The sequence below is a fragment of the Dendronephthya gigantea genome, unplaced genomic scaffold (genome assembly GCF_004324835.1).
Source record: "Dendronephthya gigantea isolate DGI-Jeju-01 unplaced genomic scaffold, DenGig_1.0 000159F, whole genome shotgun sequence".
Taxonomy (NCBI): Eukaryota; Metazoa; Cnidaria; class Anthozoa; order Malacalcyonacea; family Nephtheidae; genus Dendronephthya; species Dendronephthya gigantea.
This window is the reverse complement of record NW_021163169.1, coordinates 170,590-222,463: the sequence shown is the minus strand read 5'-3', so window position 1 is coordinate 222,463 and position 51,874 is coordinate 170,590. Positions and strand designations below refer to the sequence as shown.

At 38.0% G+C, this 51,874-nt stretch overlaps 5 protein-coding genes across 5 annotated transcripts; 3 read left to right on the top strand and 2 right to left on the bottom strand.

Annotated features, from left to right (window-relative positions):
- Positions 1-19,015: 19,015 nt before the first annotated feature.
- On the top strand, positions 19,016-20,953 carry LOC114537543. The gene has a single exon (XM_028558592.1). It carries the CDS (start codon positions 19,016-19,018, stop codon positions 20,951-20,953), a length of 1,938 nt encoding a protein of 645 aa, XP_028414393.1.
- Positions 20,954-21,084: 131 nt separating this feature from the next.
- LOC114537542 lies at positions 21,085-22,477 on the top strand. The gene is made up of 2 exons (XM_028558591.1): positions 21,085-22,392; positions 22,454-22,477. Exons 1-2 carry the CDS (start codon positions 21,085-21,087, stop codon positions 22,475-22,477), a joined length of 1,332 nt encoding a protein of 443 aa, XP_028414392.1.
- Positions 22,478-22,545: 68 nt separating this feature from the next.
- On the top strand, positions 22,546-24,474 carry LOC114537541. Its single transcript, XM_028558590.1, has one exon. It carries the CDS (start codon positions 22,546-22,548, stop codon positions 24,472-24,474), a length of 1,929 nt encoding a protein of 642 aa, XP_028414391.1.
- Positions 24,475-28,126: 3,652 nt separating this feature from the next.
- Positions 28,127-42,798, bottom strand: LOC114537540. The gene is made up of 4 exons (XM_028558589.1): positions 42,543-42,798; positions 41,662-41,736; positions 28,301-32,434; positions 28,127-28,162 (listed from the first exon to the last, which is right to left on the bottom strand). Exons 3-4 carry the CDS (start codon positions 32,408-32,410, stop codon positions 28,127-28,129), a joined length of 4,146 nt encoding a protein of 1,381 aa, XP_028414390.1. The 5' UTR covers positions 32,411-32,434; positions 41,662-41,736; positions 42,543-42,798.
- Positions 34,137-34,638, bottom strand: LOC114537539 (uncharacterized protein K02A2.6-like). The gene is made up of 2 exons (XM_028558588.1): positions 34,294-34,638; positions 34,137-34,226 (listed from the first exon to the last, which is right to left on the bottom strand). The coding sequence occupies exons 1-2, from the start codon at positions 34,636-34,638 to the stop codon at positions 34,137-34,139; spliced, it is 435 nt and encodes a 144-aa protein (XP_028414389.1).
- Positions 42,799-51,874: the final 9,076 nt, after the last annotated feature.

Here is a 51,874-nt window from a genome sequence, read left to right as displayed (position 1 = left end):
TGAGGGCATGCATATATACATGCATGGAGAGGGGCTGGTCGTATAGTTATTTGACTCCTAGCCAAATTTTGCCTGTTGAGTTTACTCTTGACTTGATTTTGGCCATTTTTATTCTCCCCTGACGAAGGCCCTTAGGTCTTAATATTTGTCTATGTATTTTAGGCATGTGGTTGTTATACCACATTAAATGCGAAGTTGTTTATCTGAAGACGCTGCTCCTCCCTGGTTATTTAGGAGTATTTGTGATTGATAAAGAATGTTAGTTAGGTTTTTGAATTTCGACTTAGGTCATATGCATGTCATTTATTCTGACTTACAAAATCCCTGAAGACTGAATCCCTGAAGACCCTGACGACATTCTTCTTGAAGCAAGACTGAACTGAAGCGATTTCGATTCCAATGTTATTGCTTTAGAATACGGCGATCTTCAAAAGGTTTGCTACGTTGTAACTTTTCAGTACAATTGCGTTTCCAGTACAATTATTTGACTAATTTTAATAACTTAAAACTGTACCATATTTAAAGACAAAATTTATCTCAATACATTACATGGTTTGTTTGGATCAATATGTCACCGCCCGCCATATTTGCCCGAAAAGGGCCTGCAGAGGAGGTAGGTAAAATGCATACGATTTATTTATTGTTCAATAATATTATATCAAAAGAACCCTATTTCATTGTTAATATGTATATTCAAAAGCTGAAAAAGCGAACCTAAGCTAATATTGCGTAAGAAATCGATTACGGTGGTCAAAATCCCTAGCTGTGCATGGGTATCAACGATTTTTGCCATGCTTTTGAACCGCGTAACAATATTTCAAACATGCGCTAACCAAGTGCTGAGCAACGCTTCTCGCTAATTCTCTGCTATATCTGTGATTGTTTCGCACATCCTGGCCAAAAGATTATACATACTAGGATAATGACCGAAGGAAAAATGTAAAATTGACACAGTTTGAGATGACTGCACGGTACAAAAAAACTAAAAGAACGCAGAATCCCCAGAAGGAATGATTGCTCAGTATAGGTGAGTAATTTGAGATAACGAAAATTTCAAGCACATTTATTTAGTGGAACTGTACTAAAAAGCCTCGGTCTGATATTTCACAGTACAGACCTCACACTCGGTCAATAATAATTAATAAGCCTTGGCCTTGCGGTATGGCTGTATGGAATCTTGAAAAGCATCAACCTTCGGAGTTTTGTCTTTTTATATACGCTTAATTATTTTTTGGATGGAAATTGCATCCAAGAAAACAATTATTGAACTCTCTTGTGCCCAAACTTTGGCGCGCCAAGCAACTCGAACCCAAAAGAGCGCGAAAAAGAATGAGCAAAATGGCTCACTGTATAGATTTGCTTGTTACAAGAAAACGACCTATCACTTATGCGTTACTAGTTAGTGCAAATAAATGCAAGTTGATTGTTTCTTATTAGTTGTGTGAAATTTTTGAAGTTGAAAGTAGTTATTGTTGTACTGATATCCTTAGAGCATTATAAACTTCGTTTAATTGTTTTATACGTACATTTCTGATATCTGAAATAAAATTCGACTGATTCCGCATGATATCAAGAATGTTGTGTTTTAACTGTCCTTATATACTTCGAAGTAGGGGTAATTAGAACTGTTCAAAACATTCAGTGATCACCTCGTTAATCGAGTCTCAAAATGCATATTATAGTGTAAGTAAAAGAATATATCTCGACAACAATTAATTAATGAAACGTGAGTACAAAACAAAAATCCACAAACGTAGTTAGTACTACTAGATTTGAAGACGGTTTCTCGTTGAAGTAAAAATTCTATGCTATTGCAACGTTAATATCTGACATCGTCCCATACATTTCTGATGCTTCAGTCTGATTCATCAGTCAGATTGTTGTAGTATATTCACTTTTCATTGTATTAGCAACAAGATCATTCGACTTTCATTTACATGTAGATGTGTGCATGTGTGCACAAACTAAAGACACAGCAATGAGTTTATGTCAGAGGATAGGTCACTCTTCGTGTTAAATCTCGTTGTCGACTGTTTAATTTAATGAGGTTTGGTCATTTACTCCAGGTAATTAAGCTTTTCAACCCAGCTAATTAAGATTTTGTTACCTAATTAGGACTCCTAAATAACTTACGTACCTTTTAACTAAGTAGTTGAGCTTTCTATAAAATGTCCTAGGTATAATAGCTAAGCCAAACAACCAAAACAACGGGCACAACAATTTTGGCTGTGTCCTGATCTGTTTAAAAAAAAATGAGTGTTAGCACTCGTCGTTTGAAGCCATGTAGTCGTTTAGCACAGGTCGTTTGAATTCAGCCGTTTGAAACAACTGAAGTTGCTGTTTTGAAATAACTTGTCAACAAATGTGGCAAAGCAACCTGAGGAAGTAAAGGAACTTCCGCAGAAGAGTTAAAAGCACTAAATGCCCAATTACAGAGTGCAAGTTTTTATGCAATTTGCAATAGAATTTGATAAGGCAATATTGTGTTTATTACACTTCAAAGACGTTTCTTACACTTATATATCTTAAAGAATCTTTACTAACTATATTTCATAATTAAAGTAGTAAAATGCACCGTGATACAGTTGGATATTAAGAGTTAACACAACATTAGAGATCGAGAACTCAGGTAGCCCAACTATAGTATGCTGCCCCGCGCACTGTGGCCTTATTAGAATTATAGGGAAAAGAATATAAAACAATTTTTGAATGAAAACTATGGGTTGCTCGACCAATTCAGGTTAAAGTGTTTGGAACTCCAAACTTGGCTGCGAGAATATATTTAATTTTACTAAAAAACCCAGCCTTTATTGTTTATTACGTGATATTACAATTATTAGAACGTACATAGTTTGGAGACTAGATGGAAGTACAATACAACTCATTATCTATGTTATTGTCCAGGTTTAGGCAAAAAAAGGTTCCTTATCCGTCACATGTCTATTGTATTTTTGCTCAACTAACCAATAGCAATGGCTTGGCTTAGCTCCTCAACCGTGATTTGAACAACATGTTAATTCAGACCTTACTATTGGTTTATTTTGTTCAAATTAGAATAGACACGTGACGAATAAGGATCAAATTTTTGCATAAATGTTCCCCGACATATAGTTAATGAGTTCTATTATACTTTTATGTAGTCTCTAAACCATTTATATTCTATTAACTGCGCTATAAGTTAGTATACTTTCGTCGGAAGTCAACAAAGCTCCGTAATAAAGCATGCGCAGAAGACCGCGTGTTCACATTTTACTCATTCTACTGGTTAATCTATTCAGATACTAATATATAGCTTTATAATATAACATTTATAGTACGCGCGTGCTGATTGGTTGAGAAGCGTGTTTCTATAACTGTATAGAAACACGGGAATTTTCCCGCCGAACTTGACAAGCGAAGCGATGTAATGAGAATTTGTAATTGAATCAAATCATAATATTTGTACAAAATCTTTTTATTGAGTTATATTATAAAAGAAATAGAAAACATTTTTTCCTGTGTTTCTATACAGTTATAGAAACACTTGTGGGAGTTTGGGAGAACTCGAAATAACGTGGAAAAACTCGCCCTACGGGCTCGTTTTCCGACTGATTATATCTCGTTCTCCCAAACTCCCACGCGTGTTTCTATAACTGTATAGAAACACGGAAAATGTTTTCTATTTCTTAAATGTGCTCACTTTTACTTAACATATATACACGTGTTTAAACCTTGATATTTATTCGAGCTTGGGTTTAGATTTAGGATTACGGTTTACTTTAATGGACCATAAACTTAATCTAAACCTAATCCCAATCATAATCCTAACCTATAAGCTTAAGGATTAAATTCGTGTATTTAGGATTTACAGTAGAAGGAATTTTCAGATCGAACGCCTGACTTTACTTTTCAATAGCGAAATTTCCAGTTTGCATGGTGCTTGACTGGCATTGTCGAAACCGAAGCCAATTATGACAAACTTTGAGAATTTACTCGAGTCGACACAATGAATTTCAAATTATTTTATTTTTTTTACCCCTTCCCTCGTTCCTCACTCCACCCCTCCCCCCCCCGTGCTCCCCTCGTCTCCGCTCATTAGGGAGCTTTAGATTTGACTACGACTTCCGCTACCGCTACGAGATTCGTCACATTTATTGACGTGTATTCGTGATACTTCGACTGACGCCAGAGACTCGTGGCCGTCGCTCATCTGAGTACGGCATTTTAAGAAAACATCTTAGTCCTCAGTCCTCACTGCGTTATTTAAAAAGCAATAAAAGTTGGGATTTTATGTCGAGAGAGCTGTTTTTCATGACCGTTGCCTTTGATTGTGTGTATCTCTTCTAAATAGTTGGCGTAAAATTTCCGAAATATTTGACAGGATAAAAATGCATTTATTATTGTGTTTGCAGAGGTTTATTATGCCAGCACGAGGTGGCGTATGCATACAACGTTTGTTTCGCGCCACAGTGACGAATCTCTATTAAAATACGCATGACAGCTGCATAACAAGACGTGTATATTAATCCGTATAATTATATATGATATATTTCCTACATATCTCTCACACGGCAGACAATCTTTCAAAAATTAATATGCATGCTGTGTATTCGACAGGTAATTTCTCTCAGCTTTAATGATGCATAATACAAAAAAAAATTGGTGTATTTCAGACGATTTGATGGATCAATCTGATTACTTTCACTGTCATAGTTGATTATGATAGATACATATATGATTAATTACTTAAAAAATATATCAACATTTCGGATCTAGATGAACTAATGAGATAGATAGACACACCTGATGCTTCTCTTAATTATGTATAGGACTTTACGCATTTACTCTGCTTTGAACGTATATCCACCCATCAAAGGTGTCAAATAACAGCATGGTTAAAGAAGTTTACACAAAATTACAAAGCTGTTAGAATGGGAAAACGATGATGAGAACTTAACACTAGTAACATTAAACGTCGCATGACATTTCCATCGCCCAAATGAAAAAAAATGCTTTTGATAAACAACTATATGCATAAGGTTATATAGCTGCTATGAGGTTAGTTGATACAAAGCATCCCTTCTGCGCGACTGAGCCTTTAAATAATATCGTGATTATCGTAAATTGATTTAAACTTTGCATGGCAACTTGCCACAGAAAGCAAAACGCGCGTGCGTTCAAAAACGTCCAAAAAAAATTACGAATGTAATTTGAACGTTTAGCTAAAGAACTATATATAATCAGGATTCAGGAAAGACTGAATCAGTTGTTTACAAGGAAAGCTGTTTGCGGTGCAACTTTCGTATACATGCATACATACATGCATGTGTGCTTTGAAAAGCCTTTGATAAATTAGATCTAGCTCAGCTTGTTTGACTCGCTTGTTTTGGCTATAGCTTTCAAAATCTCCTTTCAAGAAACTGTTGCGAATGCTTTTTTTAAAGCGATCTTATATCCTGCACGGAGTGTTTTGTTCCCAACAGCGTAGACAATTGGATTGAATGAGCAGGATACGAGGAAATATAAAGGCATTATCCAAAACCAATGATCGCTCAAGCGATCGCCTTTTTCATGTTTTTGAAGTCTATCTAAGACACGTATTGGAAAAATTGCAACGAAAAACTGTGCTAGGATTATGAGACTAACGGTTATCATTTTAATGTTTTTTTCAGTACGCAAAAAGCGACGGCTTTTGAATACTCGACCCGTCATACTCTCGGTAGGGTTTGTTGTTTCCTGGCACATAATTTGCTTGAGGTTTCTTTGATGAAGGACAATTGCGTAGCACATCTTCCCATACAACGCAGTTAGGAAGATTAAAGGGATTAATGTGATTGAAGACTCTAAAATCTAATCATAAATAATATAGTATATGTTATCTTTCCATTTGTCTCTGCATTCTTCATCCGTCCTCTGTTTTGAGAAAAATCTCGGGAAGTAGAAACATAAAAGAACAATATAAACAGATGTGATGATGCAAGTCATCTTCTTTCCACCAACTCTTGGTTGAAATGGTTGTGTAACAACTTTGTGCCGAAGTATCGCAATCACGACCAAAATAGCCACTTCTGTAGTAAGAAGAGAACCCAACAAGTGGGAAATAATAGTACAGGATACAGTGTCTATGTTTTTATACCAATACTGGCTTTCAATCCAAGGTGGGATTGTCAATATAACATTAGCTATCAGCAGTAAAAACATGTCACAGATAGCAAGATGGAAAACAAGACGGTAGTAGTTGGTTTGAAACCGACGCGGTCCACGGCAAACCGTCAGCGCTACAATGATATTACCAGTTAAACCAAATACTTGAATAACTAGAATGCAGATCGAGAAGATATTTAGTCTGTCCATTTTTGCTGTTGAAGTCCGATTTTTACCCGAAAAGACAAAACCTGTTCTTTCAATATCAATAATTTTGGCGCTCTCCGAATTCTTGGATGTCGCATATGTTTAGTTACGGATAATAGCGGCCTATGAAAGGCCTTAAAAGTCTAAGAGATGATAAGTGAGATAGAAACAACAGGAAATCATACACTTTTCATTAATATTATTGCCCCATACCACTTGAGAGCATGCGTCAATTCATTTGACTTAAATTCATTTGATTTTAAACTTAATAAAGTAAATGTTATTAATTTTAGGGCCATGCAGATCATTCAGGACTGCATGTGATCCTACATAAATATTTCAATTACGTCTGCATGTGATTCAGAATTGAGTTACAGTTCTCCTGTTAGCATCGTAGTGTACGTATTCTAGGCTATATATACTTTGTTTGCATCAATTGGGAAATGCTAAAATGAAAATATTAATTTAATTATGACAGATTTAATCTAAACACATTTATTCAATATTCAGCCGCTTTAATGACGAGTTTCTCAACGATATTGTCTGACTACCGTAATTATTTATAATATCTAGCCCGTATTCACAATATATTTACAATAATCGATTATTGAAAAAGATAACAAACACGCTTTAAAATATAATATTCGAAAGGTTTTATTAATTCATTTAGACTCAAATCTTGACAAAAAGTACCGGTCTGGGATGAGTATTAATTTAAGCCCAAGGGGGCAGTTGTATAAGAAAGTTTTTAACGTTTAACCATAGTTATTATAATACACAAGTGCTGGATATATGCTAATGTGCAATCTGATTGGATCCCTACCAGACACATATGAACTATTATTAGCTATATAGCTACACAAACGCTGCATGGATATGCATGAGCTAATGTGCAATCTGATTGTCTCTTTAGGATAGATAGATATTAGCTCACATCTCTCTAGTAAAGAAACGTAAACAAGATGGCTGAAAGATTTGGGAAGTTAAGGTAATGAACTGATTTAAAGTATACCCGAAAGGGGACCAAAAGGGTGACAAACTTTGGAATGAAAGTATTCAAGGATAATTTAAAAAACTACAGGTTAAAAATACATACGCTTTTGTTTTCACCGTTTCTGTATTAAAACATTCGAAAAAATCCCCACATTCTTTTATTCAAATTTTAAAAAAGCGTATTTATTAAATGTATTAATTAATTAATTAGTAACAGAATGAACCATTCATAGTCGTGTATTTCTGTGTTAGTTAAGATTTAATCACGCAAATTGGCACAATCATGTTTTGAAATATCTCATGGAGCAGACCGTACAGTATTTCATAAGCTCAATGTATTGAAACCAATATTTAGGGCATACAGACTAATATTCAAAAAATCCCGAAACTAGCACCTTTTTGGCTCTCGTAAATTTAAAGTTACAAAACGAAATTAATTCATGTTTTGCCGTCATGCATATCAAAGATATGCATATTAATTATTATTTGGAGCAGCAAAGGTGACGTACCCTGTACTCCTTAGCCAAAACGACTAAAACAATCCAACACAGAGTATATTAGCTGAATATTGACCTGAGCGCGAGGTTTGTAGCTACTGTGAAATATCAGACCGCGAAGCAGGCTTGTTATTATGGCAGGTTTATTATGCTCGTCTACAGTAGTGCCTTTTTAGCCCAATTTACACAATCAAGCCTATTTTTTTACACTTCAATGATGCCAGAATTCATACGTCAGGCTCTATCCCAAAGTGAAGACAGACTTCAGACCCCCTGAAAGTATGGTTCGAGATCGTTTTTAACGAAACATGGAAAAAGTATTTTAAGACAATTTTTGCCGCCTTCTTTTCCGCTTTCTTTCCACAATTATACACCATTTAAAATGTATGTACATGATGACTTACTGTACCTGTTGTAATGGGCACTTTAAACCCAAGAAGAACAATTTTAATAAATTATACATGCAACTTCAACTATCAGTGTTAAAAAACTATAATCTTAAACATGATTGCGTGCTTGCTAGCTATATATATGCTTCCTTGATATGTATATGTAGTTGTTGAAATAACGCTTGATATAGGGAATTGCAGGTGAAAAAATTAAAATGAAATTAAAAAGGATATCACGTATAGTTTATATGATTTCTATGTAATAGTAATTACAATATTGAAAACTAATAATAAGACGTTGTTTTAATTAAAAAGGCTCGTCTAAAAATTAATATTGTTTACAACATGTCGGCGTATATATTTAATGAAAAATATAGAATTGTAATTTTTAAATTTTGCGAACTTTGTCCGTTGAGCAGAGCGATTTGTCAAGTGAGCTTGTGCATTGTGCTTATGAAATGCTATTGGTTGTTTCTTCGCGCCAAAGGGAAAAGGAATCTAATTGGTTGGAATGATGAGATCAAATGATGTTCGCTTGCGATATCGGGTCCAGTGGCGGATCTAGCGTTATTAGGCAGAATAAATTAAAAGGTGTGTAAATTAAAGTCTACCAATGCGATTACGATTTTGAGCTGTAGTAATCTATTCTGCCTAAGCCAGAATCCGCACTGATTGGATCTAATATGTACTGATGCTTTGGAGCACCAGAACATATGTTTTTTGCCAAAACCGAAGACACACGTTGATCAGTGCGAACGTTTCCTCATTAAATTTATTTTATTATTGATATACTAAAACATCTAAATCTATTCTATTTAAAAATTGATAAAATCAAATGTATTAGTCGCCCTATCTCTTTTGAAGTCTTTGAAAAGTAGCTAGTACTGACTTCATCTTTTTCAAAATCAACCGCAGCCCGCTCAGCAGTTGACAATAATATGTGAGACGTAATAATATTAAATCAATTTACATGTATAAAATAATTAATGGTCATACAGCTCTAAGTTTAAAATATTTATTTCGAAGATGCAATGAGGGCAATTCCCCCTATGATTTTCGAAATCGTGAAACGGATTTGATATTACCAAAATCCAAGTAAGAATTTCTGAAAATAACTTTCAAGTACAATGCATGGAGCTTGCCATTGAAATAATTTACCTTTTGAAGCAAAAACTGCCGATTCTATTCAATCATTTTAAGCGGATAATAAAATCTATTTTGAGGTGAAGCTGACCTGTCCTCATTCTCATGATGTTCTTTGTCTATTGCATGTTTGTTGTATAATCTGTTTGTTATCCCTGTACAGTACGTTCTATGCAATCAATTGTTTGTATATTTTTAATGTAAATACGCCCCTCCAACAAAAACTCGAGCTAGGTCTTGGAGTAATAGCTGCTGATATAAATAACGTGTTTATTTTTTAACCTTGAAGTTGACTGATTTTAGTTAAACTCAACAACATATACAACAAATTTAGTGAGTAAGCTATAAAAATTCTAAATTCTGTAGGCCAGATCGTGCAGTTATATCCCTCAGTGGCGGATCTAGGGGTAGTCGGAATAGATTACAAATTAAATTCGGAATCCCATGGGTAGATTTTTGGCTAAAAATATTCTTTTGAAATCCATAACGAATAGCGTTGTTATTAAGGTGTTTTGAATTGAAATTTGGCTATGTAATTTATTTTGACTGCCCCTGGATCCGCCACTGTACACGCCATTATACTTTAGAATTTCAGTGTACGTCCGCAATTCCCTAAAAAGATTTATATCTTAAGGTGTATTTCCACCCAATGTAAAATGTCGTGAGATCGACTGTGTGCCATTGTTTTCCTTTGAATTGAATCAAGCTTGAGCTTGATGAGCTTTATTGAACACACCGCAAAAGATAGCGATCGCAAAAAATCAATCGCGCGAAATTTTTAACAATTTAACAGCCTGTCATTGTCATCCGGCAATGAAATAGCAAATATTGTTACCATATATAGCAACAAAATTACGGCAAGTCGGTCGGAAACAGAATGCGGGTCCAATATAGAAAAAATATGCAGGTTGTGACGAAATAAAGCAATATTACTGAACGTTTTCATTCGGTTATGTTTATCTTTTTTGAATATTTTTGATATAATTCATTTTGTTTGAAGATGATATACTTTGAAATTAAAAAGTCGAACATTTACAGGCTCAACATGAATTGATTCATTCCCGTTATGCAAATTTTAAGGCAATTCGTTGCAATCCACACTCGAATCTTCCTCATGACCACAATCGTGATCCGCCAAGCCGACATGTCGGCAATCCCAAATATAAGTCTCGTTTCCAGAACATTCCAGGTCATCCAACAGTATTGGGCCAGTTCCTTCACCATAACGTGCTTCTTCATAAACCTTTTTAGCTCCACTGTACCCCAGTTGTCGGCAAATTACATCACCATCTTTGATATCGAAATCATCATCACACACTGTCCCCCAACCATTGGACGGATAGTAGACTTCTACACGACCTCTGTTAGCATCACTTGTGCCAACCAATCTTACTGCTTTTGATGAATCTAAAACAGTGAAATTTTATGTGGGAGCAACAAGAACAATGTCATCACAAACTTGTGCTTCATCAAGGACATAACAATGATACACCCATATTTAGGTTTAGCTAACGTATTAAACTATTAGAAATTGAATGTTCTTACAGTCCACAAACACCTAAATCAGGCGGGTTACAAAAGTTTGGCTAACCTGACGACTTACGCCTGTATTCAAAAAGCTTACTCACACTCACACTCATTGAGTGTGACATATAAATTTTGTTAATGCTGATCAATGAGAAACTTTTCTCGGAATAGATGGAAAGATATAAGGTAAATTACTGAAAATCAAGCTCCTATTCGGCTTAAAATACCGCCATTGAGACGTTATGAGAAGATTAAGATCGCCCACTCAATGAGTTTGAGTGTGAGTGAGCTTTTAGAATACAGGCGTTAGTCCTACTATATATAGGCAAATTTTAAATTAATATTATTATCCATAGATAGACGGAAACTTAGTGAACAATATAAAATTTCCCGTTAGCAATAATTTTTGCAATCCTAAAAACAATTCAATATTTCCGTGCAATCGTGTTGTTATTCTTTGAGCAAACCCCCCCCCCCCTCTTTTTTATCGTATTTGAAAAACTCTGTGGATCAGTGGTCATTATTTATCTCGGTATAAACCGACATTCCACTGTACACTAAGTCTCGAATATTTTTTTAATTAATCACCTTGTGTGTCCTGGGTCAAGACCTTCTGGATGCAGCTTTCATTGTATTCCTATCAAAATAATCATCTTTATTTACAAGGTGCAGTTGCAAATAGGAATGACCATAATATTTATTCATAAACAATTATCCAGACTGCTTGAGAAATAGTAATATGCGTAACCTAGACTGTAGTTATGTTGGAACCTAAGTATATGTCATACGGTAAAATACCATACGTACCTTTTGTGGGTTGACGAGGTACACATAATCATACGCAGAGTTCATTTCTAAAACATCTTTCGAAGAATTGTAAACAACGTCATGTAACATTTCACAATTTGATTCATTCAGGAAACCACAAGTTTTCTTGTAGTTGATTGATCTGCAACATGGCTCGCTGGCACACATTTTTACGCAATATACCCAATCCTCCGCGCTTATATTGTTGAAAACCGTTGCATTCAACCTGAAACCTGGAAACGTGTGAACAACATGAGGCCCTTATGTGAACAACATGCGGCCCTTAAAGATGAAACTACGTTTTCCATCAAGGGATAACGAAAAAGAATCACGTAATGTCATCAGGGGAGCAGGCTTTTTGCCAAATCATGCAGCTGAGTTCAGGATTAATATGGCAGAAAGGTTTGCAAGGCTACTGACGATGACGAAACTACAATACAATCATGCACAACAAAAGCACTGTGCTGGAAAAGGTTCCTATATACAAATAGTCCCACAGAGTTTGAAATTCCCAAAGGACTTGAATATCGGGTTAAATATAATATCTTACATGCACTTTATTATAGACGTGTTCCTTTATTTTCTCGTCTCTTTGACGATTGGTATGATATAAAAACACCTTTTTTCTGGGACCTCTTGGGGAAGCAGTATGTTTCCGAGCCTTTTAACTTGTGAATATAGTCACATGAGTACAAGATCTTGCGTTCTTCCCAAGCTTTTTCAAAGCAATTATCACTTTCAAAATTACTACAATGTATACACATTAGCATTGACTTATAAATTTGAGTGGGGTTTGTTTTTTTATACACCCTGTATATTAATTAAGGTTATCAATAATAAATGGTTGAATTCCTGTCGATTAAAAAATAAAATTACGAATTTCTTTCAATGGAGAAAATCCATTTAACACGTTCATGATTATGTTAAATTATTTAACATCATCTCCGCATGCTGTCCTATTTCTGTCGACAGGGCGCAATCGCCTGCAGGAGGAACGATATTGTTATGTCGACATCAACATTAATTTGGACAAAAAAAAAAGCTGATTAATTTCATATTTAAACAGAGTATTTTAGCTGGGTTTTCGACATTAGAGGTTGTCAAAAGCGGCCAATCCGTATTTAATTGATGTCACATATTCAGTTCTTCAGCATTACTATATCGCAACCGATTTAAAATCTATTTTAATTGATATGCAAAGAAATATATTTTAATTGATATGCTGCCATCATTGATATCGAATTGTTTCAGCCGCGCTATCATCTTTTTTTATATAATACAATATCATGATTTCAAAGCTATCATTAAAATGAGACATTATAGATAAAAGACATTGTGATCGAAAAGAAAGTCTGTTAAATTATTTCCTCCATATATTACGGTATATATATAATGGTCTCATATTGATATAGAGAAAGTCGACTTAATTATTTGTTCTTTTATAGCTACTTCATCGAAATAAGTGAACTTACCTTCAAGACTGGAATTGAAGCAAAAGTTCATTTCGTTCTCAGTGTGGACAAGTGTAATTACTGATATTTTGAAGTAAATGAAAGCATAAAAAAGCTGATAATAAAATTTCATTTTTGGCTTTTAGATAAGCATATGAAAATGCTTGAATTAAAATCTTCTGCCGGCACCTGAATGCATAAAAAGAAAGTTCAACTGCGTTTGAATGATTAGAAAGACAGTTCAACAGCAGCAGCACTTTGATTTTGTTAATTTGTTCATGGCGCAGTGGAGCTCAGTTTATAAAACATATGAAGTTATAGTCGAATACGCCCACAATAATTTTATACACCTTCTGATTCGCTGAAGGATGATTAAATTATAGCCCGGCCCTGCAATAATCTTTTATCATGAAGGAAAAAATATATATCAAAACATGGCTACATTAAAAACGAATATATTGTATATTAGATATATTATATTATTATATGACAAGGATTCATTCTGGAATTCGATTGGCTGTTGATAGGTCCGGATTTTCCCGCAATGCCCACGGGCAATATACGTAATTCTTATTGCCCTGTGAAAAACAAAGTAAAACTGAAGCAAAAACGTTAAATTTCTGCTAATTGTATGTGGATAAAATGAAAATTGACGAGATGACTGATGAGAAGCATATTCAAAATGCAAGTTTTATTTTCCTGAAATGCAATGAATATACACTTGATAAAACAAAATTTTTTAAAACCATTTTAAAGTTTACATCCGACTTTAATCACATTAAATACGGAACTTTTAAGCCAGTTAAAGCATGAAGTTTTATGATTTGTCGAGAGCGTTCTTCATTAATATTAAACATGAAGTTTTGATTATATTTTACAAAATAGAGTGTTTTTTCCCTTTTGTTCGCTAATGTCGTCAGGCCGCCTCGAAAAATAATTAAATTACAATATATGCATGAATTATGCCATATAATAAAAAATTTACTAACTTCAACTGTTTGGTCTATACGGTGTCGCTATCGCTCGGTCAATACACCAAGACCTCTGTTTGATATTTTACCGTATAGACCTCACGCTCAGTTAAGGCTAGTTTCCACTCAGGAAAATTCTCCTTTGGATCGGACAAGACAGGAAAGTTTCCTTTCCTGAGGTTCCTGTCCGTTCCGATCCAAAGGAGACTTTTCCTGAGTGGAAACTAGCCTTTAGTAAGTAGTGGTTATTATATAGTTGATACAACAGTTATGACATAGACGTTGACAAAACAGACGGTTTTAGGTAGTAAGAGTATTTGGGAGTTTTTGAACCAGAAGATGAACTTTAGTTCGAATTCTTTAGGTCTGGGACGAGTATCATGGTCGACTATACTGACACGCGTTGGAAGCTGTTGATCACACGCAGTTGACACGGATAAAACATTTATTTTATATTAGTATTATCGGTATTTAGCTATAAGATGTTAACAGGACAAGGATGTTGTTCATTGTACTTTGGTTGCCAAGTTTCCCTTTTGGGTCTCTTCCAAATTACGGGTGTTGATTTGTTTATCATGCCCATTTGATTTCCATCGTTTACATCTTACAAATTTCGGCCAAAAGGATTCATTTGGCATTAAAGAACAATCATGCAGCTGCTGGGATGTTGATCTTTGCCGAGAGAGTTCCTTTGCGCTTGCTTTTAAAAAGGAGTAAGTAATTAGGTTTTACATTACCCTCTTCCAGATAAGATATCATTTGACTTTCGTTCACCTTGTTGTCGATTCCCAACAAAAACATTTTTTTTGTTTTTCTATGCCTCTCTACTCCAATAAATCCATCTGCGCTTACATTTTGGTGGCTCTTTATGAAATCATTGAGGATCTAAGAAAATTCTTTAATGCACGCCGAAATAAAAGAATTTAAAAATCTATCTGTTTTTATTTTTGGAAGTTCAAACTTAATTAATAATGACTTGCAAGACGCGATCGATATATAGCTATCAGGTATGTGTAGAATATTCACCATAGAAACAAATTGCCTGATTTTTTTTGAGATTTTTTAGATTAATATTTTGCCATTTTAGGCATTGCCATTACGTATATTCAAGGATCATAAACAAGTCGTGAGGCTTATTTAATTCACAATATAATCCCCGAGAATCCTGTGCGGAGCACCATGTGAGGGTACTAATTCCGCCCGAAGATTAGGAATTACACCCGGAACCGGAGTGCATAGCGGAATCCAAAGTTTTACAAGGCAGCAAAGCCGCAAGAAAAATCCGGCTAAAGCATGCCACTACTGTGAGCAAGAGATAAAGGCGTCTGTAATAGAGCATGTTAAGAAGTGCAGGGTCAGGACAAGCAAATGCAATTTCTGCAATGCAACCAGGCACCACAAGTCAGTACGCAGGAAAAAGGAAGTAATTAAAGAGCTGAAATCTGAAGATCTGAAGGAATCCCAACAGGACGATGTTTATATTATTAATACCTTCAGAGTTACAGAAAAGAGTCAAGATCAACCACAGCACGATGCCAGACATCATAAGGACGACTTCAAGGTCGAGTTAGTCATCAATAACAGTCTCGCTACTGTCCTTGCCGACCTTGCAGACACGGGAGAAAGCATTGGTGTGTGTGGAAAGAAAGAGGCCGAACGATGGAATCTCGTACAGAAAATGGTTAACACAAACGTCAAGATCAAAACCGCACGACAGCCAGCAATACCAGTGGCAGGTATTGCAAAATATGCTGTGAATTTCGGAAGCTCGACAGTTCCTGTGGACTGGCATATAATTAACAGTCCTTGCGAGCCGGTTCTCGCGGGACAAGCAGCAAAACAGTTAGCAGCAAAACCTGCCGTTTTTCATCCGGTGAAACTGATACAATCTAACGATAAGTCTGCTCTTCAAAATATTTTATAACGTTTTCGAACGAGTATCCGTATCCCCAGATTGATCTGGAAGCCCTTGGCATCGACTTCGTCTTGAGAAGATTCCGCAACTACGTCGTTGCAAATGGTATAATATTGAAAGATGAAAGAATCGTTCTACCGGAGAAACTTCAGGCGATGGCAATTAAAATTGCGCACAGAGGATCGCATCCCGGCCAAACCGGACTAGAAAGAAGGCTTAGATACCACTTCTTCTTCCTTGATATGAATAGGAAAGTGAAGGAGTCGGTTGAGTCATGCGCGCGACGGCTGTACTATGTGTGTAGATAAGACTAAAGAACCAACCAAGCCACACAAAGTCCCAGAAAAATGTTGGGACACGGTAGCAGTCGACTTGTTTGGACCGATGCCATCTTCAAAACACGTTGTAGTCGAGCATGATCTAGCGTCGCGATTTCCCGCAGCCAAACTGGTCACATCAACGAAAGCAGACAGAGTCATTCCAGCACTCAGTTAAATTCATGAGAGGTGCAGATGATATCGGATAATGGCCCACCATTTATATGACAAGGGTTCATTCTGGAATTTGATTGGCTGTTGACAAGTCCGGATTTTCCCACAATGCCCACGGGCAATACCCAATTCTTATTGCCCTGTGAAAAACAAAGCTAAACTGAAGCAAAAACGTTAAATTTCTGCTAATTGTATGTGGATAAAATAATAATTGACGAGATGACTGATGAGGAGCATGTTCAAAATGCGAGTTTTATTTTTCTGAAATGCAATGAATATACAGTTGATCGAACAAAATTTCACAAACCATTTCAAACTTTACATCGGACTTTAATCACATTAAATACGGAACTTTTAAGCCAGTTAAAGCATGAAGTTTTATGATTTGTTGAGAGCGTTCTTCATTAATATTAAATATGATGCTGTGATTATATTTTACAAAATAGAGTGTTTTTTCCCTTTTGTTCGCTAATGTCGTCAGGCCGCCTCGAAAAATAATTAAATTACAATATATACTAACTTCGACTGTTTGGTCTATACGGTGTCGCTATCGCTCGGTCAAAACAACAAGACCTCGGTTTGATATTTTACCGTATAGACCACACGCTCAGTTAAGGCTAGTTTCCACTCAGGAAAATTCTCCTTTGGATCGGAAAAGACAGGGAAGTTTTCTTTCCTGAGGTTCCTGTCCGTTCCGATCCAAAGGAGATTTTTCCTGAGTGGAAACTAGCCTTTACAGTAAGTAGTGGTTATTATATAGTTGATACAACAGTTATGACATAGACGTTAACAAAACAGACGGTTTTAGGTAGTAAGAGCATTTGGAAGTTTTTGAACCAGAAGATAAATTTTAGTTCAAATTCTTTAGGTCGGGGACGACTGACACTATACTGACACGCGTTGGAAGCTGTTGATCATACACAGTTGACACAGATAAAAGATTTCTAGGATTGCGCTTTACCGGCCTTGAGCGGTATTTACGCGATGTTATAATGCAGGACAGGGATGTTGTTCATTGTACTTTGGTTGCCAAGTTTCCCTTTTGGGAGTTTTCTAAATTACGGGTGTTGATTTGTTATCATACCTATTTGATTGTCATCGTTTACATCTACAAATTTCGGCCAAAAGAATTCATTTGGCATTAAAGAACAATCATGCAGCTGCTGGGATGTTGATCTTTAAAGAGAGAGTTCCTTTGCGCTTGCTTTTAAAAAGGAGTAAGTAGGTATGTTTTACTTTATGCGCTTCTAAATAGGATATTAATTTGACTTTCGTTTACCTTGTTGTCGATTCCAAACAAAAATATTTTTTGTTTGTTTTTGTATCTGCGCTTACACTGTTGTTGACTCATTAAAAAATTGAGGATCTAAGAAAATTCTTTGATGCACGACGATATAAACATATTTTAAAATTTATCTGTTTTTATCTTTGAAAGTTTAAACTTATTAATAATGACTTGCAACACGCGATCTATATCAGGCATGTGTAGAATATGGCTTTGCATCGTCGTTTTTACATCAAAATGAGTTCTCCAAAGTGTAATTCGTAGCTTTGATATAAAAAATATCGATTTAATGCTTTTATAGAGTCGACTGCAACTGCTGCATGTGTGAATTCAATAATCGAAAAACAACATTCGACGTCCAGTGCTTGGGGATTCAAATTATTTGTATTGTTTTGATGATTTGAAGGTTTAGCTATATAGCGAAGTATTAACTCTCATGCACTGAAGGCCTGGTTCACACGAGCTCCTAAGAATCAGGGATCCATTGCATTACTTTTCGATAGACAAAGCATTTTGACTTTTGTGCACCAGCGACTTCAGACAAAGGGAATCCCAGACTCCTAGGACAGGTGTGAGCAATGCCTGAACTGTGAAAGTCTATAAACTGCATGCAACATAGCTATAACGCAGCAGGATTTCAGGACTGTGTTGTTTCCGAAAAATTTGAAACATCAGCTATATCGGCCTATATATTTAAGTAATTTCATGCTATAAGCTTAGAGAGTTAGGTTTGGTTAACTCAGGAAATAGTTTGCTTCGATTGAAATGGAGAGGGGGTGCTGCATGCATGTATTCTGGTATAGAAGAAATAAATTGTGACAAAGATACAATTCTTTTAAGAATTTTAACCATGGAATTCTTCTTACGTAAACAATGTGTATGTTACACCAACTGTTATACTGTCGGAGACTGTCTACACATATATATACTCAATACTAGTGATTCATTAACGCGATTAATTATTGCTTCAATTTTGGGCGCTGATTCGCATGATTGACACATTTAGATTATTATCAATAGGATTATAGGAGTTAAAAGACAAGGGAGGGACTGAGTGCGAGAGAGAGAATTGAGACCGCTGTTGTGAGAGGGAGTGTTTTTTGTATTATCGAGAATATATCTTTTAAAACCCGAATCCGCTTCGTCTACTCTAGTTGCTTATACCTTTTAGTAAGGGTCAATTTATTAAACCTGGCACCTCCGACGGGATTGTGAAATGAGTGAAACGAACGCCAGCACCGCGCTGGAAACAAAATTAGTTCAATTGCAACTGACGACGAAGCGAACGGATGGAATCCTAGCAAAATCCGAAGAGGAACCTATCACGCGACACCAAGGAACACTAAGAACTGTTGTCCGTGAAATAGAGACACTAAGGCTCAAGGTTGAAGCCGAGAAATTGAGCAGAAAAGAGGATACTACCGAGTGGAGCGAGGAAATTGATGCCAAAATCAGCGAGGCAGATGGTCATGTAAGACTGACGAAAGACTGGTTGGCGGAAAACAAGAGGAAGCTAGAAGAAATCGAGAAAGAAGAAAGAATAAAGTTCGAGGTAAGGCTGCATGAGACTAAAGTAAAGTTACAAGAGGAACATATTGTTAAAAACACCTCGCAGACGAGTAAAACTATGATTGGAATGCAAGCAAAATTGCCAAAATTGGTCATCTCAAAATTTAGTGGTTCTCCTATGGATTGGCCACGCTTTTGGGGACAATTCTCAGAGAACATTGATCAATCCAATATTGCCCCAGTGACCAAGTTCTCTTACCTTCGCGAGTTGTTAGAGCCTAAGGTTCGGCAGACAATCGAAGCTTTGCCCTTTCACAGCGAGGGGTACAATCGAGCGATAAGCATTCTGAAAGATAAGTTTGGGAAAGAATCTGAAATTGTGAAAAGCTACTCGCGCGAAATACTCGGGTTGCCCACAATACAAAGTACTGATCACAAAAAGATTCACGAGTTTAGCGAAAAACTGTCGTATTGCGTTCAAGCTTTGCAAACGTTGAACAAGCTTGAGGGGGTAAATGGCGCCGTGCCAATGACACTCGATAAGCTGCCTTGCATTCGAGGAGATTTAGTGCGAACGGATTCAGAATGGGAGGATTGGAACTTCGCTAAACTAGTTGAAGCACTTAACCAGTGGTGTCGAAGAAACCCAATCGAGAAAGCGCCCGAGCGAAACGACGACTTGTTACGTGGCAAGAGGAGAGAGAAGCTGTTCCACGTCTCTCGTCAAAGATTAAATCCACGTAATTGCGTCTATTGCGACAGCGGCGAACACAAAACGAACGATTGCACAAAAGTACTTCTGACGTCAGCCCGTAAACAGATACTTGCCAAAAAACGATTATGTTTTAATTGCGCCGCGGGCAATCACAAAGCCTCTGAGTGCCCGAGTAAAGCCACTTGTAGAAAGTGTGAAGAGAGACATCACACGTCCATCTGTGATTCTCACGACAACAACAACGACGACCAGGCCTCTCGCAAAAATTCAAACGTCGCCATGACTACGCGCCAAAAAAGCAAAGCGGTGTTCCCTGTGGTAGTCGTGCAAGTCAATGGAATTCGATGCAGAGCTCTGATAGACTCGGGAGCCGGGAGTTCCTATGTGTCTGCAAAACTAATAAACTTGCTCAAATTACAACCATCAAAATCCCTGATCAAGAACATTGACATGTTGATGGCCTCTAAGTCCACCAAACTCGAGATATATGATTTGAAATTTGACTCGCTAGACGGTTCGTTCAGTCTTCCCGTGAAGGCTACGAAGGTAAACAAAAGTGAACTTTTGCTGATCGATAACCCCAATTACTCGAGATTGATAAATAAGCACCCTCATTTAGCGGGTGTCACCATAAACGATGACGACGTCAAGGAGACTCTGCCCGTCCATGTCATTCTGGGGAGCGGGGAGTACTCAAAGATCAAAACGCAAACCAGACCGAGAATCGGAGACGAGAATGATCCCATTGCCGAGTTGACCAAGTTCGGTTGGTTTCTGATGGGTCCTGGGTATGAGTTTGAAAGCAACGTGATGTTAATGACTCAGACCTCCCACGCCGAGTATGAGGAACTGTGTCGATTAGACATTCTTGGACTCGAGGATACCTCCCAACACGACCAGTCGGTGGTATTTGCTGAAAAAGAGCACTAACTCGATCTCCTGAGGGATGGTACGAAACGGCGTTACCATGGAAACCAAACCATCCCGCTCTTCCTAGTAACGAACGCGGTAGCCTGAAGCGACTGGGAAGCTTGACTAGAAAACTTCGACGTGAGAACCTGATGGAGAAATACGATGGCATCATACAAGAACAACTCGCTGAGGGAGTCATCGAAAGAGTCCCACCTCCTGTGGTGACCGGAAGTGACCCTGCTCCACCTCCTGTGGTGACCGGAAGTGACCCTGCTCCACCTCCTGTGGTGACCGGAAGTGACCCTGCTCCACCTCCTGTGGTGACCGGAAGTGACCCTGCTCCACCTCCTGTGGTGACCGGAAGTGACCCCGTTCCACCTGCTGTGGTGACCGGAAGTGACCCCATTCCACCTGCTGTGGTGACCGGAAGTGACCCTGTTCCACCTCCTGTGATGACCGGAAGTGACCCTGTTCCACCTTCCGCTGCGAGCGGAAGTGACACAAAGATATTCTACATTCCACACAGATATGTGGTGCGCGAGTCAGCCCAGACAACCAAGATGAGGATCGTATACGACGCCTCGGCCCGTGAAACATCCGACTCCCCGTCCCTGAACGATTGTCTTTATGCAGGGCCAGCTTTGCAGAACAAGTTATGGGACGTTCTGGTACAACAGAGAGCATTTCCAGTGGTGATTTCGGGTGACATCAAAAAAGCCTTCCTACAGGTTCGAGTTCGAGAATGTGAACGAGACGCTCTCCGCTTCCACTGGAGATCAAATGTCGACGAGGAGATACAAACGTACCGCTTTGCACGAGTGTTATTCGGCCTTGCGCCTTCGCCATTTCTACTTGGGGGAGTCCTGGAGTGCCACCTCGACTCGTGGTTCCGAAGATATCCGGAAGAAGTGGAGCGGTTGCGTCGCAGTTTATACGTAGACGACATTTTGTCTGGTGGTCAAAACACCACGGAAGCGAAGCAACGTAAAACCACTGCGATTGAAATTATGGACGATGGAAAATTCACACTACACAAATGGAACTCCAACGTCCCAGAGCTGGAAGACAACCTCAACGAGAGCCGCGACGAACAGTCGTTTGCTAAACAGCAATTGCAAGTGAAGCCAGGCGAGTCGAAGTTGTTAGGTCTAAAATGGGACAAGACCACAGACACTATGTCGGTAGAATTTCCTGCCAGTGCACCGGCGACCACCAAGCGTGAACTCCTTGCAAGTTTAGCAAAGATCTACGACCCGTTGGGACTCGCATCACCGATTAAGTTGCAAGGCAAACTAGTGTTTCGTGACGTGTGCGACTCCAAAATCGGATGGGATTCCAATCTCCCCGATAATCTTCAAAAGCGTTGGCTAAAGTTCGAGAAATCCCTTCCCAAACGAATAAGTATTCCACGACCTCTCGCCCCATTCCATGAGCCTGTCGTTTCGGCCGAATTACACGTATTTGGCGACGCATCAACTGAGGGAGTGGGCACTGTCGTCTACTCTGTGATCCGTCAAGCTGGAGGAGTTACAACGTCCCTAGTCGCGGCGAAGTCTCGATTAGCCAAGAAGAACCTGACGGTACCGAGATTAGAGTTGGTCAGTGCTCATATGTCAGCAAATCTCGTGACAAACGCTAAAAATGCCCTGATAGAGCTTCCTACACCAGCGACGTTCGGTTGGTTAGATAGCACCGTAGCACTTCATTGGCTTCTCGGAAACGGTTCATACAAACAGTTCGTCGCGAATCGCGTACGGAAGATAAGAGAGCACACTGAGATCCAGTGGAGGTACGTGCCTTCAGAAAAGAATCCTGCAGACATCGCCAGTCGAGGTGGAACTATCGCTGACAACTCGTGGTTGTGTGGCCCAGATTGGCTTGCCGATCCTCGCCGCTGGCCAGAAAACCGAGTAGCAAAGAAATCGCCTGCATCTGAGGTCGAAGCCCAAGTCATGAAGGAAGTGCTTAGCGTCGCACATGAAAGAGACAACGATCTGAAGAACGACCCCTTCGAGAACCTTCTCCGACGTCACGACCTGCTGCGAGCACTCCGAATAACTGCCTGGGTACGCCGCTTTACGACGAAGCGTCATCGTAAGGGCCCTTTGTCGGTTGATGACATAAGAGAAGTTCGAAACTGGTGGATCAAACGGGAACAAGCGAGAGACTCCCTAAGTCCCCACTTCGAACATACAAAGCAGACCCTCAACCTAGTCGAGAATCAACACGGGATTCTAGAGTGCCGCGGAAGAATCAAAGGACATTACCCCATATACCTTCCAACCAACTCCGAGTTCACCAAGAGACTGGTGCAGAGATACCACGTAGAAACCCTTCATGGCGGCGTGGGGTTAACGATGGCAGCAGTGCGCGAGAATTATTGGGTTCCAACTCTAAGACGCTTAGTGAAGGTCGTTCGGTCAAAGTGCTATGGCTGTAAGCGATTTACAACAACGGCGATCGTGAAACCAATGCCAGGAGATCTACCCAAAGACCGAACCACCGGCGGAACGGCGTTCGAAGTGATCGGCACGGACTTCGCGGGTCCTATTCGGTATAAACGTTCCAATAAACGCGAAAGCAAGAGCTACCTAGTCATCTTCTCATGTAGTTTGTCGAGGGCGGTCCATCTCGAGCTGATGAGAAACCTCGAAACGACATCTTTCATTCCTTGCTTTAAACGACTCGTCGCACGACGCGGGCGCCCGAGAACCATCTACTCTGACAATGGAACTACGTTCGTCAAGGCCTCGAAGTGGTTGAAGCAAATAAGGAACGACGAACGTGTGCAAGGTCTTTTGCAACAGTACGACGTGTCGTGGAAATTTAACCTGAGCAGAGCCCCGTGGTGGGGTGGTCAGTTCGAGCGATTGATCGGTGTTGTAAGGAACGCTATGTATAAGGTGATTGGCGGAGCGACGCTGACGTGGTCGGAATTGATCGACGTTCTGCTGGATGTAGAAATCCAAATAAACCGACGACCGCTTAGCTACATGGAAGACGACGTGGAACTACCAGCCCTAACCCCTTGCACATTCTTATTCCAACGAACCAGTGAGCTACCTGAAAGTGAACCATGGCGGATCGACGATGAAGACCTAAGAAAGCGAGCGAAATATTTAACGACGTGCAAGAATAGCTTGTGGAGGAGATGGCAACGCGAATACCTGACGGCGCTCCGAGAACGTCACAGCCTGGTCCACAAAACGCAGAAATACGAGGTTTCTGAAGGGGACGCGGTAATCGTAAAGACAGACGACAAGAATCGAGGAAAATGGCCACTGGCGATAGTGGTAAAATTATTTCCAGGATCAGATGGTCGGACGAGAGCCGTTCAGCTCAAAACGAAGAATGGAGTGATAGAAAGACCCGTCCAACATCTTTATCCTCTGGAACTCCAGTGTGATACAAAAGGGAACGCAAAGAAAGCTCAAGACAAATTGAACCCGGACGCCCGAGCGTTCACACCTAAAACAGCGGCTGCCGCAGATGCCCAAGCGAAAATAACCGCCATAGCTGAATGCGAAGAAGACATTTGAAATTTTGAACTAGTCATATTTACTATAAGTACTAGATACATTGTTATTAATGTTTTGTTTGTCACGAACACGTTGCTTGAAAAAACAGCCTCCTGAGGAAGCATGCAATTTAGTTCCTAACTTGCATGGGGGAGTGTGTCGGAGACTGTCTACACATATATATACTCAATACTAGTGATTCATTAACGCGATTAATTATTGCTTCAATTTTGGGCGCTGATTCGCATGATTGACACATTTAGATTATTATCAATAGGATTATAGGAGTTAAAAGACAAGGGAGGGACTGAGTGCGAGAGAGAGAATTGAGACCGCTGTTGTGAGAGGGAGTGTTTTTTGTATTATCGAGAATATATCTTTTAAAACCCGAATCCGCTTCGTCTACTCTAGTTGCTTATACCTTTTAGTAAGGGTCAATTTACTAAAATACTTTTTGTTGCTCACTTGTCGCCCTTGACCTTGCTGCTGTCGTTATGTGCCGCCAAGGTTGACGTGGGCGCGTTTTTAAATGCTCGTACTAGGTACTATAGCTCTGGTAGCAGGCATGCTGAAAGACAAAACTGATGAACGAGGGCATTGGTTGTGCAGCACTAGATCGAGCTATTCGTTAAACACTGCATTGATGTTGAAGATATCGTGCATGCATGCCGTTGAAAATATGATGAGCCTAAAAATAGATATTCAACAAGATATAACTCTAGTAGCAGAATTATCTTGACGTAAAGCCGCGAAGGTTTGTTCTTCAAAGCATCTTTAATCTTTGAAACCTTTTTATAACAAACGCAAAGACAATTATTAACGCATTTATTTTTTTAATTCAATTGTTGTTAACCTATACACATATAATCATAACCATAATTCTAAATTGTCTAAAATCAAAGAGAGTAATAAGATTTATACAATCAAAAAGGTTGACATTCGGACAACGACGTGTTTAGATACATACGACAGATGTGGATTTACAAGTAATATGAAAAAGTTAAAAGTTAAAAAAACATTAATTACCAAAATATTAGTCATTATTAAGTATTTGATATTTTTGCTGGTTGAAGCCCTTCTACTAATAAGGAAAGATAATTAAATGGAAATAACTCTGGCAAACATTATAACTTTTCAATTGTTTTTTCTTTTATATACCCTCTAAAGCTTCCTCAAGGTCTGTTCTCATGCACGATCCAATTTTGTCCGATTCATTTTTGATGGATATTTTATAGTCTGTTAACTTGCAACGTATGTGGACAACAAATGAACTAAAGACAATGCACTACTGCTTTATCAATAACCAACTACATTCCATACATCAGAAGTGAATTGGATCCGACATCGTGTAAATGGGCCTTAAGACAGTTATCTCTGACAGTATCTGGGGAAGCTTGGTTCAACCAAATTATATTCGACCATCCTCGTTTCGAAGGTTTTTGTATTTGTCCGTTCACTTTTTATTTTTGCTTTGTTCTTAACTGATTGAATAAATATAGGAATACACGAAAGTTTCTGCAGTTTATCTAATCGCCTTCAAACTTATCTTTAACTTCATTTTTTAAATCTGAAGACAAGCATAAAAATGTTCGAAAAGTAGCCAATAAAGATTTTTATTCTTAAGAATTTAATGAACGCAAAAAAAACATACAGGGTTTTGGAAGAATAATTTTCAATCAAACACAATTATTAAAATGAGTATACCGAAAGTGGTATAAATTGGCCACAATATGATCTGGGATTAAATATGATCTGGCCTCAAGATCTCCAGGATAAAATCATAACTGCACAAACTTACAGTACTGTCCAGAAATAACCTAACATAACCTAACACTGCGGTTGCAGATAGGTTAGGTTACGGTTCGGTTGCGGTCGACCGATAGAAACCGCAGACGACCGCAAGGGGAAAAAATACCTTCGCAGTGGCCGTTCGCTTCCGAACGAAATGTTATGAACAATGAGAACGACAACACAATAACCAAACCTAGGAAATGCCTGTCATACCGAGAAAAACCGAGGTTTAACCTCCGTCTCACAACGTTTCGACCTCGATCAGACCTCGGTTTGACCTGGGTTAGCCGCGGTTTTTGGTAGGTTTTAAGCATGTAGGACGGCAACACTACGACGACGTGGTTGGAATACTCCTTTAAAAAATGTTATGACAAGGCGTTCTTCTATATTATCAACTGTACCAATTTAATGAGATATAAGACGTTGAAAACATTGTGTTTACGTTTAGGGACAATTCTATAGAGCCTAATTCGAGGTAACGCTCACTGGGTCCAGAAATGCAGACGTTCTACATAGGACGTAATAAACGACGTTCTGCCGTTGTAAACAGAACGTAGATCACGTCTAAAACTCTCATAGTTATTTAATAATTCATTTCTTTTCAATGAAGCATTGTATTAATAGCTGCCGTCGTCGTGTTTCCGTCCTACATGCTTAAGGTCCCTTATTTCTGGACAGTACTGTAGGTCCACATTTGTTTTCGTTCAATTAGCATGTAATCAGTTACGCTGACTTTCAAATGTAGCTTAATATTTGCTAATTGGCTAAAACCACGTATAAACTTCGTTTTAATCAAATTTCCAATTATCTTGGAATAATCTTAGATAAACAAGTAACAGTAATTTTATCTGTGACTAAGGCCCACATTACACGACACAGGATTAGCTGGTCAGGACACTTTCGTTTGCCGTTAACAAGAAATGGTTGGTAGTAAAAGCTCATTGGTTTGATAGATTTGGTAGATTTTTTTGGACCAGACATAAATATTCACAGCCTTTTAACAGCTAAAAAATTTGACTGTATTCAATAGCAACCGCGTATAGTGTAATAATTGGGCCTTACGCGTGAAATTAACTATAGTAACGACATCAGATAACCTAAAATTTAGGTTTTTTATTTATGAATATATTGCCTTTAATTATCCAATGCTAAGAAAAGTATTTGCTCAGGTAACGATCATTTTAATTTTTACGACATTGCTCAGAGTAAACCAAGTAATATATGCAAGAGATCGCGGTAAACAGCCAACTCAAGAAGAAAAAGAAGTGCAAAGCAAGTTAAAACCTTAAACATCAGAATACTTCGTTATAGGTATGCAAAGATTCATGGTCCAGGTATGTTGTGCATACGCAGACTTATTTAGAAAGAAATTGTTTTGGTTAATTTGCGTTTTGACTTTTATATGACTAGTGACGTACCAGCATTATTAAGGAGCACATTTATATATCCATGTTGTTCACTGACAGATAGACCAATCGATTTGTGTTAGGACTATATGTAGAACACAAATACACGAGTATCACCCATTCGAACTAACGAGCTGGCGACGTCACATGTATGTGTATGGAAACCGTTTCTTGAATTAGCTGTATATTCGCACGCTTACCATAAGTACCTTCGTAGCAATTATTTAAATTAATCGACTCTTATGCTATAAAGACGATACAAGATTTAGTCAAAAACGGATATTTTTAATTCTTTTAACAAAATCGGCACAGTTCAAACATTTGACACATCTTATGGTTTGTCCCTAACATTACGACGTTTATTCAAATTAAGTTGTGGGATATTATCCGTAAGTTTAATTGGCAATATTTATCTACCTGAACATTTTCCATCGATAAATCTTTTTTTTAATATTAATTAATGATTCGTGATATATCTAAGACAGAAAGTCGGATTTTCCAGGATCATTACGCTAAGGAAGCGATAAATACTTTTCAATATTATGAATTTTAAAATGTTTGTTACAATTTCTACCGACTGATAGAAAACAACAAGTCGATCGCAGGAAAAAATGAAAATATTCATTGGGAGAACCAAAAGGTAGAAATACAGAGGATATGATTCTGGCATCGGACACATCAACAAAATGCATCAGACCACTACTGAAAAAACCTACAATTTCGGAATCCATGTAAAAAGCCTTCCGGAAAGATCTAATAGGATGATTATGCACAGTTTTTATACCATCTCTTCGAAACGTAATAGAAAATAAAACATATATACCCTGGTTACTATAAAAATTGTCGGATGAGACTAATACTGAACTACGGCTCATATTAGTACCAGTCAAACAGAACCAATCAATTGATTTTACAAACTCTCCCGTTGAACGTACAAACCATCTGTTACCACATTCTATTTCCCACAATTCATAATTTTTTCTGGAACGGCAATGTAACATAACAGCACACCCATCACAACTTATTGCGACAGAAGTGAGCTCTTTACCAGGGGCTTCTTCAAGAACCCAAGAAGGTATTTCTTGATGACAAAGATTTTCTCCACAAATTTTGTAAATAGAAATTCTCCCATTAGTGCTAATTACAAGAACATCTTTTGCAAACTTAACAACACGACTAAAATTTAAAATAGATTCTTCAGTTTGATTTTCTAAGATATTTGAATGAAAAGGTTCATAAGGATATTTAACAACCACGCCTTCACAGACCAACCAAAGATACGACTCAGACCACCAACACGCCACTGCTCGTTGTTTCAGTGCAACAGTTTGCAATGTTTCCCCACTGTCGATACTTCTTATTGAAAGAATGCAATTTTCAAAACAGCACGCTACATACGAGGTGTCTGGAGATAATGCACAGCAATCTATAGGAGCGTTGTCGAGAAAAGAAGCATCAGGAGATTCCAGAGATATAATAAATGTTAGGCTTGGCTTTGAATTATGTAAAAGGAATTTCATCCTGTCTAATTTTGAAAGGTGATCGAATTTATACATAGCAGACAAACATTCAATCTGAAAGACGTCAACGACCTTTTGGTTTACAAAATCGTATATTATCAGAGCTACAGCACTTGCGAAAGAGCAATCGCAAAATGCTACACACTTTTTTCCCTTCCATAAAAAGGTTTTTGAACATTTTTTATTAGAAAGCAGGACTATCTCACCAGATGGCAAGCAAACATGACGAAAGCTACTTCTACGGGATTGTTTGCCAAGACCCAATATATGCGGTGAATACATCTGAATGGAATCTTTACTTGAGAAACACGGCGCAACAGAATCCTTTTGAATATACACTTTTTCCAAATTGTCAGAGCGCAAGACATTCGTAGATATTGATGAGTCCGAGTCGAGCAACAAACCCAAAAGGAGAATGTAGGAGCCACACAAACTAAACAAACAACGAGACCTAGGTTTACAATACACATTGTCAACTTCTGCTAATAGGGTTTTCCTTATTACATCCCACACTTGGATGAATGCCCGTCCTAATGTAGCAAGTTTCGTTCCACACGAAGAAAAAGAACAACTCCAAATGTCGTCGCGGCCGTGTGCAATGAAGGGTACTTCCTTTTGTTCTTTAACAAGGACGCATGACCGAATGGAATTGCATAAAAAATAGGAGGAATCAGGAGAAAAGGCAATGAAGTAGTAACTACAACCGTGTATCTCATCTACTTGTATTTTGAAAAGAGTCGTAAGGCTTGGTATTTTAAGCACTTGCACTGTCCATGTTTCAATATTAAAAAGGGCAAACATCGTATTGTCCGGTGAAAGAGAATTGGTAATTGAATCAACTGACAAGGCACAGGAGACATGATTTAAATCATGATTCTCTTCGTTTGTCACAGGTTCTATCCAAATCTCATTTATTGTATCCAAGACATTTCTGGCAACGTTCTTAGGACAGACATTATTTTGTGAAAAATCAAAGTATCCGTTTGCAAGAGCTTTCAAATAATCGTCACAATATGCTGGAGGGCCTTCTTTCAATGAATAAACCTCTCCCATCTGCACTAAGAAAGAATGCAGTTGAATGATGCCGTAATAAATATCTTTGGAAAGAACACTACCATACGTGTCAAGGATTTGTTTCAAATCAATATCGGTGGCGAGATCACAAAATTTTAGTGTTAAATAGTTTACGCCAACATGCACCAGCCAGTGAAATTCCTCCACCTTACCTGTTTTTATCAAATATCTTCCACCATTTGTTAAAGCGTACTTATTCTCGGGTGAAATTTGAAATTCTAAAACGGACTTTAAAGATTTTATCTCACAGAATTCCTTCTCACAAGCACGCCAAAGACGTCTATTTCCGTCTTTAACATCTGCAACAAACGCATGTTCCTCATACCCATTCAACGTCATCCAATCCCATAATGACTTATGATAAAGAGTCAGGCAACCATCATAAACTGGAAGAATTTCTGACATAATGTCAATAATCGCCGTGCGTATTTCAAATTCTTTCCAGGGCAGATCCATGCATGTAAAAAGAATTTTCAGTGGGAGAGGCAAGAATGCGGCGGCAATAACATTGATAAAACTTTTTAAGATAGATGAAAAGGTATCTTGCTTTAAACGTTGGAGGCCTATTTTCAAACGTTTGAACTGTTTTTCGTAATATCCGGCAATACCATTGGGGATGAAATCACTCAAGTCGGGTTCAATTCCCAAGCCCTTTTCTCTTAATTCATGAACTAAGTGATAAGCGTACAAAAACGATCCCTCACACTTCGAAATAACTGACCTTATGCCATCATCATCAAGTTTAGGTAAATCACGACGAATAAAAAGCTCAATATCTTGATTGTGATCTTCATCATCAGGACGGATTTCTAACGGCTGTAAATGTTGAAGAACCTTCCGTACTTGTAGCTCCGGTCTGCTCGAAATGAAGATCTTAATCCACTTAGGCAGTTCAGAAAAATTCTCGGATATCAACTCCAAGAATTCGCTCTTCATTTCAGTTCTGCTCTCGTCCAAGGCATCAACAATGATCAACATTGGATCGTGTCTGTGAAGACCATGTAGTGGATCGTTTAAAAGAACACGAAATGCGTCTGGCAACGAGTCCCGAGAATTTTCACGACGAAGGATTTCGGTTAGTTTATCACGGAATCCATCAACATTATCACACATTTGGCTGGCAAGGGACTGAAGGATTCTGTGAGGATTGCTGTAATCAGAATTTCGAAAGTCGCAGAAATGGTGAGCTGCGAGTTGGCCACGTTCTCTATACAGCTCAGAGATCTTTCCAGACAAAACACTTTTTCCAGCGCCTGGACCTGCAGTTAGGATCATAACCCTGGTTTCTTTACTCACAAACCAACTTGAGAGTTTATCAAACAACCATTTTCTAGTTTTTTCATGGAATTTTTTACAAAGGCCGTCAATCTTTCCAGTAAAGTCGAATTTAGCGAGTTTCTCGACAGTTGAGTGATGAACATTCTCATCTGCGGTTTTTCTTAGCTTGACTACCTCACTTCTAACATCAGTTAATTCTGATTTCAAATAATCGTTTTGTAGTTTCCATTCAACAGTTGAGTGATGAACTTTCTCATCTACAGTTTTTCTTAGCTTGACTACTTCACTTTTAACATCACTTAATTCTGATTTCCAGTCATCCTCTTGTTGTTTCCATTCTTTTAATCTTTCGGTATAACTTTCTTCTCCAGGGCTGAGAGGAGCTACTTTCAAATCATCAATATCCTCTTGAGGAATTCCCAAGTTGACCAACAGTACCGAAATGTCTCCCCACAATTTTTCAAAAGTTGTGTCGTCCAAACTTGCAGTTGGAATATGAGCATACACTTCATTCCTGAACATTTTGACTCTCAAAATGTTTGCTGATATAGATGTATCACTAACTGGAGGCATAACATTCCACCCAGTGGCTGGTGGAGACAATCCACAAATATTTCGAAGTAGGACAGTTAGTAAGGTGATATCGAAGTTGTTTGAATCTGGTGCACCAGATATTGGGAAGAGTAGATCCCATTGCGGGGCTTTAATTATATTGTATCGTATTCCTTGTAGTGTGGCTCTGTTAGCATTCAAAGCGGAGGCCAAGGAGGAAGGTGGACGCATCGATTGTAGAGAATTTTTCAAAGCAGCTCTCAAAGCATCTCCTCCTTTATCTAACAACAGTTGACAAACCCGGAAATAATTAGCTTTGCTTTTTATCGGATCCATAATTGATCTTTAATTTGAAAATCCCTGAAATCAGAGAAGGAAATGATTGGGAGATTGTTTTGATAAAAACAAGACACAATATTCAGACAATATTCTTTGGGTCTACTTTAAAGTCATTGTCAAACGTATTGACAAAATTTACAAGCATGCTACGTTCCTTATATACAGCTACTCAGGGAAAAGGATGACACAATTCAATGAGTTAAAATGGAACACCCCATTCGAAGGAAAAACCATAGTACGTTTAAGGTGGCTCCCAATAGGTGTAATTAGTATAGTTTGTGACGCGATCTATAAAGATCAGACACGCATGGAGTAGTCGTGATTTGTCAAAAATGGCTCGCTCTGTTTAGACTTTAGAGACGTTGGTAGAAGTTTTTCATTCGAAGTGTATATTCTTATATATGATCGTCTTATGCCGCACTGATTCCATTTCAAGGCTCTTGTTTTTAGGGTAAGTGGATATAAACATATATGAAATTCTCCCCCAATTTCAGTGGCGGATCTACTTCCAAGTCATGTCGACAGTCATTTAATAAAAATGTTCGCCTATACTCGTGGTTCAGTTATACATAACCTTTGGGCGATGGAACGTGTGTAGACTCTTAAAGACCCTGCCATTAAAACTGTACTCTTAACGTTATCGGAGACTCGGAATGAAAAGCTAATGTGGGTGACTGAGTTTCTGATAGAGCATGAAATATAAAATCTCAAGACACGGTTAACAAAATGTTTCTAATCCTCAAGATTCAAAGTTGGATTCTGCACAAAATGCAGTCATAACTTCGAAGGGAAAGGTAAAGTGTTGCGTGTTTACTCAAACAAACCGTCAATACGACACAAGAAATACGGTTACCATATGAACGTCAAAGAACCAATCGAGTATATATACACTTCCGACACGTGGTGTACGAACTATGGTAATGACGGGTGGAGAAACCGACTGTATGCTGAGATGTGATCAGATGTTTCTACTGTAATGTTTATAAATTGGTATTCAATGCTTCTGAACTTCTTATACTATAAAAGTATTGTTAGATAAATCGCTACTACAAGTTCGATGTTTTTCTACCTCGTGTTCGTAACTAAGTAACTAACATTGTTCTTGACCCCCCGTGACAACTAGTCACATGAGCATAACTATAAATAATGTCAACATTGCATCCCTCCTATGTTTTACATATGAACTCTTCTAACTATAACAAAATCTTAACATAATGTTTAAACTGTATCTTATCTATCTTAGTCCAGGTCAAACAGTCAATCATAAATGTTATTTCCATATCTGTTGATTCGCCGTCTTTCTCTTGCTGGATATCTTGGACCATCATCTTGTCTGGGACCAATGTCTTGTCTTGGACGATCATTCTATCGCAGTTCATTCTCTACGCGAACATCTTCGTCTGAGAAATAATTTTCTTCATCTGGGTTATCTGTTGAATTCAGTGGTCTTCCATGTTTTGGGTGAAACATTTTAAAGAAGGAAATGTTCCGTGTTATATATTTCCCATTCCTCACTGCGGTGATCCAGTTGCCACGGCGACTTGTAACTTCGTATGGTGTTGGGTCGTATTTTGTGGACATTTTGTTTGACATAGATTGTCGCACGAAAACTAAATCTCTTTTTTTGATGTCAGCACGTTTCACTGAATCAGCATAGTCCTTTTGTTTATTTTTCAACCTTTCATCTCTCTCTTTCAGCTCTTGATGAATTGGGGACTGGTTATCAAACAACACATGGGGTAATTTTGTTTGAAGCTGACGGTTGTATAGCAACTCTGCCGGTGACTTGCCAGTCGTGGCATGTAGGGTAGCTCTGAAGTTAAGCAAGAATTTAACATTTCACGCTTCCAATCTTTGTTTTCATGATATGCGGATTTTACAGCCTTCACAAGTGGTTTCATGAAGTTTTCAGCTAGTCCATTTCCTTGGGGCCATAATGGTGAGCTTGGTTTATGGGTAATGCCAAGCTCTTTTAGGTACACACTAAACTCATGGCTCTGAAATGGTGGGCCATTATCACTCTTTAACACCTTTGGGATGCCATGTGTGGCAAGAATTCGTTCAAGTTTCAATACTGTGGACTTTGCAGAGGTCGAGCTTACAATTTCCACCTCCGGGAAACGTGAATATGCATCAATGATTACTAACAGATAGGAGCCACCAGGAAATGGTCCACTAAAGTCAATATTCACTGTGTGCCAGGGTTCGGGTGGTAGAGTTGTCATACGTAATGGTTATTGGTGACGGTTTGGTCCATTTGCTTGACATAATAAACAAGTATCCACTGTATGTTTAGCTAGTTGGTCTATACCAGGATACCAAACCTTTTCTCGCAATAGCTGTTTAGTTTTGACAAGCCCTTGGTGGCCTTCATGAGCAATATGAATAGCCTTTAGTCTAAGGCTTTCGGGAAGGACAATTCGCGAACCTCGTATTTAGTCTAGGACCTGTAAAGGAGTTTGTGTGCATTTCATTTAGGACAGATTATCTCAACTGTTTTAAGGTAATATGACCATGGCGGTCAACATGGCATATGTGCCAAAATGTGAATCCGGGACGAAAGTCCTGAAAATGACCACACCCAGAAACGGCATAGTCGACACAGCTCTAAATCCTGAATTATCCAAGCTACATTCTTTCTGAATTGTTTATGTGGTTCAGAATGGTTGCTTTTAGGGGTGGTCACTGGAGAGTGAAATTAGCCACGACAAATGTTCGTGGGCAACATTGCAGGGGGGGGGGTTATTTTCACAAATACATTTCTGGTTTATTTTTTTAGCTTTGTGAAAGCAAGAAAGTGCAATTTAAACGCGGAGACTTGTTAATTTTGTTATGAGAAATATTAACAGCAAAAACGGACAAATTTTACTCGGGTTGTTGACTGATTGTGGTTTTGAACAAATGTATGCTTGAATTTTTGTCCCCCAGGATTGCTGTTCACGAGGGCTCGTCGCGGAGTTTGCGCGACACTTTCAAATTATTTTGAATCTTTCGCACTTAAATTTCATTCCTGATAAACGAGGGGTGGTTTTTTACTTTCAAGTGGGACAAATGCTTTTAAATTTTGGATAGCTGCTATTGTACTATCAATTATTTATCGATGCTGTACAATACAGCTGGGGATCAAGAACTGGCATTTATCGTGCAGAAAGGCGACGAGACATGGCAATGGTGACATAATTGACGAAATGTCAAGGGACACAAAAATGAAAAAAATATTACATGGCACTACTTCAAAACCCATCGAAAATTGGTTGAATAATTCTTTAGTCCACTAGAATCGTGCTAAAGTACAGTATTTGGATGGTGACGGACGGCGAAAAACGGCGATCAAATTTGCAAAATATGGCTGAAATCGTGTTATGGCGGGGGGTAAGTGAAATGAAATATGTCGTATCGCAACAAAACATTGTTATTTCCTAGGAAATTTATAATAAATATATCAAAATAAGCATGTTTTTTTATCATATGGCAAAAATTTTTAGAAAATAGGGAAAATTAGACTTTGCCAGGTGAATCTGTAATTTTATGCATAATTAGCAGTTGAACTGGAATAGTAAACATTCATTTTCTTGTAAAATATGAAACTTAGGCTAATTTCACTCTCCAGTGACCACCCCTAAAAGACACCATTCTGAACCACATAAACAATTCAGAAAGACTGTAGCTTGGATAATTCAGGATTTAAAGCTATGTCGACTATGCCGTTTCTGGGTGTGGTCATTTTCAGGACTTTCGTGCCGGATTCACATTTTGGCACATATGCCATGTTGACCGCCATGGTCATATTACCCTAGAACAGTTGAGATAATCTGTCCTAAATGAAATGCATACAAACTCCTTTACAGGTCCTAGACTAAATATGACTCCATCCTGTTCATTTAGTGTAAGTTCTGTTTTAATTTTCTGGTACGCTTTCAAATCCGAGACTTTTATGTTGGGATTGGATTGCACATCCAGTAAATAATTGGGATTGGATTGCACATCCAGTAAATGCCACTGACCTGTTGATACGAGGGTACCCAGGAACTGTAATGTTGGATCAGCCAAAGTGGCTTGCTGTATTTCAGGCAGTGTCATTGCTCTTGGAACAACATGTTGGATTAGGAAGCAAACATAGTTGTCTGCCATTGTTTGGAAATGTCTGTCATCAGTGGTGTCATTGACAGCTAAATGTCGTGATAGAAAGTCTGATGGATTGTCAAGCCCCTTGGTGTAACTTACGTTAAAATCATAATCCTGCAATCGTAGATTCCATCTTTCAATTCTAGCCGGGGGTCGTGAATTTGGGTTGTTCAAGATCAACTCGACTGGTTTGCAATCAGTTAGCAGAGTGAAATGTCCTCCATATAAATATGTAAACGTTCAATCGCCCACACAATTGCAAGAGCTTCTCGCTCCGTTTGGCTATATCGTCTTTCGACGTCTGATAAGGACCGACTGATGTATGCGACAACATTTCTTTGTTCTGATCCGGAGGCTTTCCGCATCAGAATCGCTTATTGACCCACAGCTGATGCATCTGTAATGAGTTCTGTGTCTTTAGTTTGATCGAAATATGCCATGACTGTTGCGCTTGTAAGAGCAGCTTTCACTGAGATGAATGCCTGCTCATGTCTTGATGTCCAACTGAAAGGTACATTCTTTCGTATTAGTTCCCGTAAAGGTTTTGTGAGCTCACTGAAATTAGAAATGAATTTGGCACAATATGTTGCCAATTAATACCAAGGAAACTCCGAACAGCTTTGACTGATTTTGGAGGTGGGGAGTCATGAATGGCTGAGACCTTGGCTGGATCTGGTGAAATTCCTTCACCCGAGAAGACAAAACCAAATAATGTGAGCTGTACTTGACTGATCTCGCATTTGTCCTGGTTTAAGGTGAGTCCAATGAGTGAAAACGGCTCAAATATTTCATGAAGGGCTTTGTCATGCTCTGCTTGTGTTGTACCAAAGATGATTATATCATCACTAATGTTAATGGCATTCGGAATGTCCCGGATCTGTTCGTTAATGACGTGTTGAAAAATCTCACTTGCCGAATTGGTACCGAAATTCAACCTCTTATAGCGGTAAAGCCCTTTGTGTGTTGTAAAGGTGGTTATGTGTCGACTTTCCTATGCGAGCGATAACTGATGGTATCCTGAACGAAGATCAAGCTTTGTGAACACAGTGGCACCATTTAGCTTGTGAATTAAATCATCCACAGTTGGAGTTGGATGTGGAAAGGAATACGACGGGGGTTCTGTGCCACTGGAGGAACAGTATCATCAATGCGCAATTTAACTTCAAAATCTTTAAGGGTTCCAATTCCATTGAATATATGGGCATACTCTTTCAACAATTGGTCATGGGTCCAGATTTTACATTGTTGATCTTTAGCATAATTAGACCCAAAGCAGATGCCGTTTGATAGCTGAGCAAACAACCAAAATTTCCTTTGATAACATGAACTTGTGTGGTTTTTGTGCCTATCGCGCATTTCAAGGTGGCATGAAATTGTCCCATAACAGGCAACTGGTGGGTGGCACCGTAGGCAAAAACACGTGTCTTGGAATGTCGTAGGGATAAGGATCTCTGTAATATGTTGAAAGCAAGTTCATCGATGATGTTGATGGAGGCACCAGTGTCGATAACCATGTTAATATAGGTGTGTTCTTGACCAAGATTTGGACCCGAGGTGTTGTTTTGTCTCTACATGATGGTTTTAGCGTGAAAATGAATTCATCCTCGCTGCTGCTTTCATTGCTGGAGGGTTGGCGAGAAATCTTTTGGACTTTTTTTAAGATATTTTTTTAAAGAGTTTTGGTTTTCTCGTTGACTTATTGACTGTACGAGGCTTGCGGGCACTACGGCAGACTTTCGCAAAATGATTGCTTTTCCCACAGTTCAAACAAGATTTTGCTGGACAAATATTGTTGTTATGGGGCCAGAGCCCCCCACAATTTCGACACTGTGATGAAGTGTGAAAATCTTGACGATGAAACGATGTTGGTTGTTGATCATGATTACTTTGGTTGACTGTCCCTTGAGGACGCACGGCTTCAGCTACTTCGTCAGAAATATGTGTTGATTCCAGTGCGTTTTCAATGCCGGCTGCTTGTGATTCACTAAGTTTGAAAGCTTTGCCTTTAGCGAGAATCTAGCGTCGTAAACGTTTCGATGAACAGTTTTGAATTATGGCCGATTTGACTTCTTTATCAATGTTTGCAAAGTCACAGTTTGTTGCCATTTTCCTAAGACGAGTTGAAAATTGATCTATGGTTTCATGGGATTGTTGTTTGGCTTCACGAAACTTAAAGATTTCAAAATCGACGTGTTTTTGAGGTGAAAAATACGTATCAAGGGCAGCGATGGCGGAATCATATAATCGTCATCTTCGCCGATTTCAGCAAGGGTGTCAAAAATATCCTGAGTTTCTTGGCCAGCTTGGTATAGCAAGAGAGCTCGTTTTTGTTTTTTCTCCGTAATATTTAGAGCCACAAGATATGTTTCCAATCGTCGTTTCCACGTTTTCCATCGTTGGCTGAGAGAACTTGGATCTGCCAAGGGATCAAATGGCGCCATTGGGGTTAAATCGATTCGGCCACTTGCCATGACTTTCTGACTTTATTCGTCGATCAGTGGTTTCAAAATCGCTTTTATTTATAAATGATAGCTGCTTTTGTTTACCTCGTCGCCAATGTAATGTTTATAAATTGGTATTTAATGCTTCTGAACTTCTTATACAATAAAAGTATTGTTAGATAAATCGCTACTACAAGTTCGATGTTTTTCTACCTCGTGTTCGTAAGTATAAGTAACTAACGTTGTTCTTGACCCCTCCCCGTGACAACTAGTCACGTGAGCATAACTGTAAATAATGTCAACATTGCATCTATTAGACTCGTTCATATTTCCCTCAAACATTAAATTTTACTGATTGATGATTGCACATTTCATCAAAATACAACGAACCGCAAATTTAAGTGATTATAAAACAATAGTTAATCGTTTCATAAATTACTATCTATTTAATAGTCGTAAAGTACCTATACTATATTAATAAAAATTATTTTATAGACAAATCGTACTGTATCATCATGTCTCAACAAATCGAAATAATAAATGATTCACACTAAAATTTGGTTTTTACTCCTACACAATAACCCGGCTCATAAACACTACATACATCAAAGGCATGATGTACACGTGAAACACCCGTGTACATTTTAGTCTCACATCTTGAACATTAAACGTACGATGTTCACGTGAAACTATCATGTATCCTCACATAATGTTCACGTGGCATTCTCGTTTATACCCATTGTGACGTCATTGGTTGCATCCCTTCCATCCGTATATGGGGGGAGGGGGGTAATCTACTAACTATTCATAATTTTAACACACACATTTGTTTATAGCCTACTATTAAACTGCTCGACTGAAAGTTCTGCTACTTTAACTCGTCAATTTTGTGTGACGGGACGTCAAAATTATTCAGTTAAAACGCTTATTTTCTCTATCGTCCTATCATGTTTTTTTTTAAAAGTTAAAAATAATAAAAATACAAAAATGTTCGGGGCTACGCACATCGCACATAGATCAGGGGGATACAGCCGTTTCCCCGCCCGTGTTTTACAGCGCCCTGGCTCAGATGAAAGGAACGCCCAAAACAGAGTCCGTTAAAGGAGTGTCTTTGAGGCCGGATGTTCCCAAGGGAATCCAGAGGCTTACATACTTAAACAATGTTGCTAAATATAACAAAATATAATTTAATATAATTAATCAACAAAATATAATTTGAACACAAAAGATTTGAAGCATTGCCTAATTTTGCTATATTGTAATGATGTATTCCTTAAAAGATCATCGCAGCAAGTAATTTCAAAAGATAGCTGACATTAATGACTGTCCTATCTGGTCTGAGTATATATACTTAGGTTTTGGAAATATGCCATAAGAACCGACATATTACGAACACTTATGTTGTTGCTACATACATGTACTGTATATAAACCATACATACAGACAGTCAAGGTTGTTGACTTTTTCAAGAGCTGGACTGAAAGCAATACATTTACAGAGAAACAGTGTGTGAATTATGTAATTAGCAAATAGCAAGATATTATCATTTAGTGACGGAACTGGCAAAGCTGTAAGAGCGGTATTGTTCAATTACAAGAAGACCTTCGACCTGATTGATCACAAGATTCTAGCAACGAAATTCATCCGTTTGTCAATGCCAACTTTCATGAAACGCTGGGTTATTGACTTTCTTACTGACAGACAACAACGAGTGAAGTTAGCAAGAGATTGTTTGTCCGAATGGTTACATGTTCCTTCTGGTGTCCCCCAGGGAATGAAATTGGGACCGTGGCTCTTTATTCTAATGATAAATGACCTCCATTCTCCCCATCACGAACGATGGAAATACATTGATGATACCACCATATCCGAAATTATTTACACCTAGTAATATTCAGGATACAGTAAAATATGTTCAAACTTTGACAGAAGATAACAAGATGCAATTAAACGCTTCTAAGTGTAAGGAAATCGTTATTAGCTTTACAAAACCTGAGAAAGTTTTTCCTAATCTTAATGTTAACTCAGATCTTATCGAGACAGTGGACCATGTCAGAATACAAGGATTGACGATATCCAAAGATGATTGTTTTTTAACTTCTCTTTGTAGTTCGATATATATATATATATTAATATATGTCTGTAAAATAGTTTTGTTTTTTTATTCTAATCAACCATTAATAATGTAAATTAGCGTACGCAATTCAGCCTTTTGGCTGCAACCTGCCTTTTTAATTAAAGGATCTATCTATCTAGTTTAACCAGAAACAGTTCTTTCACTCTCAATTAATACTCAGGTATCACTATAGGAAAGATCTCCCCATAATTGTCATGACCATGCGGTGATATCCACATGAAAATAGTTCCTGTCAGTCAACTTTACATGTTACAATACCTTAAAATTTATATTTTGGTGTTCTACCTTTTCTAAAACTTCCTCCAAATCTCAGCACTTCCCCAATACAAATTTTAAGCCCTTAGTGGTTAGTGATCTCCCATATTTGGGATTTTACACCAGTGTTCACTTTTCCACTTCATAAAATGAGCATATATTATATTATAATATAATAAGGATATTTATATATGCGGTCAATGCGGATCTGCTGATATACCTGTAGTCATTAATAAATGAATGAACAGAAACTGGAGATACAAAACGTGTAATAAACCACAATCCCTTACCTTCCCATTCAATAGCAGAGTAAAAACATCATTCAACTTGAAATATAGTTGACACAGTGAAAATTAATCCAGATTCTTAAGGGAAAAGGTAAAAAATCTATCAAGTTTTAATTTAATAGGAATAGTTTAACATTTTTATCGCAACTGTGGTCTAGCCAATATATTCTAAAACTTCTGACTATGATTGCAGTTGTGTAGGCGCCCTAGTTGTTACCATGCAGCACTTTGGTGATCCTACTAGGGATGATGAAAATCCTTAGAAGTTGGCATCCACAACTTCAGGATAAATGTTTTAATTTATCAGAATTATATTTTAGCCTGAGAAATTATTTTATACACCTCATGCAGTATGCATGTGTTGGAATATAATTACTAAGATGTTGGTGTGTAATAAAACAAATCATTCCATTGTCCATGGTTGAAATGGTCACCAAAAATTTAAACAAGCAATCTAGGTGTAACACTCTTATTCATCTTGCTTAATTTCACCAGACCTTATCTATCACTACATAGTAATATTTGATGATTGCCAAAAAATTCAAACATCTTGACATAAAAACATATAATACATTTCTAAACCTAGCTTCAGCATGGCAATTGCATGGATGTACCCTGGACTGGTATAAGCACTATGTTAATACAAATAGGTAAATTTATGCTATGTACAATAGCTTCCACTTATCTAAGCTGGAGAAATAGATTTGTAAACCCTTTTATTCTGAATAAAACCTTCAAATTATTATGCATATTTGGGCTGCCTATGATAAAATCAATATTTTGGAGGAGTACATATATTCATATGACCATGGCAGTTTACGACCCCAATGACAAGGTTGTTAAGATAACATGATCCTTCTAATGAACTCATAATAAATACCTACAGCGCTAAATATCTTGATATACTCAAATATTGTCGTGAAGCAAATTGACAACAGGGGCGTAATTCGGAATGCTGGCTTGCTGGGCACATAAATTCCTCTTGAAACTAAAATAGAAAATAGTGTTAATATTGTGAAAAAAGGCATGTCTTATTCCCAAATGAACATCTAAAGACAGGTGAACACTCAAAGATGAAATATCACAACATTCTGCAATAGTACTACAGTTCTCTACAGTAATTTTGCGTCGTTTGCAATTTCTAATGAACTATAAATGATTAACACAACACATACACTGCTAAATACCTTGATATCTATAAAATACAATTTCAACAGTAATACCTTTGTTTATTCCTGAATGTTATACTTCGGATACGAGAAATATGAAAACAGTTTCAATATTTAAAAAAAAATTGGAAGAAAAACATCTGGTGAAGTGTTGTATACTGTTATATTGCGGTTAAAATATAGGGTACCATAACGCAATACGCAACCATAATATTATGCTTGTTCTCCGGTCGGCACGAAGGGCCGAAAGGCCGGTCAAGGGAAATAAATCCGTAATGGTAAAAAATAGGTACGTTTAGCGTTCATGTTGAGAGCCGCAGCCGCAAGAAGCCTCACGAACGAAAGGTCTGTTTTTAGGCTACTAGAAACCAAGAAGACAGCACCAGACCAACGAAGGTTTATGTTTCAAATAGGCGATAGACTGAGCTATCACCTGAAGGAACTTTTGTTAAAATTCAGAACTAGAATTAAAAACATATTTCTGTAAATATATTTCGAATTTTCCCTTATTTCATATGACATCGGCACTGCAAAACTTTAGATAATTCTATTATTTTTTGTGGGGAAACGCGCTTTTTTTCCAACTGAAAATTTAAATTATTCGCCGTTTATATAAAATATGAATTTCAAACGGAGGAAGACGTTTCATCAATCAAATTAAAGAGAGTTAAAATATTCATGAAGTCTTTGAGTTCAAACAATGTTTGGAAACGATTAAAAAACAATAATTTGATGTGTTTGCCAGTATTTAAAACCGGTGATAAAGAGTTTTGACAGGCATATACTGTAGCAGTTGATCACACACAGTTGACACGGATAAAAACATTTATTTCATATTAGTATCATCGGTATTTAGCTATAAGGTGTTATCAGGACAGGGATGTTGTTCATTGTACTTTGGTTGCCAAGTTTCCCTTTTAGGTCTCTTCCAAATTACGTGTGTTGATTTGTTTATCATGCCCATTTGATTGCAATCGTTTACATCTTACAAATCTCGGCCAAAAGGATTCATTTGGCATTAAAGAACAATCATGCAGCTGCTGGGATGTTGATCTTTGCAGAAAGAGTTCCTTTGCGCTTGCTTTTAAAAAGGAGTAAGTAGGTAGGTCTTACTTTACCCTCTTCCAGATATCATTTGACTTTCGTTTACCTTGTCGTCGATTCCCGACAAAAAGAATTTTTTTTTGTTTTTCTATGCCTTTCTACTCCAACAAATCCATCTGCGCTTACATTTTGGTGGCTCCTTATGAAATTGAGGATCTAAGAAAATTCTTTAATGCGCGCCGAAATAAAAGAATTTAAAAATCTATCTACATTTTTATCTTTTGAAGTTCAAACTTATTAATAATGACTTGCAAGACGCAATCGATATAAGTTATCACGCATGTGTAGAATATTCACCCCTGAGAAACAAATTCCCTGATTTTTTTGAGAAATTTTTTAGATTAATATTTTGTCATTTTAGGCATTATGTATATTCCTGTATCATAAACAAGTCGTGAGGTTTATTTAATTCGCAATATTCCCGAGAATCCCCGAGCCTGTGCCGAGCACCATGTGTGGGTACTAATTCCGCCCGGAGATTAGGAATTACATCCGGAACCGAAGTGCATAGCGGAATCCAAAGTTTTCCAAGGCCACAAAGCCGCAAGAAAAACCCAGGGGCCGGTTGTTCAAAAGCAGGTTAAATTTAACCCTAGGTTAGTGCTAAACCTGGGTTAAAATCCTTAACCCTAGGTTAGCTAAATCTGGGTTAAAACTGTGTTGTTCAAAGCAGGGTTAGCAGTAGGGTTAGTTAACCCAGGGTTAAAATATTTAACCTAAGATTAAATATATTTTAAGGACTAAATTGGATATAAGAACGTTTTCGATTGGTCAATAAACGAGCGTCGAAACTTTACCCGACGAGGATATATTGTCAGTCGAAAGATTATATGCCGTGAGGCAGGGTCGAAGGGACGTTGTTTTGAACAGCAATTTCCGTGCCTGGAATTTTGGAAACATTCGAAATGAAAGGCCATTTTGTATAATAAACAATGTCGACGTGAAATAAAATCGAGCAAATTATAAACAACCTATATTTTAAAATTTCAGGCATTCTTTGATTATTCAAATTCAGGAACAAACGTAGCCTTACCACTTGGTGCCAATCAAAAGAATCGAATTTTGGCATCCGAAACAAATATTTCGATTACGATGTTTCAATTTTTACGGTTGTATTCATTTATCGTGTATTGCATTGAAGCGGAGATAAATAAATCAATACATCAGCTGAAACCGAACGAAGTCAAACTTAAATAATTCTTTGCTGTCGAAATTATTCGTAAAACCTTTCAAAAGTGTTTAATTCATAACGAATTATACGTGTTTACGTGTTTCAGCTCCTTATTCATCCATTTTGAATCGAAGTTAACCCAGGATTAAAAAGTTAACCCACCTAGCTAGCAGGGTTAATTTTTTTATCAATTTTAACCCAGGGTTAAGACTAACCGAGCTTTGTGCAACGCAAATTAACCAAGGTTTAAAATTTAACCCTGGGTTAGGCATTTTTAACCCTGGGTTAGCGTTAACCGGCTTTTGAACAACCGGCCCCAGAAGTGCAGGGTCAGGACAAGCAGCAAAACAGTTAGCAGCAAAACCTGGCGTTTTTCATCGGGTGAAACTGATACAATCTAACGATAAGTCTGCTCTTCAAGATATCTTACAACGGTTTCCACAGAATTTCACTGGCCTGGAAAAGCTGGGAAATAATCAAGTAAAACCGCATGTTGATACGTCAGTTATATAAGCCAGTTGCCAATCCTGCAAGGTCAGCACCTTATAATCTTTTAGGAACGAGTCGCGAAGTTATCGAAGAAATGGTGAGTGAAGACGTAAACGAGGAACATCCACCTATAGAATCAGCACCTTGGGTCTCCAACGCGATAATTGCACCAAACCCAGACGGGGCTATCCGCATGACGCTGAATGCGCGTAATGTTAAAGGCCATGCATCCAGGGAACAAATTTACCCATTCCAAAGCAAGAGGATATTAAAGCAAAGCTCAGCGGGGCAAAAATATTCTCAAAGATGGATTTCAAGTCTGCATTCTAGCAAATCGAGCTTCATCCGGATTTAAGATATCTGGCAGTATTCCACGCTGTAGAGGTACAAGTGTCTTACAATGGGAGCGAAGCCAGCGCGAGACGAGCTTAACGTAGCCCTTCAACCTTTATTTGCCAATATTCCGCAAGCTCGCCTCATACATGAAGACCTAATCGTAGCGACAAAGAATTTAGAACATAATAAAGCAATTAAAGAAGTCATGAAAGCTATGTCCAATGCCGGCATAACTCTCAACCCAAGTAGATGCATTTTTGTATCACAGAAATTGAATTCTGGGGACTGCAAATTAGTTTTATCGGAGTGAGACCGAGTCCTGCTAAAGTGGATGCGCTCAACTATATATCAGCGCCCAGTTCGAAGGAAGACTTATAGTAAGTTTCCTATGTATGATGCAGTCAAATGCAGAGTTCATTCCAAATTTCGCAAACCAAGCAGCGAACACTACAATAATATTTTGATATGGGTTAACAAGCATTTATATTCACTGATGCCCACAAGACAGACCTTGCAGCGATGTTGGCACAAGGGAATAGCGTTGAGAACGCAAGACCAGTGGCAATAGCATCAAGAGCAACGAACGAGTATCCGTATCCTCAGATTGATCTGGAAGCCCTTGGCATCGACTTCGTCTTGAGAAGATTCCGCAACTACGTCGTTGGTGCTCCAACCAAAATACAAGTGATAACAGACCATCCACTTTTATGTTCAATTTTTAACGGTAAACGGCAAGGACCAGGCTCAATTCAAACCGAAAGAGTCAAGCTGAAACATGAAGACATTCGGTTTATCGTTGTTTACCAGCGAGGGAAAATTAGCCAGTCGGATTATTTATCACGACATGCAAAACCGGTACAAAAGCTTCCACAGTCATAGCAAGAGGACGACTTAAATAATCTATTATACATGCTCCACAACACTTCGGTACTCGACTGCATTGGCTATGCAAGAATTGCACAGTGTACGAAGGAAGATCCAACTCTTGTAAAGATCGGAAAGCTCATAAATCAAAGATTCCCAAGTCGGAGGCAAGCGATGTGCAGCGTTTTAAGGAGGTCCTACCACAGCTTACAGTCACCGGAAATGGTATAATATTGAAAGATGAAAGAATCGTTTTACCGGAGAAGCTTCAGAGATGGCAATTAAAATTGCCCACAGAGGATCGCATCCCGGCCAAAGCGAACTAGAAAAAAGGCTTAGACACCACTTCTTTTTCCATGATATGAATAGGAAAGTGAAGGAGTTGGTTGAGTCATGCGACGGCTATGCTATGTTTGTAGATAAGAAGACTAAAGAACCAACCAAGCCACACAAAATCCCACAAAAATGTTAGGACACGGTAGCATACATACATACGCTTTATTTAAACTTGACATTCGACTTGTTTGGACCGATGCCATCGTCAAAGCACGTTGTAGTCGTGCAAGATCTAGCGTCGCGATTTCGCGCAGCCAAACTGGTCACATCAACGAAAGCAGACAGACTCACTCCAGTACTCAGTGAAATTCATGAAGTTAATGGAGGAAATCAAGAGGTGCAGATATCGGATAATGGCCTACCATTTAATAGCGCTCGAATACAGAAGTTTGCAACAAATAGATCAATTGAACTGCGGTACACACCTCCACTACACCCCTCCTCGAACCCTGTATGTTATGCGGCCTTTGGGTGAGGCCATGAAGATTGTGCATCAGAAGGGCGTGGCCGACAACGAAACCTTGAAAAGAGCAATGAACAATTACCGGCAAATACCTGATCCAGCAACGGGTATGCCTCCAGCAGCCATGCTCTTTCAGGATGGGCAACGTTCAGGGTTTCCAAGAAGATATGCAACCGAAGAAGCAAAGGAAACGGAAAAAAATAGAAAAAAGCCAATTACGAGAAGGAGGTCAATATCTCCAAATACAAAAAGAAAACAAACTTTAACGTTGGGGAGAAGGTGCTGATCAGAAAATACCGCCGGTCAGCGAAATTTGATCCGGTCTTCCTTGACTAGCCGTTTAAGATCATTGATATCAACGATGTAGGGAACAAGATTATCGTGCAGCAAGGGGAAACCTGACTGACGTTGTGCCGCTCCCAGTTGATATAAAACTTTTGAAAATAAGGGAGCAGTGTTATGAAGATGAACTGGAGGTTATTGAAGGAACTGAAGAAACTCAATGGCCTCAAGCGAATACAGAAGAGGACGGACATTGCTGCTTCGAAGAGAAGCAGGCTACACCTTCATTCCGGGGTAACGAACGAACCCCTAATAGAAAGTTATTCCATTAACATTCATAGATAGGATTTTAACATATTTATAAAATCTTCAAAAAATAGAAGATGATGTATGTTAATTTATTTAGACATTCTAATATTAATTTATTCAAATTAGATGGGGAGGATAAATTTGGACGTTTGTGGAACATGGGGGACTTTTTTTCGAGATGGCGAGCAATAAACATGTTAAACCAGAGAAGGAATAAAATAGAAAAAACGCTCTTGAAAGTATAATTCGTAGTTTTGATATAACAAATATCACTTTAAAACTGTTATAGAGTCAACTGAATTCAATAATCGAAAAACAACATTCGACGTTTAGTGCATAGGGAATGGGTCTTTAAATTATTTGTACTGTTTTGATGTTTTAGCTATAGCGAAGTAAGGCCTGGTTCACACTATCTCCAAAAAATCGGGGATCTGTTGCAGTACTTTCCGATAGACAAACCATGCTAATACAGCACGATTTCACTTCACCTTTTATATGACTGTGTTTGCTTCCGAAAATTCAAACATCAGCAATATCGGCCTACATATTTAAATAATTTCATAATAATCATAAGCTTAGAGGGTTATATAGGTCAAGAAATATTTTGCTTCGTATGAAATGGAGAGGGGTTGCTGCATGCATGTATTCTAGTATAAGAAATAAATTGTAACAAAGATACAATTATTTTCAAACTTTTAACCATGGAATTCTTCCAACGTAAACAATTGTTTATGTTACACTAACTGTTATACTTTTTGTTGCGGACTTGTCTGATGTCAGTGGACTGAATTGTCGACCTTGCTGCTGTCGTTATGCGCCGCGAGGTTGACGTGGTGCGTCTTTGAATTCTCGTTCTAGGCACAACTAGGTCTGGTAGCAGGCATGCTGAAAGACAAAACTGAAGAACGAGGGCATTGGTTGTGCAGCACTAGACCGAGCTATTTGTTAAACACTGCGTTGATAATGAAGATATCGTGCATGTATGTCGTTGAACATATGATGAGCCTAAAAATAGATATTCAACAAGATATAACTCTAGTAGCAGAATTATCTTGACGTACAGCCGCGAAGATTTGTTCTTCGAAGGATCTTTCCTCTTTGAAATTTTTTTATAACAAACGCAAAGACAATTATTAACGCATTTGTTTATTTTAATTCATTTGATGCTAAGCTACACACTCATAATCCTAACCATAGTTCTAAATTGTCTAAAATTTAAGAGTCAGGGTTAATAAGATTTATACAGTTATAAAAACGTTGACTTTCGGACAACGACGTGTTTAGATACATACGACAGATATGGATTTACAAGTAATAAGAAAAAGTTAAAAGTTAAAAAAACATTAATAACCAAGATATCAGTCATTATTAAGTATTTAATATTGTTGCTGGTTGAAGCTCTTCTACTAATAAGAAAAGGTTACCAGTTAATTAAATGGACATAATTCAGGCAAACATTACAACTTTTCAATTGTTTTTTCTTCTATATACCCTCTAAAGCTTCCTCAAGGTCTGTTCACATGCACGATCCAATTTTGTCTGATCCAAATCACTTCTGATGGATGTTTTATAGTCTGCCGGTTAACTTGCAATGTATGTGGACCACAAATGAACTAAAGTCAATGCACTACTGCTTTATCAATAACCAACTACATTCCATACGTCAGCAGTGAATTGGATCCGTAGACAGGTAGATCTTGTGAATGGGCCTTAAGAAAGTTTATCTCTGACAGTATCTGGGGAAGCTTGGTTCAACCAAATCATATTCGACCATCCTCGTTTCGAAGGTTTTTGTCTTTGTCCGTTCACTTTCTATTTTTGCTTTGTTTTTAACTGATTAAGGTGGCTCCCTACAGTTCTATGGTTGTATCGCGGTAATTTTGTCGCGCGCGAAATAGTACACGCAACACGCGTGGCTGATGTTGCATGCAGGGCGGGCTTTTTAAAACTTGTCATTGTGAACTTTTGATAAACACGCGCGGGCCTTTGCGGGATGTCGACTGGTCGCGCGAGGAAATTGAAATCCTGATTTTTGTGACGTCATAAACATAAAAATAAATGTATTTTTCTCGTTTTTCCTTCGGTAAATTCTTTTCAAACTTTACACAGTTTTCTGTAATCTTGAAATGCGTAAAATGTGCAAGTTTTAAGAAAATCGTACGAGCCGAATTTTTTTTAATTAAAAAACAGGATTTTTGAGGATTTAAAAAAAAGTGCTCGTACGATTTTTTTTAAATGCTAACATTAGAAAGAATTATGGATAAGATTACTGTGTGGAAAAAATTAGAAAGTTTTACCGAAGAAAATTTGAAAAAATTATCTCAGAATCTGTAAATTGGCCCTTTTTAAAATCGTTATGTTACCATGGCAACGAGGATATTTTACGAAATTTTATATATTTCGTAATTTGCGATATCATAGCAGTTATGTGGCCAAGTTTCGTGATCATACTTTGTAAGATGATAAAATAATTGGTGTTTCCAACACAATTGCGCATTACACAATCAAAACTGTAGGGAGCCACCTTAAATGAATATAGGAATACACGAAAGTCTCTGCAGTTTATCTAATCGCCTTCAAATTTAACTCTAACTTCATTTTTTAAATCTGAAGACAAGCATAAAAAATGTTCGAAAAGTAGCCAATAATGAAGAATTTTTATTCTTATTCTTAATCTTTTTCTGCGTTAAAAATTCAACGCAGAAAAACATGCAGGGTTTTGGAACAATAATTTTCAAACAAACACAATTATTAAAATGAGTATACCGAAAGTGGTATAAATTGGCCACAATATGATCTGGGATTAAATATGATCTAGCCTCAAGATCTCCAGGATAAAATCAGAACTGCACAAACTTACAGTACTGTCCACAAATAACCTAACATAACCTAACACTGCGGTCGCAGTTCGGTTAGGTTACGGTTCGGTCGCAGTTCGGTTGCGGTAGACCGATAGAAACCGCAGACGACCGCAAGGGAAAAAATACGTTCGCACAGGCCATTCGCTTCCAAACGAAATGTTATGAACAATGAGAACGACAACACATTAACCAAATCGGAAAAATCTTAAGAAATGTCTGCCATAACGAGAATGAGGCCGAGGTATAACCTCCGTCTCACAGCGATTCGACCTCGGTCTGACCTCAGTTCAACCACGATCAGACCTAGGTTTGACCAAGGTTAACCGCGGTTTTTGGTAGGTTATTTCTGCATGGAAAGTACTGTAGGTCCACCTTTGTTTTCGTTCAATTAGCATGTAATCAGTTACGCCAACATCGAAATGTACCTTAATATTGGCTAAATCAAATTTGCAATTATCTTGAAATAATTTTAGATATACAAGTAACAGTAATTTTATCTGTGACTAAGGCCCACATTACACGACACAGGATTAGCTGGTCAAGACAATTTCGTTTCCGTTAACAAGAAATGGTTGGTAGTAAAAGCTCATTGGTTTGATAGATTTAGTAGATTTTTTTAGATCAGACATAAATACTCACAGCCTTTTAGCAGCTAAAAAATTTGACTGTATTCAATAGCGACCCCGTATAGTGTAATTGGGCCTTACGCGTGAGATTAACTATAGTAATGACATCAGATGACCTAAAATTAAGGTTTTTAATTGATGAATATATTGCGCTTAATTATCCAATGCTAAGAAAAGTATTTGCTCAGGTAACAATCATTTCAATT

Excerpts from the sequence above, each read along its gene's own strand:
- LOC114537543 (XM_028558592.1), top strand. The coding sequence starts at position 19,016 with ATGAGTGAAACGAACGCCAGCACCGCGCTGGAAACAAAATTAGTTCAA.
- LOC114537542 (XM_028558591.1), top strand. The coding sequence starts at position 21,085 with ATGGAGAAATACGATGGCATCATACAAGAACAACTCGCTGAGGGAGTC. Across the intron at positions 22,393-22,453 it reads TCGTTTCGGCCGAATTACAC|CTGGAGGAGTTACAACGTCC; the intron begins GTATTTGGCGAC and ends TGATCCGTCAAG.
- LOC114537541 (XM_028558590.1), top strand. The coding sequence starts at position 22,546 with ATGTCAGCAAATCTCGTGACAAACGCTAAAAATGCCCTGATAGAGCTT.
- LOC114537540 (XM_028558589.1), bottom strand. The coding sequence starts at position 32,410 with ATGGATCCGATAAAAAGCAAAGCTAATTATTTCCGGGTTTGTCAACTG. Across the intron at positions 28,163-28,300 it reads ATGCCAGAATCATATCCTCT|CGTAATGATCCTGGAAAATC; the intron begins GTATTTCTACCT and ends TCGCTTCCTTAG.
- LOC114537539 (XM_028558588.1), bottom strand. The coding sequence starts at position 34,638 with ATGACAACTCTACCACCCGAACCCTGGCACACAGTGAATATTGACTTT. Across the intron at positions 34,227-34,293 it reads TGAAACCACTTGTGAAGGCT|AGCTACCCTACATGCCACGA; the intron begins GTAAAATCCGCA and ends GCTTAACTTCAG.